At 43.4% G+C, this 71,728-nt stretch overlaps 2 protein-coding genes across 4 annotated transcripts; one reads left to right on the top strand and one right to left on the bottom strand.

Moving 5' to 3' along the window:
• Window positions 1-16,682: 16,682 nt before the first annotated feature.
• Window positions 16,683-46,022, bottom strand: NSDHL (NAD(P) dependent steroid dehydrogenase-like). 3 transcript variants are annotated; one of them, XM_007088973.3, is made up of 8 exons: window positions 45,823-46,020; window positions 37,646-37,757; window positions 34,019-34,177; window positions 25,542-25,688; window positions 21,970-22,098; window positions 19,553-19,695; window positions 18,324-18,426; window positions 16,683-17,241 (listed from the first exon to the last, which is right to left on the bottom strand). In XM_007088973.3, exons 2-8 carry the CDS (start codon window positions 37,715-37,717, stop codon window positions 16,909-16,911), a joined length of 1,086 nt encoding a protein of 361 aa, XP_007089035.2. In that variant the 5' UTR covers window positions 37,718-37,757; window positions 45,823-46,020; the 3' UTR covers window positions 16,683-16,908. The 3 variants fall into 3 exon arrangements, with proteins under 3 accessions (XP_007089035.2, XP_015396073.2, XP_007089037.2); XM_015540587.2 differs by lacking the exon at window positions 21,970-22,098 and having other exon boundaries at window positions 45,823-46,022; XM_007088975.3 differs by lacking the exon at window positions 37,646-37,757 and having other exon boundaries at window positions 45,823-46,021.
• A 128-nt stretch (window positions 46,023-46,150) lies between these two features.
• CETN2 (centrin 2) lies at window positions 46,151-50,537 on the top strand. The gene is made up of 5 exons (XM_007088978.3): window positions 46,151-46,233; window positions 47,202-47,360; window positions 47,896-48,024; window positions 49,372-49,509; window positions 49,959-50,537. Exons 1-5 carry the CDS (start codon window positions 46,231-46,233, stop codon window positions 50,046-50,048), a joined length of 519 nt encoding a protein of 172 aa, XP_007089040.2. The 5' UTR covers window positions 46,151-46,230; the 3' UTR covers window positions 50,049-50,537.
• Window positions 50,538-71,728: the final 21,191 nt, after the last annotated feature.

Here is a 71,728-nt window from a genome sequence, read left to right as displayed (position 1 = left end):
AAAAGGTCAGAGATCAGGCATCAGGAGTCACATTTTCCAAGACTCATCCTGTTGCAAGGAGCAGAGGAAGTGAGCATGGCATAGAGGGAACAGGATGCCCACTAGGTTTGAACTGCTTGCTCCCAAATGATTTGTTCACTCTAAGAGCCAAGGACTACTATAGCCACCAGCTAAAAATGCCCAGGATGTACAAAAGATGGCAACAGAGACCTTACCATTGTCACTAGCCACTGTTGCCACCCCTTGCCACTCCCACACCTCCCCCTACCAGGGAAGGAAGGAGAGTAGGAGCTGGTTTGTGCATGGCAGGGGATTGACAGTGGAGATTCCCAAAAAACCCTCAAGAATTCAAAACTCTCCCATGAGTTAGTGTCCGTTAATTTTCTTGAAGAGGGTGTGGTGGTGTGAGGGCCTCAAGGAGGCTGCACTAGGGGAAGGGAGAGTTAAATCAAGTCTGAGATTGACATTTTAATCTGCTCTCTATTTCAATAACCAAGCTTCTAAAACCTGCCCGAGATGCTATTAATGAATGGGCATGCCTTGCTTGACACGGCTCAACTGAAGAGAGTGATTAGAGATACCTAAATAGCTGATGGGTTTTAATGCCTTCTATGTTGGACCCTGTGCCCAGAGCTTTATAGAAATCATCTCAGTCTACCCCTACAGCAGCCTTCTGAGGGAAACACTAGGACTATCCCCATTTTACATATGAGGAGGCAAAGGCCCAAGGTCACACAGCTAACAAGTGGAGCTGGACTCCTAACCTCCACTGTTATTAGCTCAATTATTCAGTACATGTGGAACTGGGTTGGGGGCATTTGTGGGAGCTACACTAGTCTCACCAATGGCAAAGCTAATACTTATTAAAAGGTTACTATATGCCAGACATATTGCTAACAGCCTCTGTTAGTAGATGTCTTGGGAAAATTCTCTTGAGGGACTTGTCTTCCCTTTTTTCTAACACTTCCTAAGGAGACTTTCTTTTTTTGGTCAAAATTAAATTACTAGAATTGTGCAGGCCTTAAATGGAAGAGAGGCTGATATAACTTGCTGCTTATGCCAGAGTTTAAACACCTGTACAGAATGTCACATTTGAAAGAAAGCATGTAATTGGCTTTTAGCAAGATATTTCTAGAAAGATCAGAGAATGACTTGTATTTGGGCAGCCTAACCTTGACTATCTGACTGCTTGAAAGGAGAGAGAGAGAATTACACATGGTCCAGATTAGGACACTGAAACTCAGAGCAATGAGGTCATTTGCCCAAGGCCACTCCACTCAGGAGTGGCTGAGTCTGGAGAGCAATCTGAGGCAGCCAGAGACCTTCAGAAAAATCTCTCTGCTGGGTACCACTAAATTCCCCCAGGAGACTCAGTTTGCTGGTTCTGAAAGCCCTAGAAGGGATAGTACACACATGTGGATGCATACCTCCAGTGTGGATGGGGTGCTGAGGGACTTTATATTTGACAGATTCTACTTCCTCTGCCAGGCTGGAGGTCAAAGCTCACCTTGAGAGGAACCTTCCTGAAGGTGCAGGTCAGGAGGGGAAGAGACAACCTTTGAAACATACACATGTCCAGGCTTTACCCCTAGAGCTCCTAATTCTTTGAGATAAGGTCTGACAATTCTCATTTTTAACAAATGTCCCTGGAGATTCAGATGTACTCCAAAGATTAAGGACTGTGGCTCCTGAGTAAGGCATGCAGGGCGGGGTGGGGAGTTTCAGGAGAGTAAAGCAGGGGTGGAGCTGGAAAAATTGTGTGGCCAAGGAAACTTCCTCAACCTGGTTTGTCAGCTTTGGGTCCTAAGGCATGAAGGTATTAAGGATACCAAAGATATGAAGGTAACTGAAGGATGTTCACATTTATTTAAAATGCATTTTGGGGGGCGCCTGGGTGGCTCAGTTGGTTAAGCTTCTGGCTTCGGCTCAGGTGATGATCTCACAGTTAGTGATTTAGAGTCCCACATTGGACTCTGTGCTGACAGCTCAGAGCCTCAAGCCTGCTTCAGATTCTGTGTCTCCCTCTCTCTCTGCCCCTCCTCAGCTTGCACTCTGTCTCTCTCTCTCTCTCAAGAATAAATAAAACATTTAAAAAACTAAAAAAAAATTAAAATACATTTTGGGGCACCTGGGTGGCTCAGTCGGTTAAGTGGTAGACTTTTGATGTCAGCTCAGGTCTTGATCTCAGGGTCATGAGTTCAAGCCTCATGTTGGGCTCCACGCTGGGCATGAAGCCTCCTTAAAAAAATGCATTTCATTAGAAAGTTTGACTATTGGTGTGTTATTGTTCTCAAATTGAATTTTATCACTTACATTAATATGAATTGATGCTGCAAGACTTGGTTTGCAACTGAAGGATAATCTAGAAGTTTGAAATAAAATACAAATTCATAGAAAAAAATGCAACTTAGAGAAGTCCAAATAGTCTTATAACCCTTTAAAAATTGAATCAGCAATTAAAAGTCCCCTGCCCCATAATAGTCGATTTTACATGTCAACTTGACTAAGCTACCCTCCCCATTTACTCAATCAGACACTCTTCTAGGTGTTGCTGTGAAGGCATTTCATTGATGTGATTAAAGCCTTATAATCAATTGGCTTTCTTTTTTTCTTTTTTCTTTTTTTTTTGGTAAGGGACTTAACATTTATTTTTTTTGAAGATACATTTTAAAATAATAGATTACAGATATCAAATATGAGGCATTTTGAAAGCCTCCATCAAATTTCCATTTATTATTCATTGCTGCTTATCTTTTTTTTTTCCATTTAGAAACCAACTATTTATTTTGAGAGAGAGAGTGAGCACACGAGCAGGGGAGAGGCAGAGAGAGAGAAGAGAGAGAATCCCAAGAAAGCACAGGGCTTGCAACATGGGGTTCCATCTCACAAACCATGAGATCATGACCTGAACCAAAATGAAGAGTTGGATGCTTAACCAACTAAGCCACCCAGGTGCCCTTGTGATCAATTGACTTTAAGGGAAATTACCTTGGATAATCTGGGTGGGTGTGATTCAATCCATTGAAAGGCCTTAAGAACAGAGCTGGAACTCTCTCACAGGAGCTAAAGTTGCCATTCCCAGGAGGCCTGCCCTTCTTCCTAGTCTGTCCTATGGCTTCCTGGTCAGCCCCCAGCATAATGTAAGCCACTTCCTGGTAATAAACTTGTTTATATAACTATTATTGATTTCTTTGGTTGACCCTGATTGATACACCTCCCCTCAAACAAAATTTTTATGTGTATTATTTTCCTTATTAAAATATTGAAAATAGGGGCACCTGGGTACCTCAGTCAGTTAAGCGTTCGACTTCAGCTCAGGTCATGATCTCGTGATTTGTGGGTTCAAGCCCCGCATCAGTTTCTGTGCTGACAGCTCAGAGCCTGGAGCCTGTTTCGGATTCTGTGTCTCCCTCTCTCACTGCCCCTCTTTTGCTCGTGCTCTGTCTCTCTCTGTCTCAAAAATAAACATTAATTTTTTTTAATATTGAAAATATTTTCAACTTTCCAGTATGATTTTTTGACCTATAGTTATTTAGAAGTGTGTTGCCTAATTTCCAAACATGCTAAAATTTCCAGCTGCTTTTATTATCAATTTGTAGCTTAATTGCATTATTATCAGAGAGTACACTCTATATGATTTCAATCCTGTTCCCTGTAGATATCTTTTGAGTTTTTAATTCATTTCCTTAAACATAGTAAACGTAGTTCATTTATAGTATGTGTCTGATAAGGACGGTTGCCACAGGTGAGCTCAGGAAAGTGACTGAGAGTTGAACTATGGAGCTAGTGTCTCCCTGTGGATCTAGGACATGTTACTTGGAGTCAGTATTGTCCACACTTTAGTTACTTGCATGCTATCTTCACCAATTTTTGCCATATCTAAGTACTACATACACAATTATTTACTTAAAATGTGTTCTTCAAATTGACCCATTCTTCCAAAGTCATACATATTTACATAAAAGGTAAATTTTATATTACTATTCCAAATGGAAAACTAGTCATTTGCCATAAATAGAGGGGAGCCATAAAAAGAAACATTACAATAAAAAGGGAATAATATGACATATTAACGAAAATATTGTGGTTTTATGAATGGTTTAAGACTGAGGCCTGTTCTCTTATTGTTAAAGTAGAAAATTTACCAAGTGTTTGAGAATCTAATGAAATGGTAGCAGTATAGCGCAGGGCAGTAGGCAAAGGATGGACTTTCCAATACACATTATCTGTAACATAACATTAAAAAACACTTTTCTCAACATTTTGCAATCATCATTGCAAAAAAATCATCAATGGATGCTAAGTCTATGGGAGGGGGCAAGTTACATGAAAATTATTTGCATGGGGGGAATGCAACTATACAGGGGAGAATTTGGCTATCACTTTGGGTAATTAAAATTAACATCATCCACTGAGAAACTTAACAGAAGTCCATGGGGGAGGGGAAGAAGAAGAAAAAAAGAGGTTAGACAGGGAGAGAGCCGAAGCATAAGAGACTCTTAAAAACTGAGAACAAACTGAGGGTTGATGGGGGGGGGGGGCGTGGGAGGGAGGGGAGGGTGGGTGATGGGTATTGAGAAGGGCACTTTTTGGGATGAGCACTGGGTGTTGTATGGAAACCAATTTGACAATAAATTTCATATTTAAAAAAATAAAAATAAATAAATAATTAACATCATCTATGGACTTCAAGTTGTATTACAAAGGTATAATCATCAAGACAGTATGGTACTGCCACAAAAACAGACACTCAGATCAATGGAACAGAATACAGAACCCAGAAATGGACCGACAAACATATGGCCAACTAATCTTTGACAAAGCAGGAAAGAATATCTAGTGGAATAAAGACAGTCTCTTCAGCAAGTATTGCTGGGAAAACTGGACAGTGACATGGAGAAAAATGAACCTGGACCACATTCTTACACCATATACAAAAATAAATTCAAAATGGATGAAAGACCTAAATGTAAGACAGGAAGCCATCAAAATCCTCAAGGAGAAAGCAGGCAAAAACCTCTTTGATCTTGGCCGCAGCAACTTGTTACTCAACACGTCTCTGGGGGCAAGGGAAACAAAAGCAAAAATGAACTATTGGGACCTCATCAAAATACAAAGCTTCTGCACAGTGAAGGAAACAATCAGCAAAACTAAAAGTCAACCAACAGAATGGGAGAAGATATTTGCTAACGACATATCAGATAAAGGGTTAGTATCCAAAATCTATAAAGAACTTATCAAACTCAACACCCAAAAAACAAATAATCCAGTGAAGAAATGGACAAGGACATGAATAGACACTTCTCCAAAGAAGACATCCAGATGGCCAACCAACACATGAAAAAATGCTCCACATCATTCATCATGAGGAAAATACAAACCAAAACCACAATGAGATACCACCTGACACCTGTCAGAATGGTTAACATTAACAACTTGGGCAACAACAGATGTTGGTGAGGATGTGGAGAAAGAGGATCTCTTTTGCACTGCTGGTGGGAAAGCAAGCTGGTGCAGCCACTCTGGAAAACAGTATGGAGGTTCCTGAAAAAATTGAAAAAACAGAACTACCCTACAACCCAGCAATTACACTGCTAGGTATTTACCCAAAGGATACAGGTATGCTGTTTCAAAGGGGCACATGCACCCCAATGTTTATAGCAGCACTATCAACAATAGCCAAAGTATGGGAAGAGCCCAAATGTCCATCGATGGATGAATGGATAAAGAAAGTGTGGTATATATATACAATGGAGTATTACTCGGCAATCAAGAAGAATGAAATCTTGCCATTTGCAGCTACGTGGATGGAACTGGAGGGTATTATGCCCTAAGCGAAATTAGTCAGTCAGAGAAAGACAAATATCATATGACTTCACTCATATGAAGACTTTAAGACACAGAACAGATGAACACAAGGGAAGGGAAACAAAAATAATATAAAAACAGGGAGGGGGACAAAACATAAGAGACTCTTAAATATGGAGAACATAGAGTTGCTGGAAAGGTTGTGGTAGGGGGGATGGGCTAAATGGGTAAGGGGCATTAAGGAATCTACCCCTGAAATCATTGTTGCACTATATGCTAACTAACTTGGATGTAAATTTAAAAAAATTAAAAAAAATTAATATCATCTAGATGATACCCTTACAAGGACACAACATCATTTAATTGGGTACTCATGTGGGGAAAAAATGTCCTTGGATCCTACTGCATACAAAAAATTAGTTTCAGACAGACTGCAGGTCTAAATATGAAAGGTAAAACAACAAAGCTTCTAAAAGAAAAACAAGAGAATATCTTTGTGAACTTTGAGTGGTGAAAAATTTCTCAACCATGACACAAAAAGTACTAAATATCAAATAAACATTTGATAAGTGGAATAAATGAAAACGAAGAACCTCTGTTCATGAAAACATACTGTTGAAATGAAAATCCACCCCAAACATGAGAGGAGATCTTCACAATACAGAAATCTAACAGAATACTCATCCACAATATATCAAAGAAACAAACAAATAAACAACTATAAATCAACACTAAGGGTAGGTGAGCTAATAGGAAAGCAGGTAAAGATCAGAACAGGTACTCCGTCTCAGTAGTTCTCAGGAAAATGCACATTAAGGCCATAAGATGTCACATTTAAAAGAAAGAACACCAAATGTTGGCAAGGATATGCGGGCAACTAGAACACTCGCAGATTGCAGATGGGAGGATAATTTGGTACAACCACTTTGGAAAATTCTTTGTCTTTATCTATTAAAGCTAAATATATGAGTTCTCTGACCCAACAACCCCATTATTGTTATAAGTTGAATTGTGTCCTTCCAAAATTCATATATTGAATTCTTCTACCCTGCCCTGTACCTCAGAATGTAACTGTGTTTAGAACTAGGGTATTTCAGGAGTTATTCAGTAAAAATGAAGTCATTAGAGTCCCACTTGGAACAGAGTGGGCCTTAGGCCAATATGACTTCTTATAATGAGAGGAGATTAGAACACAGACATGCACGGAGGGAGCATGTGAAGACACAGGGAGAAGAGAAGTCTGCAAGCCAAGGACAGAGGCTGCAGAAGAAAGTGAAGCTGCTGACATCTTGATCTTGGACTTCTAGTCTCCAGAACTGTAAGAAACTAAATTTCGGTTGTTTAAGCCACCCCATCTGTGGTACTTTTTCATGGTAGTCTGAGCAAACTAAAACAGGTATATAGTCAACACAATTGCATATACATGTTTGACAAAAGGCATACAAAAGGAATATCCATAGCAGCATTATTTATAATAACCAAGAGCAACCCCAATGCCCATCAAAGTAGAAAGAACAAGTCAGTCATGGCATGTCCACAACAGTGGAGCATGAACTCCAACTGCAAACATATGGATGAGGCTCTCATACATAACGTGGAGGGGCAGAAGCCAGATGTGTAAGAGCACATACAGTGTGGTTCCATTTATGTAAAATATAAAAATGGGCAAACCTAATCTCTGCTGCTAGATGTCTAGGATACCGGTTAGCCACAGACACATAGTGAGTAGGGGGGGACCAAGAGAAGGGGCTTGTGGTGTGCTGGTCATATTATGTTTCTTGATCTGAGTGCTTTTATACAGACATGCTGTCTTTGTGAGCTGTCTTCAAGCTGTACACTTATATATGATATGCATAATATGCATATTCTTTTGTGTCTTTTGTTTCAATACAGTTTAAAAACACAAGAGCACCAAATTTGAAGGGTTCCCCCTGCCCCCAGTAGTCTGCAGGATTGGAAGAGAATTGAATAGGAATGGCCTTTCTTTATTTGTTACAAGTACCATTGACAATGTTCCAGCCTATGTGCTGGGACACACGGGGTGAGGGAAATGAGCAGCTTTTGCCTGGCATTTAGTGGGGACTGGCAAGAGCAGATTGCCTGGCTCATGGAGACCCTGGCTGCTGGGGGGAAGACAAAGGCAGGCCCAAATAGAGTCAGGGAGACCTGGGACGAGGCTGTTGACATCATCCATGTTATCAGTGGCATAGTTGAAGACAGGACATCAAACCAGTCCCCTGACTCTGTGCACCATAGCACATCTACTATCTACCCACGGGGGACCCTGGTGTGGTAAGGACAGCTGCAGCCCTGCCCCTCCCCACCATGCCTCATGATCCTTGTGGTCTAAATGTCTCCCCACCCTAACTTGGAATAGGCTCCTGCCTCCAGGCATTGCAAACAGCTATTTGCCCAGCTCAAGTACTGTTCATCTGTTGGGGTCCTGAATAGAAAGAGTAAGGGGATTCTTCTCCTTTGTTCCACAAGGGGGATACACAGGCTCTGAGGGTGAAAGAAAGAGCCCCACAGGGTTATTTCTGGGATATCTGAAGATACATCTGAGTTTTTGTAGTCTTTTGTTTAAAAATTCCAGTAAGAGCATCTCAGTGATGTGGAACAGGGCAGGGGTGTGTAGATCAGACACAGACACACACAGTCACAGAACCATTTGTGTCATGTGTACTTTATTGGCCAAGAGTGCCCATAGCTGGTCATTTTCTAAAGCCTGTGGAGTGGAGGAGGGTAGAGGGCCCTCCCAGATCAGTGTTCTGTGGGACGGTTGCAAAAGGCACAACATGTTACCACAAGACAGGCTCACAGCCCAGCAGTCACCAGACTGCCTGTGGCTAGATCTGGGCACGGAATGGAAATGATGTCACTAGAGCTTCACGTTATTTCATCCAATTAACTGAGAGTTAATTAGTATGTCCAAAGTGCTTTGAAGCTGAGGAGCACTGTTTATTCACAATTAAGGTGGAAGTGGTAAGCTCAGAGAGGCTGCACAAGGGGGTGCTGGCATTAGAATGGGAAGATGGGCAAGGATTCTGCTTCTGTCTTGCTGTGAGGAGCTAGGGGACATTTGTGCAAGTGTCTGTAGGAGTGTCCTGGGGCTGCTGCAATCAAGTACCACACATCGGTGGTGGTGGGGGGTGGGGGTGGGGGAAACTAAGACAACAGGCATTTATCCTTTCACAGTTCTGGAGGCCAGAAGTTTGAAATCAAGCTGTGGGCAGGGCCATGCTCCCTCCAGGGGGGGAAGATCCTTCCTACCTCCTCCAGCCTCCAGCTTCTGGCATTACCCCAGGCATTCATTCCTTGGCTCAGGGCCACATCACTCCAATCTCTGCCTCTGTCCTCCACATAGCTGTCTTCCCTGTGTCCGTATCTCTATTTCCTCTTCTCATAAAGGCCATCATATTGCATTAGGGCCCACCTGAATGACCCCATATTAATGTAAATGATAAAATTCATTTTGAGAACAGTGGCACACCTAGAGTCTTCAGTCCCACTTCTAGAAGCCTTTGGCTCTCTCAGTCAACCCCACGTTCCAGTGCTGAAGAAAGAGTGAGGGAGGGAAACTCTTAGGAATGAAGCACTCATTGGGCACTGGAGATCAGATGATGGGTCCTGTTATGGGTTGCATTATGTCCCCCCAAAAGATATGTTGATGTCCTAATTCCCAGTGCCTGTAAATGTGACTGGATTTGAAAATGGGTCATTACTGTTTTCTCATTGTTGCAGGGTTCTCTCTGGCTCTGTGGAGCACTCCTGCTGGGGTGGAGAGAGGTAGGCCCCAGAGTGCCAATGCCTGTGCTGGCCTTGCAGGGATCACAGGCAGGCCCTGCCTTGAAGTACTTCTTAGTGCGGAGGGAGGCAGGTACACAAGCCAGGAGTCTTGGGCTAGAGTCATGGGTGGAAGAAGCCCCAGGCAGGCACAGTGGGAGCCTGGGAGAGAGTACAGCAGGAGCTTCACCTGGCCTGGCTGCCAGCCCAGTAAAGACTTGTAGGAGTCAGCCAGGCAAGGACAGCAGAAGGCATTCTGGGGAGAGGCCCCCATGTGCTGCCATGAGCAATGGGCTTCCTAGTCCAGTGGGAGTCCCTTTAAAGCTCCAGATCAGACTGCCTGCAGGGTCCCTGGTTTAGAGGGGCCATAGATGTCAAAGGTTATCTTGGGCTCAACACTGAAGGCAGCTTTTTAGCATTCAGTGGCCTGGCCAGAACTGACTTTGATGAAGGAAGCAATCAGACAATTGACTGTGAATAGGACAAGGACGTCGGGACCCTTGGTTCTGCGGTACCTCAATGCAGCCTGTCCTGTACAGCCTACAGTGCCTTGGGGCTTTGCATCTAGGCCCAGTCTCTGCAGGCTTGCTCTCAGCACCACCTGGGCCCGTATTAAAGCCCTTTTGGTTGGCTATGGCTAGATGGTCTTCAGGTGGCCTTAGCTTAGCCTGTGCTTCACTTCCCCAAACACTAATCCCAGCCCCAAATATAGCACAAAGAGGCATGTCCAAATCCTAGTTCCTCTCCTGCCAGGACATGAGAACCAGTCCCAGGCCTTGAGGCAGTGCTGAGACCTAACACTTGCTCACCTGGGCCACTGGATTCTTAGGCCTTTCCAAACCCGCCCTGCAGATCCACCCACATTTCTCAGCACCTTCTAAACCTGCACCATCATATTAGTGACCTCTGTACAGGATTTGCAATCATCAGTCAGTGCCAAACTAGCCCAGTGAGTTATTTGAATAGTATTTGGCAGACAGGGCTGCAGGGATCCAGCAGTTTGTTTGAAGCCCGTGGCCTGTCAGGAGGTTGGAGCATCGGCCCTTTACCCAGGGACCTACCTCTGTCACCTTGGTGAGGGGATGACTTTCCCTAGATTCATGGCTGCTGAGCCTGTTGGGACTTGTCTGTCCTTTGGCTCCCTTCCAGCTGGAGGCTGTACCTTACTGGCCACTGTGGTAGATTGAGTAATTGCCCCCCCAAAATGTCCACCCCTTGAGATGTATTGATGGAAGTGGAGATGGGAGCAATGCACTCTGATGATGGACGAAGGGGCCACAAGCCACCGCTTACAGTGGTGTCTGCCTCTGGTCCCCCTTGCACTCTTTTCATCATATAAACACAAAGGCCACCATGTCACTCTTCAGTGGGCAATCAAGTCCAAGTTCCTTGACCCTTGCAACCTCACGTCCTACCATTTCCAGGCACAGACCACAGTGCTTCCCTTGGCCTGGAAGCTAGAAGGCCATCCCTTCTCTTTTCCAGCTGGCCAAAGTGGGCTTGCCCTATATGTATGTATGTATGTATTTATTTTTTTAGTGTAAAAATATTTGATGAATAAGAGGTCAATAATTTTTAATATTCCTAAATGGAGTATGTTTATAAAACAGGTTAAAATATATTCTATATCTTTCAGATTTACAGTGCTTTGTATTTTTTTAATTTATGTATTTTATTTAAATATAATTTATTGTCAAATTGGTTTCCACACAACCCCGTGTTCATCCCAAGTGCCCTTCTCCCCGCCCATCACCCACTTTCCCCTCTTCCCCACCCCTCATCTACCCTTAGTTTGTTCTCAATCCTTAAGAGTCTCTTATGATTTGCCTCCCTCCCTCTCTGTAACTTTTTCCCCCCTTCCCCTCCCCCATGGTCTTCTGTTAAGTTCCTCAAGATCCACATATGAGTGAAAACATATGGTATGTCTTTCTCTGCCTGGCTTAAAAGTAGCCATTCTAATGGGTGTGAGGTGGTATCTCATTATGGTTTTGATATGTGCATTTCTCTAACCATTAGAGATGTTGAGAGCATCTTTTCAAGTACCTGTTGGCCTATTAGTCACTCTTAAGCAGAGGTTGGCAAACTTTCTGTAAGGGAGAAGACAGGAAATATTTTAGGCTTTGTGAGTTACAGATCTGTCATAACTGGTCAACTCTGCCGTTGTAGCATGGATGCACCCACAGACATGTCAACAAATGGATGTGGCTGTATGCCAATAAAATTTTACTGACTAAACACAGACAAACAGGATTCAACCCCAAGTTCAGTTTGTGGACCTTTATTACTTTCTCTGTGGGACTCTCTGAGGGTAAGTGCTCTATCTTGGTCACTTCTGCATCCCTTTGGACTTAGCAGGTGCTCAGTTAATATTTTCTGAATTGATGGTCCCCACCCCTCCCCACAGAGAACAAAGCCAGTGGTGTGTATGTCTACCAGTACCTACTAGAGAAGGTGTCTCCCAAGAGTTGCAGTACAGGGCAAGGGCTGAGAGGCTTTCACTCTCTTCCCTCTTTTTCTCCCCTACCCAGTTCATGCTAGAAAGTTTTCTGGGCTGAAGGATCTAATGTGAACAAACCTTCTGGGGCTGAGTGGGTGAAAGAGCTGGCAAAGCGTAGGATCTAATTTGGGTCCATTATCATTTGAAGTCTTCCACAATTGACAACTAGGCAGTGCTGGGGTAAAGAGGTGCATGCTGCTGATGGAAGGTTCTAGTGTTTCTCCACATACCTCTTTTTGGTCTCCATTCCTCTTATTTGTGCCTTTTGAGCCCTTCATGTTGCAAAGCCTCAGATTAGAGCCTGTGTCCCTTCCTCCCCAGATGGACACCTTTGCTGTGTAAACTGCCTGAATCTTGGTGGATAATGTGGGGTGCACTAACCTAGGGGATTCCGAGCTTGTGGTTTAGTCCTGGCTCCGCTAATTGCCTGAGTGCCCTACGCCATGGCTTCTTCTCTCTGGGGCTCCCCCAGCTGGTCAAAGTGGGTGTTAGTAGCTTTGTCCTCTAAATACCCTTTCAGTCTGGTCCCAGGAGCAGCCACTGCACAGGACTTCAGAGGCAGAGAAACAAGTCCAAAGTCCCTGGACCTTGAGGAGTGTAGCGGCTTGTAGGAGACCCGGGCAGCTGAGCCAATGACTGATGGCAGTGCAGGCTGGGCTTTGTAGGAAGCCAGGAGAGAGAGACTGTAGGGCAAAAGCTGTGAGGAGTGAATGATGTTGGAAAGAAAGTTTGAAAGAACAGGCTGCTTGCCCAGCAGGACCAGATACCCTGAGGTGAGCGATGCAGAGCAGAATGCAGCTGAGGAGCCATGAGGAGCTTATAGGCTAGCTTGCTGGTGCTGGGTGGAGAGAGGGAAGGCAAGGGGAGTTGCAGAGAGGTATTTCAGTTCAGCAGAAGGGAGAACTTTCTACCAGCAAGGGCTATTATCACACAGCAAGGCAAGGATATCCTATAGTCAGTGGATAGAAATGCACACCAGCACTTGAAGGGCTGTGGCCAGAGGCCTAACGCATTTCTGTCCCATCTGACAAGTCCACTTCTACCTTGCTTCCAGTCCTTCTCTATCTTGAAGTCATGGACCTACAGGCAGAGCAGCTGGCCACAGCCACCTCTTGGTCCACGAACACTCGCAGATGGAGATGCTAATGAGGCCTGGGAGCTCCACTCTGGCCTCTTCCCTGTCAACTTGTCTCTCTTGGACCCTTCCTCAAAAGCAGGCTTCCCTACAGCTGCTGGCACCCATCCCACCAGCTTGGATTTTGTATTGGGCCATAGTCATCTTTGAAAAGCTGACAGCTCTGTGCCCTCTGCTGACAAAAGACACATACTCACGGATGTCCCAAAGGTTGTGGCCAATTCATAGAATTCACAGACCTCCCAATTCCACGCATGAATGCCAGGCCTGGAACCCCTGCTCCAACCAGTCCCACTGGCTGTTTCCTTCTATTGCTACAGTTACTCTAGGATTTCAAGCCAGGCAGGTAATTACCCCTATTTCTTGAGCACCCACTTGGTGCTGTGGGGATGTTGGTTGGCTCTGCCCTCAAGGAGCTCCTAGCGTGGTAGGGGTGGGAGGAAGTACACCGAGGGAATACATTAAATAAAGCGAAGATTGAGAGCTACAGGCTGGGAGTCCCGAGCAAGTGGATGATTTCCAATTGGGAGAAAGAGGGTAGGCTTTTTGCAGGGAAGGGATCTGGCTATTTTGGATTTGGGGACATAACAGGGAGAGGACAGGACAGGCAGCCAGGGCAATGTGAGCAAGGGGACGTCTGACAAGGCATGAGCAGTTTGGCTGGAGTGCAGTAGGTGTGAAGCCCAGTGGAAAAGGCTGGAAAGGCAGGCTGAGCACAGGTTGTGAAAAACTGGCTGCAGAATGTGTTCCAGAGAAAGTTGGGACCCACTGAAGTGTTTTTGACAGAGGAGGGACAGATCTAGGTCTCTTTTAGGAAGGATGACCTGGAGATACATAAAGTCCGGATCAGGGGAGGCAGACAGATCATCTTGGCTGTCCCAGTACACCCGATCCAGGTACAGAGAGGGCCAGGTGCTGAACTAGGTCAGTATCAACGGGGAGGGAGGAGGGACTGAAATGAGAGACCTCCCCAATGAACATGCAGAACTGGACATGGACTTTCAGCTGTCCTCAAGCTGGGAGAGAACTGCCTTCCCTCCAGCCTGATCTTACAGATGGATATGCCATGGGGGAGAGGCGCAGGCCTAGCTTGGTTCTCTAGGATGTTATTTTAGGGAGGTGTACTACAAGGCTATCAGCCATCAGGAAAGGGACAGATTGGGGTGGCCCAGGGACTCGGGCTGGTTAGCAAGACAAGTTCAGTCTTGCAATAACTGAAGCAAGGTTCTAGCTGGACTTGGTGACCTGGTGGGAGTCTCCTTCAGTGGTGAGGAACCATGCGTGGAGCCCGTAAGCAGAGTGGCAGGCTCACGGAGTCTCTGCTCAGTAGGTCTGAGGTGGGGCCCCATCATTTCTAACAATCCCCATAGGGACGCCAAGGCTAGCCTTCCCGGGCAGTTGGATTTTCTCCAAACGGATGGGGGTGGGGGTGGGGAGTGATGTAGGTCTGAGTCAGGAATACAGGGCAGAGCAAGGAGTCATAAAAGCCCTCTGTGGCAGGGAGGGTAGCTCCACTGCAATGTCAGCTCCAGGTTGTACCTGTTTCATTCACCACTGAAGCCCAGGCAGTGCCCAAAAAACGTGTACAATGAATGGGTGAATAAAACAAGTGAGCAGACCAGAGGTTCCCTGAGGCAGTAGATACGGATGGACAGGACGTACAAACTCTGGACAGTTCGGTGAGGGACACCTTTTGTAGGGGCAGCTGGTAGCATTTTCCCAAGAAAGCTGGGAGGACAAAGCTGTGGGCACTTTGGTCTGCCAGTCTCCCTCTTCTAGGCCTGAGTCTCCTCCTCACAGCTCTGAAAGCAGAGTCCATCAGTTCTATGCCGTGGCCTCCTCCTCCCTCCCACTCCGCCTAAGAAATCAGGCAGCAAGCTGAGTCCTTTCCAGGTGCTCCCACTAAGGCTTCATTTCTATTTCCATGGCTACAGCATTGCTCAGCCTTTTGTTACTTCCTATTTATCTCCCAGGCCCCACACAGGGTGGTGATATAAGCTTCTTGATTTTTGCCCTCCACTGTGTAAACCCTGAACAGTTTCCCATGCATACGGGACAAAGTTTAAGGCCCCTTGGCTTGGTATCCTCAGCCCTACTTAGCTCTTCAACCAAACCAACCTCCCACTGCTCCACGCCGCCCCCCCCCCCCCAAGCCAGGCCGGTCACTTCTGTACTTCACTGAATCTGAGAAAGACAACACACTGCTAATGAACTTATGACAAGTCATTGCTTATGAACCTGGCCTTTCAGCCTGAAATGCCACCTAGGGGTCTACACCTATGGACCCTTTATCCATCCTTTGAGGTCCAACTCAATGCTGTCGCCTCCTCGTTGGAAGCCTTTTTGATGGTCTTGCCTGGAATCCATGTCTCCTTCCCCTGAAATTACACCACCTTGTCTCCCAGGCACCCCGGCTTGTGAACATATATCAAGCTCCTCTATTCTAAGTGCCTCCGGGGCAAAGACCTTGTCTTATTTCTGCTTGTGCTCCCCTGCCCCATCAGCTTCGTACAGTCTACCCCCAGGCGGGGGTGACGTTCCTATCACACATACCTCATGGCATGTACAAGACCTTCACTTTACTCCAGTCTCTCCTGCTGCCTCTCCACCCCTGGACCAAGGCAGAGAAGAAAGCAGAAATCTTTAACATTACATTTCAATGAGTCTGGGAAGAAAGCAGGTTCTGTAAGCAGAATATCACCAGAAAATAGAGAGCACTGAAACATATGTGCTTTGCCTTTTGGAAACTGGCCGAAGGGTTCTATGAACATGAGCTGCAGAGAAACAGCCCTTTATGCATCATCTCGTGGAGTTTCTGCCCAAACTCCAAGCAGATCCAGGAGGTACTTCTCTCTGACCTCTTCAGTGGCAGACTGTCAAGTGGCCCCACGTCCCATGTTAGAACAGGAACTACACAGCTGAAATGGCAGGCTGCTGGGGCACACTACCACCTTGCAACTAAAATGGACAATGGGGCTCTGCTGCTAAAGAGACATTTGTCCATGAAAGAACATTTTATGAAAAAACAATGCAGGCAGGCACACCAGCTACACCTGAGAGAGAACCTGGACGCATATATGGAGGTGACCAACAAGCGGTCTCTTCCCTCTGGAGATTGCTGGTGGTGGGGTGACAATTACTTAAAATTTTTAAGTTTTTGCTCTAACTTCTGTGTGTATTTGAAATGTACATTTGAAGTTTCACCATGTGTTTATAACTTCTGCTCTTCTTCTAGTATATCTGTATTATGTGGCTCCTCGAACAGTTTGTGGCTTCTCCTCTAGTATCAGTTCACATGGAAGAAAATGTACTTTCTCATCATCAATTAGCAAATGGGTTGTTTTTCCCCTATAGCTTCCTTGATTATGCACAAGCACACTGGAATGATAAGTAACCCAGGACTCAGGAGGGGTGGCAGAGAGGAAGAGGGAAAGAACGAGAACACCAAACAGCAGAATATGAAGCTGCCTGCTTTAAGAAATTCAAATCCAATCCTACAAAGGGAGAAATGTCTGCTGCTTTCTCCACCCTTGTGGTCGCAGAAGAGCTGGGTGTGGTCTCATCTAACTGGCAGGAGGAGACCTAAACTCAGAGGAAACTCACTTGAAGGAGGTTAGTTTATTGATCCACAGGGGACAGTTAGTGGCTGGGGAATGCACTGAGAGGGCCCAGTATCCGGGGTGCCTCACTTGACCTTCCGCAGGTGGTGAAAGCCCTGTATAGTCCTTTCTATGGCGTCATCCATGGTGACCAGGGGCCGGTAGCCCATGACCTGTTTGGCTCTCTCACAGCTGTAATAGTGGAATGTGCCGGCCAGTGCGACCCGCATTGGTGTGAAAGTGGGCTGGACACAGATGATAGGACTGATCACCATCACCAGGAGGGACAGCAGAAGAGCCAGGTAGTAGGCCACCCAGTACGGGATGTGGTACTTGGGGGCCTCATAGTTGAGGCCTGTCAGGATACGAGACAGGAATGTCCAGAAAGGGATGGGCTCGTCATTGGTGATGTGAAATGCCTGGAGAGAGAACAAGAAGTTAGAAAATGCTCCCCAGCTGCAGAGGTGAGAAGACCACACTTGGAACTTGGGAGCTCAGCCACACGCTGCTGGCTCAGCCTGGGACCAGTATTTTAGGAAGCTAGTGGCTCTCCCTGCCTGCCCACCTAGTGTCTCCAATCTACCAATGTCAGACTGCGGCAGAGGGGCTTTTTTGGTTTGCAGCTATGGGCAGGTAGCCTTAAAGTCGAGAGGGAAGGTGAGGAGTTTTACCTATGGGCCAGGATTTTTAAGTGAAGCTTAGACTGAATTCAGGAAAGTATGTTTGTTAATTGCACTTAATTTAATAATAATGTTCTTCATGGTAAAACTCGTTATCTTCAGATGCAACAAACAGGTTATATTACATTTCTCAAATGTGATGTGTTTCGTCTAAACCAAAAGCCACACACTTACCCTAGTCCTGCCACCCTAAGTGTTACAGCAGTGGGAAAACAGCAGAGGTCCAGGAGAAAAATGAGGCCCAAAGAGGGACTTCCAAAGGTAGTGGTGAGAAACAGGAAAATGGAGGCCCTATGAGTGGGAGGAGAGGCTGAGGAGGCCCTAATGTGCTCTCCCCTCTCTGCGTGAGGGCTCACCTCCCCTGACATGTCCATCCTGCCCACCAGGTGCCAAATGCCAGGACATTTAGGTATATCCACCCCTCTGGAGTGGTGAGAGGCATGAGCATGGGTGGGCAATGGGGGAGAAATGGAGAAATTTCCAGAATAAGCAGGAGAAAAGATGAATAGGAAGCACCCCATCAAATGTATGTGGGACCCTGCTGGGAGCAGTCAAGTCCACTGTGTGTATCCAGGTCACATAACATGGAGAACCAGGTCCTGAATGTTTATTCAATCCCAGCTCATTGGCCCTGGATTTGGGCTGTTTGGAGCTGTGTGGCACTGCAATGTCACCCCACCACCTACCATAGGGGATCAACCTCGGACCAGATCGGCCAGGACACGGGAACATGAAGGCAATTTGCCAACAAATCCAATCATGGGGATACACAATCCGAAGACGGGCAAACACACACGGGGCAGGAGGAGCAGGAGCCTTACCTTCCCACTGATGGCCACATCTTGGGAGAGGTGCTCTGCAGCCAGGATGTGTCCATGCACCACATTCTCCACGAAGGTGAAGTCCACCAGGTTCTCCCCATTTCTGTGGGCATGCCGGGAATGGTTCCACAGTTAGAGATGTGCAGGGGCCAACGTTTCTGGGGCCCTCAGAGGTGGGATATGTAAGGGCCAAGCAATGAGTCTGAGAGCCCAGTGCCCAGCCTGCCCTATCCTGGCAAGGCCAACCCCGGTATTATCTGCTCTGGGCTTCTATTTGGGTAGAGGGTCTTCAACTCCCCCTGGGACACTCTGGGCTAATGGCTTACTTTGGCCTCACACTTTTCTACCATCTCTTTCTAATCCCTCAAAGCAAGAAGACAGGGCAGCAAGGAAGCAAAGCAAGAGGCAGAGAAGCAAGGTGCCAGGACACAGGAATAAGAGGAGGAAAGAAAGAAAAAGAAAGGAAGGAAGCCAGGTGTACTGGGGAAACAGCCACACTCTGTCACCACCTGCAAGGGTCTTACCACCTGCACTTTCCTTGATGAGGAATGCGAACACCTCTACCTGCCTTCCTAGATGCAAGGAGAGCTGAAGGCCTGGCCCTTGACCTTGTGCCACTCTTTTCCCCCTTGAGCCTATTTCCTCAATTTCCCAACAGGGACACAAATATTTTCCCAGGCTACCTGACAGTGTACTAGGTTGAACACTGTCCTCCCCAAATTCATGTCTCCCTGGAACTTTTGGATGTGACCTTATTTGGAATTAGAGTCTCTGAAGGTGTAATCAAGTTAAGATGAGGACATATTGGGGTAGGATGGACTCTAAATCCAGTGGCTGGCATCCCTTTAAAAGGGAAATTGGGATAGAGACACACAGAAAAGATGCTCATGTGAATGTGGAGGCAGAGATTAGAGTGACTTGTTATAAGCTAAGTAACACCAAAGACTGCTGGCCACCACCAAAAGCTGGGAGAAAGGCCTGGAAGAGATTCTCCCTCAGTTTCCAGAAGGACCAACCCTGCCAATGCCTTGATTTCGGACTTCTAGCCTCCAGAACTGGGAGAGAATTAATCTCTGTTGTTTTAAGGCCCTCAGTTTGTGGTCACTTGTGGCAGCCCCAGGAGACAAACAGAGAGGGTGGCAGAAAAGGCCACATTAGAAGAGAGCTACACAAACTTGACTGATACTTGTCAAGGGGTCATGAAGAAGACCAATTGTGGGCCAACTTACCCAATCACAAACTTCATCTTGCCTTTCTTGGCTGCCTCAATGAGGATGGGGACCAACTGGGGGTCCTTTGGGCCAAAAATGCCATGAGGGCGGATGGCTATGGTTAAGAAATTCCTCTCAGGATCATTGGCATCCAGGACTGCCTGTAAAGAGCAGAAAGGGCAGGTCAGTAGCAAGACTCACAGGAGACATGGAGGCTGGCCTCTGCTCTGGTATAATTTGAAGCTACTGCTCTATTCCATCCACCCATGCCACCCAAATTTGAAAACACAGGAGAGGTAGCTGGGTCAAAACCAGTATGATCAAGGTCACCTGACTGGCTCAGTCAATGGAACATGCGACTCAGGGTTGTGAATTAAAGCCCTATGTTGGGTGTGGAGCCTACTTAAACAACAACAACAACAACAACAACAACCACAGTATGATTAAAGAGAAAGGCCTAAAATGCACAACTGCAGCCAGGGGAAGATGAGCCTTGGCCGCAGTTTGTGGAAAAAATCTGAGGGTTCTAGTTAGCAAGTTAGCCTTTAGCCTCCTGCCTTAAGCTCCACGTGCTTGTTTCCACCAGTCACAGGCCGCTCTGGTCAGTTCTAAGAACCACCTCCCGGGAAGGGTCTCTGATGAACCCAAGTGGGCCAGGAAGAAGGGACTGAGAAGGTAATGGGTCTGGGAGAAACAGTGCAGTTACTGGGTAGCTAAAGAGATGATCCAACACAGGTAAAGTCTAGAGCAGTGCCTAGTACCTAGTAAGCACTCAAGAAGTGGCAGCCGTTATTTCTGTCATCCACTGTCAGAAAAGATATGTTTCGCGTGGCTTAGTGGACAAACTAGAACTTAAGGACTTGAAGTACAGAGAAACAGGTTTTGCTTCAAAAGTGACAAAACATCCCGAATGATTTGCTATGTTATTGGTAAAAATGTGGACCATGACAGCTCCTACCCGGATGGGGCTGTGCACTGACCAAATGAGGTGACCCACGTCAACTGTTTCGGTATGTGCCTGGTATGTGTACTTATTGTACCACCTCACCTAGGATTTCTACTCTATGGTGGCAAAATTCTTGCACATGTTTTCCTCCCAGTGAGTTTAGGCTGACTTTGAGTTGACTGAGTTTATCATCAGTTGAGAGGTCTGAAAATCAACAGCGAGATGTGTGCCAACAGGGGCTGCCATGGGGCTCCAGGAAGGTCAATGTTGCAGGCATTTATAGGCTTTGCTTACTTCTAATTGAGCAGCCAAAAGTCAACGCAAGTGAGGCACCGATGGTCTGAGGCATGGCTGCCACTTACAGTAGACAGGGGGAGTCCCAGTGCCTTAGACGAGAGTGCTTCTTGGTTCAAGTCCTATCAGGTGGGAGCTCTGTGAGGCTCTCCATGCTCCAAGGAGAGGGTGGCAGAAGCTGGAGACAGGACTGCAGCTTACAAAAAGCCAGGCTTCCACCCCCTAGATTGGGGAGGCCCTTGTGTCTCCCTGCAGATGAGTTATTCAGGAACTTTTTGAGTTGGAGTAATACCAAACAGATGGGAGGCAGCTGGCTCTCAGACAGCACAGTGGGATGCATGCCAAGCCAGTACTAAGCTCTAGTTTGCTGGCTGTGAAATGCAACCTCAGTGGGTATGATATGCTTCAAACACCTGGGAGAGGTAAGGTCACAGCTTCCCCTGCTAAGGCAAGCTGTCTGTGCTCAATGAGCATCTATGGCCTTCAAGTTAAGTATGTCCTTAGGGTAATATTCTCCTTGGACATTAGTCCTGGAGCTAGCTGCTGTCAGGGTCCCTGTAGCCCTGGAGTCCAAAGGCTTACTGGCCCTGTTACTCAACTCGGACTGCTGCTAAAACCAGGTGCTCCTGGGCGAAGCTAGTTTGCCAAGTGGAAACCAGTGCCTTGCATCGTACTTTTCCTTAAAATAAAGCAAGATCCTTTCATTGCTTAAGAATATGGGAAGGGGGTAAGAGTGCCACTAGGAAGGTGTGTTCAAATGAAAACACTTGTGTGTCAAGCCCAAGTTCTGCTTGAATGCTTGGAATTATCATAAATTGCCTCTGATTTCTATGGCAACTGAGTAACCTTGCATAGCGTAAAGGTTGAGTGCATGGGGTTAGCCACCCACTAGTTGCAGAGTCTCAGGAAGAAAGTGAATCTTTGTGCATCAACTGTCCTCATCTGTAACCTGGTGATGATAATAATATCCACCTTATAGGGTCATTGTGAAGTTTAAATGAGAAAGTTCCTGTAAAACACTCACATTAAGCTATTGTTATTATTTTTTAAATCGAATTTCATCCATGAATTTTACTTCCCAAGTTAGGTATTCAGGCCTGAGAACACTAACTTCATAAATATTTTTCTTAAAAATCTAAACCTTACAGATGTTCATGGAACTCGCTTGTCACTCAATGAGTTCTCAGGTACATACTCTCTCCTGTAAGATTTTTGTCTCCGTGTAATAGTCAATGGGTTTCATGGCATAAGGGAGGTCTTCGGTTCCATTCTTGATGTTGACACCCTCAAAGACGACACTAGCACTGCTGGTTAAAATGAGTTTCTGGCAGAGGAGAAAGGAAGGTTAAAAAAAATAAAAGTAAGAAATGATCGTTATTTAAACAATCTGATGGTCATGCATGAAAGAGAATCAAACAACATGTTCACAACCCTCACAGGCAAGGCACCGCACAAATTATTTACTGCAATGCTTTGCTATTCAGGTATTTTTAAAATAATTCAAAGATCAGCATCTTTTGTTAGCTACGTGGATTCGAGATACATTCTACAGCATTCTAAAACAGTGGATTTCACGTTTTTTTCTCTATCACTACTGAGAGGTGGAACAGGTATCTCACTGTGGGAATGATTCCTCAAGGGAGAAGGATAGCCCCCAAACTTAGAGGGAGATGTCTGTCTGAAAAAGATGCCTGGTGCTTCTGGTACCAACCCTGGCATGTCAGCACAGGTACACAAGCGCATGTGCACCATACCCACTTGAGAAGTGCTATTAGAAAGGAAATGCTTTCTTACAAGGGTCCCAGCTTCCAGCCCTCTGGTTAAAGGCAGCACGTCCAAAACTGAACACCAATAGCTCAAATCGTATCTTTACCGCTTTTATTCAACATTGTACTGGAAGTCCTAGTAAGTGTAGTGGGTTAAGACAAACAATAAGGAGTAATTTGAAAAGAGGAAACAAAACTATCACCATTCACAGATGTTGGAAATGTCTACACAGAAAACATTATAAACATACAGAAAATATTATAGTTACAGTTCAGCAGAGTTGGGGAGTCCAAAATCAATATACAAAAATTGTGTTTGTCATTAGCAATTAAAAATATAATATGAAAGATATTATTTTAATAACCCAAAATTAAGAACACAGGGATAAGTTTAACAAAAGATGTACAAAATCTTTCTAAAGTAAAGGATAAAACTCTATTAAAAGGCATTAAAGAGAGAGATAGAGATGTTATCATGTATTTACGGATACAAAGACTGAGTATTGGAAAGGTATCGATTCTCTCCCAAATTACCTTTAAATTTGATGCAATGACAATAACAACTCCAACAGCCTTTATCAAGGAACTCGAGAAGTTGATTCTAAAATTTACATGGATGAGCAAAGGGCTAAGGACAGCCACGCAAATTCTGAAGAACATGGCTAGGGGGTGAGTTGTTCTAGCACATACTGAGATTGACCTTAAGCCTTGCTTACTGAAGGCAGAGCACAGTAGCATGGGCACAGGCGGAAGCCAATGAAGCAGAGGAAAGAGCTGGGAAGAGACCCGTGGAAGGCACCTACATCTGAGATGTGCTGGAGGGGGCACTGAAGAGCAGGTAAGGGATGGGTCACATGATAAATGATGCTGAACAACAAAAATTCAATCGCTACCTCAGACCACATACAAACTTAAACTGTTGGTGGGTTAAAGATTTGAATGTGCAAAATAACACTTTAAACCTTTGGGGAGAAAACCCACATTAAACAGTCTCTTGATTCCAGTGTTAGGAAATGTTTCCTAAATATAATATGAAAAGCCATTTTCTGCACTGCAGCCCACTAAGCTATTCTGCCACTTCAGTGAATATACTCCATATACATATATTGAGATGGAAAAATCTCAAAAAACATGTTGGGAGAAAAAGCAAGTTGCAGGAAGATATATTCACTATATCATTTCTATAAAGTTTTTAACATGCAAACTGATAACTTATATTGGCTGCACATGGAGCAAAGAGCAATGATAAACCCAAGTTCAGGACAGTCATTCTCCATGGGTGGGGAAGGACAGCAATGGCATTGAGGATGGAAACACACAGGGCTTCAACTTCACCAGTAGTGTTACTTATACTCTGTGATGATTATATGAGTACTATATTATTCTTATTTGTTTATTCCATTAAAAAAAAAAACAGCAGCAGTGAAATTCACAGAGCTCAAGCATGGTATAGACTAAGGAGTCTGGGATTTGGCATCAGAGGGTGATTTTAATCCCACCTCTTTCATTACTGGCAAAGAGATATCATTTAGCCTTCCAAATCTGGTTCCTCACCTATTAAGAGACATTAGTAGCTCCTGGTTACCTACTGAGAAGCAAATCAGGTGACAACTACAGGGCAAAATGTCTTATCATTTGCAAAGTATAAGGGGTCACTATTACTATGATCCAACCTTTCCAGGCACTGACCTCTGAAGAGCTCCTTATCCACTTGTTCTTTTCTTTTAATGTTTTATTTATTTTTTTATTTATTGGTGTTTGTTTCTTTATTTTGAGAGAGAGAGAGAGAGAGAGAGAGAGCAGGAGTGATTGTGTGCATGAGCTGGGGAGGTACAAAGGAGGGAGAGAGAGATTCCCAAGCAGGCTTCATGCTATCAGTGCAGAGCCTGACATGGGTCTTGATCCCATGAACCGTGAGATCATGACCTGAGCCTAAATCAAGAGTCGGATGCTCAACCGACTGAGCCACCAGGCACCCACTTGTTCTTGCTGGGTCAGTTGATGATGCTGGGTGGCCCATTAAGGGTGATGATCCTGAGAACCAGGATTTATAACAAAGCAGCAAGCTATGACAGGGTGGAAATTCATATGCCCTCAGATCTGAATTATAACAGGTTTCTATTGGTAAAAAGTAAACAGCTAATTTTTCTTTGAAAATGTAAGCAAGGTCTGGAAAATAGTATGGCAGTTCCTTAAAAGGTTAAACATAGAATTAGGGTATGATCCAGGAATTCCACTTCTGGGTATTTACCCAAAAGAACTGAAAGCAGAGACTGGAGCAGATATTTATACACCTACACCTCTAGCAGCATGATTCACAATAGTCAAACATGTAAGCAACAGATGTCCACTGATGAATGAATGGCTAGACAAAATGTGGCCTCTCCACACAACGGAATGTTATTCAGTGGTTAAAAAAAAAAAAAGACATTCTGATACAGGCTACAATATGGATGAACCTAGAAGACCTTATGCTGAGTGAAAGAAGCTAGATATAAAGTCCACTTCTATGCGGTCTCTAGATTCATGGAAACAGAATGTAGGATGGTGGGTGCCAAGGGCTTGGATAGGAGGGGGAGGGGTGCTATTGTTTAATGGGGATAGAGTTTCAGTTTGGGAAGATGAAAGTAGAGATGGGTTGTGGGGATGTTTGCAGAGCAATGTGAATGTACTTGATGCCACTGAACTGTAAATTAAAAAATGGATAAAATGGTAAATTTTATGACATCATAATAAAAAATATAAGCAATAGACATTTTACAGCTCTTTAACCAGAGACTGATAAGCCTTAGCATCCTCAGATGGTCTACTGAGATGCAGTTAGAATATTATAGCTCAAATTGGCCCAGCAGCTCCTAGGGTTGATTCTAGGATCTTCACAATATTTTAGGAAGCAAGCCTGGCTAGACCCAGGAAGAGAGCAAGAAGAACCCTGGCTCCCACACACTTAGAAGGGGCCACGACATGCTCCTGATAGCACTCACTCCAGCTTTCCCCTTACCTGAACCCCAGCCTCTTTGCAAGTTTCAATGACATTCTTGGTGCCAATGTAATTCACTCTATAAAAGAGTTCCTTGTTGTTACTGGATGGTGGGGGTGATGCACAGTGGAAAACCGTGCTTACACCTTTCAGAGCTGGGTAGAGATCCTAGAAAAGCAAACAGAGACCAAAGAAATTATTCCTGCTTTAGACAAGTAAACAGCCTCCTCACATTCCCACTCTCCAATCTATGGCATGTAGGTGTCTTGCCCTTTCATAAGTCTAATTAACATGGAAATACATCTCATTGTAAAAGATTCAAATAATACAGAAGTACATAGGATAGAAACCATGTTGTCCTTTCAATCGCCCCTCCCCATTGACTGGTCCCCAGGGAAAACTGGTTTAGGGCATGAGAAAGAAGCCTGTGGGGTCCAGACAAAGGCAATATCTGTGCCTCTGTGTACCATGGGGGGTATGTATGCATGTGTGTGACAATTCAGGGCACCTGATGGTAAAACTCCTGGGAAAACCAGCTCATAGATACAAATTATGAATAATATGAAAAAGTCCCACAACATGAAAGGCAGTGCAAACAGCCAATACACAGGAGTAGTCCCTTCTGTGAAAATAGATATGGAACAGCAAGAGCTGAAAGGAAATAAAAACAGGTATGCTTAATTTACTGCTAAAAGGAACCAGAGCTCCTGAGAGCAAGGGCTGATTATAGATCTGGGGCAGGAAATAGATAAGACGCGTCAGGAACACCTTGTTGAGCCAGAAAGTAAGGAAGCTAGCTAGTCAAGACTCCTGGGGTCCTGTTAAAAGGACTCAAGAGTCAACTTGAAGAGGCTCTCACTGGCCAAAGAAGGGGCAATTTGATCACCAGTAAGAATAAGAATTCCTTCTACAAACTAATAAAGGAAACAAACAGTCAAACATTTAATCTGCATAAGGTGCAAAGAATTGAATTAAGAAAGAAAGAGAGAATGATGGCATGTCGCCATTTTACAAAACCTTCATTAAGCAATAAGATCTAGGAATGATCAACGGACGAACATCACTAAAACAAAGACAATCATGAGTTTATGTGCCTAGATCCACTGATTATTAATATTTTGCCATAATTTTCTTTGTAGGTACACACACACAAGATCTTTTTTTTTTTTGAAACCACTTAAGAGTAAGTTGAGACACTGTGCCACTTTGCCTCTAAACTCTTCATTAGGTATATTCTAAGAATAAAGACATCCTCCTAAATACCACTAATGATCACATACAATAAATGTAACAGGATGGGACACTCTTATCCAATAATTAGACTATATCCAAATTTCTCCCATTGTCCCAGTAATGTCCTTTAAAGGCATTTTTATATTTGGATCCAGGATCCAATCATGGATCATATTGTATTTAGTCCTCATATCTCTTCTGTCTCTTTCAATCTCGAACATTCAGTGATGATTCTTGCCTGGAACACTTATTAACACATTATTGCAAAATGGTAAAAATCCTAATTCTAGCATTTGTTTTACTTTTATTAGTTGGCATTCCTCTGTAATGTAGATGTTCCCCCTCCTCTATACTAGTTTTTCTTTTTTTTAAAGTTTATTTATTTATTTTGAGAGAAGCAAGTAGGGGAGGGGCAGAGAGAAAGAGGGAGAGAGAGAATCCCAAGCAGGCTCCATGCTGTCAGCCTAGAGCCCGACACAGGGCTCGAGCCCACGAGCTGTGAGATCGTGATCTCAGCTAAAATCAAGAGTTGGAAGCATAACTGACTAAGCCACCCAGGTGCCCCCTAATTTTTCTTTTTATCATTTTCAGGGACATATGGATTCTTATTTTATTCAATGCATTACTATTCACTACTATTACCTTTTGTGAGGTTTAAATGTCCCAAATTTGGCCAGTGGAAGCTCTTCAAGTTGGTTCATGTCCTTCTTTTTTAAAATTTTTAAAGTTTATTTATTTATTTATTTATTGAAAGATATATATATATATATATATATATATATATACACATACACACATATATCGAGAGAGAGAGAGAGAGAGAGAGAGAGAGAGAGAGAGAGAGAGATGGTGGGGAGGGCACATGGGATGGGCAAAGAGAGGCAGAGAGAGAGAATCCTGAGCAGGCTCCAAACCTGCCAGAGCAGAGCCTGGCATAGGGCTCAAACTCAAAAAAACTGTGAGATCATGACCTGAGCCGAAGTCAAGAGTCGGACACTTCACTGACTGAACCACACAGGCACCCCAGGTTCCTATGTCCTTTTGACATATTCTTATTAGGTTTTGAGCACTTTCTTAATTTTGTCCTAAGAAAATGTCTCAGGCTCACTGTATTACCCCTGCTCAGAGTCCTGAATAGGCTATATTCCCAAGGAACCCTGGTCCTTTTATGGGCAATAGCATACAGAAATCAAAATCTGAGCACTAGATGTACATATTGCTATTGGTGCCCCAAAGGAAAAAACTGAACCAGAATCAGATCCAGCTCTTAGTCCACTAGAAATATAAGGCAGAGATCTGACTTTAAACTTTGTAGTACTCACATCAAAAAAGTAAAAATAAATGGATGAAAATAATTATAATGTATTTTATTTAATATATCCAAAATACTATCATTTCAATATGTAATCCAGATAAGAATTATTAATGAATTATGTATATTCCCTTTTTCTGTACTACATCTGCTTTACTGGACAGTGCAGTCCCAGACCTACCAGTTTAGAAACCCTAGAGAACAGAGGGACATGTCAAACAAAACCATGGGAATGCAATCTGCAAAATCCAGTCCATGGGAAATGCTACAGGACAATAAATACAGTTCTAAATAAATATCAGTTATTCAACAAATGAAATGTGAAGGGGAACTTTTATAAGAGACTTAACTAGCTCAATCAACTTCAGTATCTTAACCTTCTTGGTTCATTATTTGGAAAGAAATCTTCTTGGTTCGTTATTTGGAAAGAAATCTTCTTGGTTCGTTATTTGGAAAGAAATCTTCTTGGTTCGTTACTTGGAAAGAAATCTATTTAAAAGCACTTATGAGACATTTAGGGGTATTTAAACACAGGCTGGAACTTAAGGAATTGTCACCATGTTTTAGATGTAGTTATGGAACTGTGTTTTTAAAAAGGCTCCTTATCTTTTAGTGACAAATACTGAAATACTTACAGGAATAAAAATGATAATGGTGTTTAGGATTGGCTTCAAAACAATCTGAGGGTGGGGTGGGGATATAGGTGAAACAAGACTGTCTGTGAGTGGATATGATACAGAGGAAATCTATGAAATATTACAAAGACAGAACTTGAAAGAACACATGAAGGAGAAACTAACAGACATGTAGAATATAATTAAGGACGCCCACCTTCCCTCCATGTATGTCTGGTAAGGTTTACAGAAAGAAAAGAGAATGGAAGTAGAGTCAGTATTTGAAGAATTTTCCAGAAATGAGGACGGAATTCCATCCTCAGAGTCCAACGGCCCACTAGGTGTTGAGTAGGATTTAAATACAAAACGAAAAGTCAGACCTAGACATGTTTTCCATAGAGTATACAGGATAAAAAAGAAAATCCTAAAAGGCATGAGAGGAAAACCCAGCTGACCCCCAAAGGAATGATCAGATTGAGTGTTGGAAGGAATAGTTATGAACCTACAATTCCACCCCCAGCAAATAAGCACTTATGAGAAAGGGTGACATAACAACATTTTCAAGCATACAAGGGCCATAGAAAGTTTTCTGCCCAAATATTCACTGAAGGATGCTAAAGGAAACATTTCAGGAAGAGGAAGGAACCTAGAAAGAAATGGGAGAGAAGAAGTACTGATGAACGAATTCAAGAATATGGCACAAAACCTAAGTAGTGACTTTCAAACCCATTTTAAACCCCTTCACCCTCTTCACATCCTCTTTAGCTTGGACTTCTTGATCCATCATTGCAATCTTGACCTTGCTTATGTCTGTCTTTATCAAGTTGGTCTGGCAAACTGCAGCCCTGGTTAAATGCAACTCTCTCCTTCTCCCTGCTGGTGCCTGAGTAGCTGAGTGTAGTTGGAGAATACACCATGCTGGCGGGTCTTGCTTTAAGTTTGTGTTTAAAAAAAACTTTGTAAATAAAAGACTAGCAACCATATCACAGGAGTAGTAGAGACTTGAGAGGGCAGTTTGGAAGGAAGCTGAAGTTTGCTAAGGAGTCTCATCTCCTTTGAGAGTACACAGCATTGATCAAGAGAGACAATATCCCTGCCTTCATGGAACTTCCTTTCTCCAGGGATGGTGGGCAGATAAACAAGTAGATACAGAGTATATCAGCTAGTATCAAGTGTTATACAGAAATATAATACCGAGTAAAGGAGATCTAGAGTGGCTTGTGGCTTAGCATAATAAGTTGGTCGGAGACTTAAATTTAGGGAGCAAGGTTGGTGGTTCACAAAGAACATTCCTGGTAGAAAGAGCAGTGAGTACAAAGGTCCTGAGGCAGAAATTCGGTGAGTCTGAGGAGTGGTAAAGACACCAGTATGCCTGGAGCAGAGCAATGAGCAGAGTAATACAAGAGAGGGTTAGGCCAGAGAGGTAGTGAGGGCAAATCATGCAGGACCTCATAGGTGACTATAAGGGCTTACATGTTTGCTCTAAACATAACTGGATCACTGGAGACTTCTGAACAGAGGGGTATCAAGATTTGATTTATGCATTAAAAGGGTGGTGGCTTCGAGAAGCATGGTAACAAATGAAGGAATAAGAAGTTGGTGAATTGGGGATCTATTCGGAGAGTGCAGTCAAAAAGATCTGATGATGAATGTGATGAAGGGTACAAGAGAAAGGAATCAAAGGTAAATGTATTGTGTTTGGCCAAAGCAATTGGAAAGACAGAGTGGGTCATTTATTGAGATGGAAAGGACTTTAGTAGGCTTGCTGTAGTGGGAGAGGGGGCCTGTAGCAGGGAACCAGGAGCTGAATTTTGGATATGGCAAGTCTAAAATGTCTGTTATGTATCTAAATAGAGATATCTGCCTGCTGGACAGATACAGTCCAGGAGAGCTACAGGCTGGAGATATCAAGCTGGGAGCTCATCAGCTCCTAGACTGTATTTCATCGGTGAACCAGGGGAGGGGGGATTCACGTGGACACTGAGTGTGCTCAGAAAAGAGATCTAAGCAATAAGCTCTGGAGCCTGCCACATTTAGAAACTATAGAGATAAGGAGAACAAGAACCAGAAAAAAGAAATTATAGAGATGAGACAGAATGGCAAGAGGAGAAATGGGCAAGTAGGGTGTCCTAGGCTTGGCCACTGGATCTGGTTTCCTCTAGGCCCCCGATGGCTGTGACAGGGGGCTGTTGGTGACAACCTAGCTGGAGTACTTGTAAGAGACAATGGAATGAAGCAATCAGAGGCGACAAGTGCAAATGGTTCTTTGAGCTCCCCCTATGACACGAGAGAGACAAGTGGGGCAATGGCTGGAGTGGGATCTCCCATCAGGGCGTTTTGCTTTCTTACGATGGGTGAGCCTGCAATATGTCTGTGTGCTGATGGCTATGATTGGGCAGAAAGGGATCAATTGCTGATGCAGGAGAGAAAGGCCAGAATCCCTAGCTGAATCACTGGGTAGGAAGAGAGGGGCTCCAGCTGGCACAGATAAGGCACCTGCAGAGCGTGGATGTGGTCACAGGCACGTCTGTGTATGTGGTGCCATGAGGTACCATGGGACCAGCTTGAAGGCCATGGCCATGAAGAACAAGGCAAAAAACCTTGTATTTTCTTCTTCGGCCCTGTTCAGTGCCCAGAGGCCCCAAGGGAGGAGGGAGAATCAGATTTAACCAGGACTGGGGTTATACCTAGGAAGTATAACCTGATGTAGAAGTTTATGTGTCCACTTGGTGAGGCTCCAGTCCCATCATTCCATCAAATACCTGTCTAGGTGTTGCCATAAAGGTATTTTATGACTGTGGTTAACATCTATAATCAGCTGACTTTAAGTACAGGAGATTATCCTCCATACTCTGTGTGGGCTTCATCCAATTACTTGAAAGGCCTTAAGAGCAAACCCTGAGGTTTCTGTAAGAAATTCTGCCTCAGGACTGCAGCATCAGCTCCTGCATGAGTTTCCAGCCAGCTGGCCTGCCCTGCAAATTTCAATCTTGCCAGCCCCACAATCCCATGAGCCAATTTATTTAATTAAATCTTATTCTATCCCTTTCTCCATCTCTCTCTCCCTCTTCCTCTTTATCTACATACACACACACGTTAGTGGTTGTTTGTCTGGAGAACCCTGACTGATACAGACAAGAAGAAAGAGGCAAGGGGGATAAGTGTTATGCAAGAGAGTAAGTCAGCCTTGGACTCAAAGGCAGTGAGGACACAAACTGGGTGACGGAGAGTGGAAAAGAGCCAGAAATCTGGGTGTGGTTTAAGGATTGGTAGGTGAAGGTATTAGGTTACGAACTAGAAAGATAGGAGGTGGTGGGGGGCCTGTAAGTGAGATCATGTTGAGGACACATTTAGTAACAGTAACAGGCTCTGGGGCGGGGGATGACAACAGGCCTGGAAGCCAAGAGGCTGAGTGACAGAAGGCCAAGGAGAGGTGAGGTGAGGGTATTGGCAGGGTCATTTGTGTGATTACTGAACTTATCGACAGTTATGATGAGGCTGACCTCGGCCAGGAGCTAAAATCACTAAGAAATAAGATGGAGTCCCCTGGGAAAGGGAACACATGGCTGTGGATGACTGTCCCAAGGAAGGCACTGGGGTATGTACAGTCTGCTGGCACCATCTGCACAGCCAGAGGGATCTTAGGGCAGTGAGGAAGTGGCAATGACAAGGAAGACTTCTACCCCATCTCCAGGCTCAGAGGTGTGGGCAGGATGGGAGAGAAGACAGCCTGCGAGGGAAGCTGTGTCCTTAAAATTCAAAGTAAAACAACTATGGCAAATGACGCCAAAGTCAAGAATAAGAGCCCACGGACAGGCTGAAGGAAGCTGTCTGTGATAGAGCATTCTAAATCCATAAGAGAAACAAGGTAAGCCAAAGACAAATGGACAAAGGTTGTTGACAGGCACTTCACAGAGGATCAACAAAGAGCACAGAGTCTGGCCTCCTGAATAGGGAGGGCACATGACTCTAAGCCTCACCAAACTACCATTCCACATTCTTTGGAATGGCAATACCAAAAAGTCTAAGTACACTGAGTGTTGGCAAAGACGTAGAACGATGCGGATCCTACCAACCACACTGCTGGTGTGAACAGAAAACTGATATAGCAGCTTTGTTCAGCAATTTGGCAACATCTAATAAAACTCAAAATATTAATACCTTTATGACACAAGTAAAGCCTGCAAACATGCTCAGTAAAAGAAGCCAGTCATAAAAGGACATATATTATTGCATGATTCCACTTATATGAAATGCCCAGAGCAGGCACATCTACAGAGACAGGAGATGAGTGGGTTGCCAAGGGCTGGGAGGGCAGGAGAGCAAAAGGGGAACAACTGCTAATGGGCCTGGGATTTTCTGCTGGGATGATGAAAATGTTCTGGAATGAGACCAAGGTGATGGTCACACAACTTTTTGACTACACAACCACTGAATTGTACACTTTAAAAATATGAAGTTTATGGAATGTGAAACTTACCAATAAAAAAACCCTGAAAACCAGCGACTGCACTTTGGGGTACGTAGGTGACCCTTGAACAACACGGATTTGGACTGCATGGGCCCACTTATATGCGGTTTTGAGGTAAATACAGTACAGGACCATGAATGTATTTTCTCTTCTTGTGGTTTTCTTTTTTTAATGCTTATTTATTTTTGAGAGAGCACAAGAGGGACAGGGGCAGAGAGAGGGGGACAGAGGATCCAAAGTGGGCTCTGCACTGACAGCAGCAAGCCCAAAGTGGGGTTCAAACTTGCGAACTGTGAGATCAAGAGCTAAGCCAAAGTCAGATGCTCAAGTGACTGAGCCACCCATGTGCCCTACTCCTTATGGTTTACCTAACAACATTTCCTTTTTTGTAGCTTACTTTATTGTAAGAATATTGTATATAATACATACAACATACAAAATGTGTGTTAAGTGACTGTTTATATTACCGGTAAGGTCAACAGTAGGCTACTAGCAGTTAAGCTTTTGGGGAGTCAAAAGTTGTACACGGAGGGTCGGTGCCTCTGACCCATGTTGTTCTAAGATCAACTGAATACTCTGGAACAGTAGTCAGCACAGTATAGCCTGTGGACAACTTTGTAAATAAAGTTTTATTGGCACACAGTTGCACCCATTCCTTTATGTACTGACCATGGCTGCTTTTGCACTACCATGGTAGAGTGCAGTTGTACTGACGAAATGAGGGTATGTGTTAAATTCTTTCATGTAACTTTAAATTTTTTCAAAAGAAATTTTTTTGAAACAATTTGGCTGACCTCTGAGCAGGGTAAGCCTGGTAGTTTCCCTTTGGGGGCCTGTGGAAAACTGGCAAGGCTGGGTGGTCCATTACCTGTTGGTTGCAGAGGTCACCCAGAAAGAAGTGCACCTGGGGATTGTCAAACCCTTGCCGTATATCAAATACATTGACAGCGTAGCCTCTTGCCAGCAACTGCTCCACCATGTGCTGCCCCAGGAATCCAGAGCCTCCGATCACTGTGCACTTACTGGCCTGCAGAAAGAGAGGGATGGGCAGAGGGTATATGAGAATTTGAAGCTATAAAGAACTTTGACTCACATGTTCATGAGCAAGTCCATCTGTTTGTTTGAAATTCTTTTTGAGTCAAGTTGGAAGCTTTATATAATTCTGGTGTTCTATAGCCAGTGGCACCCTCCTCTCCAGAGATAAGTAAGGAGGAAAGAGAGATAGCAAATGATACTGAGATAGACTTTGGCTGGATTGGATGATCTGATACACGCATGCTGTGTGTTTAACGAAAGGAGCAGGAAACACCTCTGGAAAAAATGAAACTATGTATGATCAAAACTGGACAATACAAAAAATCCCAAAGTCATACCTTCTTGCTCCTAATAACAGAGCCCTGGGCACTTCTAGAACAGACAGAAACAAAATAAAACACAACACAACATGCCACCCACTCAACTGACAATGTCGACTTAAAATATCAGTAAGAAGAAAGCAAAGTGTCTATGCTCGCAGGAGAAAGTCAGCCTCTTTTCCTCAAACTGACCATTACAGGGCTGTGCTGTGTGACTTTGGATTTGTCACCTAATCCCTTCCCACCTTAGTATATCCAAGACTATTGCTGTCTGATGGGATCTCCTGGAGGGGTTGCAGGGAGGATCAGTAAACTGTTAATCAGCCAGGCCCTCGGCTTTGCTTTCCCTTCTCTGAGCTCTGAGCAAACCGACGAATCAGGGAAGAGCTATGGTGCTTACATTTCACCTTCTGCAACACGTGCACTTTCTGGGCTAAATTCCAAATCTGACAACTGGGGATAATGGAAGGACAGAGCACCAGATGCAGATACTTCAATATTCTGATGCCAGGGAGAATAAAACTGTCTGTTGCACACTGATTAAGCTGGCCCCAACAGTCTCCAAAGGAGGACCAGTGATATCCATCCTCCCTGGGGTCTTTCTAAAACTGTATCTGGGCTTCCTGAAAATGACAAACACCCATTTTCCCTAAGCTCATGTACAGTAAATCAAAGTTGGGAGTGTGGAAACTAAAGATATTAAAGAAATTCTGATCCTGATTAGAAAACAAACAAACAACCCCTCTATTTATCCCTTAAATATCTATACAATTGAGTTATGCAGGAGACTTCAGAGGTGTCAGGGCTCCTACTACAGACTCGCCCCTCCCAACCTAGTATCCCATGGACTGGCATTTTTACTGGAGTCCACTGGGCCACCCAGAGATGGCTCTGGAGCTTAAGCATCATTTGTTCAGGCACGTGTAACCTACTGATGTAATCAGCTTCACTATTCCACACCGCACCCCATCCCCAACAAAATGATCTCTTCAACCCATTTTTGTCTAGGTTTTGTTTGATTACTCTCATATACGTGTAATCACACCATGCTAAATAATTTGTACCTTGACTGGAATTTCTAAGATATTCCCAGGACACAGGCAAATTAAATACACAAATCCCATTTGATCCTCATTTTGGCTATACCTTCTCCTTCCCTCAAGTCAGCTGTACAGGTAAATGTAGGTTTTTTAGAATAACTCTGAGCCTCCCTGCTCCCCAAACTGATTTTTCTTGGTTTGCTAAAAGCTTGCCTTAGTTCAAAGAGGTTCAAACTAGACATGTTTTGACAGTATTCCAAAGGATTTCAGATTCTCTTGTTATCTAGCATCTCTAGTTATAATTGTTTCATAGTTTGATGGTCTAATTATTTTAAAAAATCAAATAACCTTTCTACTATGTCCAGTGCAATTTCCTTTCATGATTTTATTTATTTATTTTTTAAAGTTTATTTATATTGAGAGAGAGAGAGAGCACGAGCATGAGTGGGGAAGGAGCAGAGAGAGGGAGAGACACAATCCCAAGCAAGCTCTGCACTGTCAGTGCAGGGCCTAATGTGGGGCTTGAACCCATGAACCACGAGATCATGACCTGAGCCAGAATCAAGACTGAGCCACCCAGGCGCCCCCGCTTTTTTTTTTTTTTAAATCATTATTATTATTTTGAAATGTGGCACCAATATTGCTTGGAACAAGTGGGCCAATGGCTATTCCACAGAGAGTTCTGTAGTGATGAGAACTGAACTGACATTTACCCCAGAAAAGTCAGGTGTGTGATGGGCCAACGTCTTTAATCACACCTATAATACCACATGGTTAGAGATCATATGAAATAACCACTTACGTTTTATGGCCATGAAAGATGATGCAGAGGAAGTGGGCACAGTGGACAAGAAGGAACATGTACTAACAAGAATAAAACTCTGGACTGTAAACAGGTAATGAGACTCAAGAATGGGTTACTGAGAGAAGTTATAAAATCAACATCTTGGAGAGAGTTTTAAGAACAGAAAAGAAAGCCATCTAAATGATTTTAATTGCAATATGACCTTGAGGTAAGAGAATGATCTAGGCCCCTGGGTTTCTTTTAACCTGTTCTGTTTTCCTTTGTCTCTAGCAGTGGGCCTCTTTTCAGAGAAGTCTTACACAGAACATATATATAAGGTAAGATGAAAGTGTTCTTTTTAAATTTTTAACTTATACTTCTTATAAAGGCAACCAGTGAGAAAGAACACCATGACACAACCATTGAAATGTAATTTTTTTGGGTTGCTGAGTATCAGTAAAATCCCAATTTATACAAACAAGGAACCAGATGGCAAGGGACTCTGATGGTTCATCTGAACATTAGAATCTCACATTAACCTTCTATTATAGAGGCACAGAGGAGGCTTTATTCTGAGCTACCCACCAAGACAAGTGTGATCTAGTGGGGAAACTCCTGGGCATCTTTAATTTATTAACATTTGATATAAACACATTTTATCTTGACGTGATTTCATTTCTGAAACATTAGCATTCATTAAAAATGAATCAAACCAAACCTATGCAGACCTACATGAAGAACCTCCAGGAGCCCTGACAATTCCTTAAAGTCCTTTCTGATACTTGCAATGCTAGAGCTTAGGAGTCCTTGCTACTGCCAGTGTGGTTGCTAGGGAAGCCTTCTGCCATTCCAACCAAAAGCCTAGTCTACCCTGTTGAAGGCCACGTGAAGGCAAACTGAGGCACCCAGCCAATGCCAGCAGTTACTGCCAGGGATGTGAGTGAGGCCGCTTGGAACTCACACCTCGGGGGGGGGGGTCCCCTTGACTGCAGGTGGGTGGGTAAACCCAGAGGAAACCAGCCAAGGACTCCCAAGTGGGGCCAGCCTGAATCACAGAATCAAGAACAAGAAATGGGTATGGTGTTGTTTTAAACCACTATGTTCTAACACTGTTACATAGCAATAAGTAACTGAAACCTTGAATATATATGTATATATGTGTGTGTATGTGTATAAACTCAACATTAATTGATTTGATAAATGTACCAAATACAATTTTTAATCCACAGGTAATATCAGTGGCTTCCTGGTATATATGTGCTCGACTTTCCCCTTATCTGGTTTTGGTTAACCTTTTTTTGTGTGTCAGTACTCACATTTGGAATGTCTTCTGTCAAATGTGTCCGTGTGACCTGGTCTCTCATTGGCTCACCAAATGCTCGTTCCATTTCAGCTCCAAATACCGTTATGTTTGCGATGAAGTTTTCTCTTCATAAAGACATATTTAGAGACAGACATTTATATAATATAAACTGAAACATTTTTTAGGCATTAGTGTTTTTGTGTGGATGCCATTCCCCTGTCAAGTTTCCACAAAGAGCTGAACCACAGTGGTAGCTATTAAATGAAGCCCTCCGCTTAATATTCCTGTGACAGGCTTCTTTCTGAGGAAAAGGTGTAACTGGGCCCATAACTCACTGCATTCTTGGATTAGAGGCAAAATGGGAAGCCAGTTAAATGGCCTCTCTCGTCATTTACAACAAAAGGAGCATCTTTGGCATTGTAGCTTTTTCCATGGCACTCACACATTTCAATTATTCTCGATTTTCCTTGTGTTGATCATTACATTGTGGGAGTGCAGTGGGAAAATGCACAGACCCAGGGAGTGCTGGGTTCTGGTGCCAGCCCTACGACAAACTAGGTAAATCCACTCCAGTCCTGTCTTTCTGCTGCAGCTGAGTTTTCCCGTGAATAAAAGGGACTATGTGCTCATCCCCATGATGCTAGGGCAGGGGGTGTTGGGAGTGGAACAGCATAATAGAAGACAGAGCTCTTCGTGGTGAAATTAAAGCCACCCTGACTATGTGTGGAAGAACTCTGTCTGGGGTTGTCAGAAGCCTTCAGGAAGTGGTCAGAGTATGGTGGGGACTGAGCACTTCACAACCAAGACACAATGAAGCATACCAGCTGATGGAAGAACCGTAACACCAAACAGACGAGTAGTTTATAAGACAAGCTTTTGTGACAGCCCTTAGGATATGCTCCTCTCTTCATTCACCCATAATACTGACTCACAAACAAAGAGAAGCATTCAATTTTGGGTTAGATGTATTTGGTCTTACATCTGTTTTCTTGGTAGTGGTCAATTTACTTAAGTCATGGATCTCCTAACATCTGGAGATGGTGAAATCTGTGACAAAGAAAACAGTCCAACTGCGTGCAAAAAGCTAGATTCACAGAACACTTATCAGTGAGAAGGTGGCTGCCAGGCAGCCAACACCAGGGTCTCAAACACCATGACTGCTCCGATCCAATTCCACACCTCTAGTCTCTCTCTCTCTCTCTCTCTCTCTCTCTCTCTCTCTCTCTCACACACACACACACACACACACACACACACACACACACACACACGTTCTTGTAGGAAATGATTTTGTGGTTGGATGAAATGGCCTTGAAATGGATATTATGAACCTCTGTGTCTGATGGGGCCATTTTACGGAAACATGTTTCTGAAATCATAATCGAAGTTATCAGGAAAATACATTTTAAAACTTCACTTTTCACATAATATATTATGCTAAATGAAATCAGCCAGGCACAAATACCGTATGATCCTTTTTTATATGAGATATGTATAGTAGTCAAACTCATATATGTAGAAACAATGGTGGGTGCCAGGGGCTGGGAGGAGGGGGAATTGGGGACTTAGCGATTACTAGGTAGAGTTTCAGTTCTACAAGAGTCAGACTTCTGGCGATGGATGGTGGGGATGGTTGCACAACAATGTGAAATGAATGCCACTGACCGTACTCTTAAAAGTGGGCTCAGAATAGCTCTGAATGGGAAAATAAGACCCTAAAGAGCAACATTCAGGGGGCTGGGATTGTTAAGGTTCACACATCAGAAGCCTCAAGTCTTTCTCCTGTAAAATGTTAGTTCTTTGAATCCATTAAAAACCAGTATATTCATACTGAGACAAAGCTTTGAACTAAAAAAAACAAACTAGGAAGAGATCCACCTTCTACTGGTGAAATCTAAGTGCCTTGCTCAACTTCTGGGCAAGGGGAGAAAGGCTGCTGACAGGATTATATAAGAAGACAAGCAAGTGAGCCTAATCTTCTTGCTGGGGAAAGTCCCCAAAAACTAAGTCCTGGAGGCAAAAGGAAGGGACAGTCTGTCCACCTCAAACCAGATAGAAAGAAAAAGTATTCCCTCCTTTGAAAACATGGGAGATCAGCTTCTTTGTAAAGGGGTAATGCAGAGCAATTCAGAGGGGTGTGTTAGGATGTGTGGGGGTAGTCGGGGCCCGGCCTGCTGTCTTCCATGGAGTCAGTGCAGGAAGGTAAGATGTAGCTACCACAAGCTCACCGGTCTAGTCTGTGGACAGACAATGTCTGTGTATGCAAGAAAACTGCAAACAGGAGTCAAGGCAAAACACACTTCCCCAAAGGACTCAATCAGCCAAACCTTGTCCTTTCATAGACCTGAGGCGTCTGGTTGTTTCTGTTAGTCATTCGTCTCTCTGATTGTCTATTTTTAGGACACAGAAAGACCCTGGCTTTGGATTTGTAGTGGCCCCCGAGAAACCCATCAGCATGCCTGCGAGCTTGAGCTTATGCTATCCCCTCCACCTAGAATACCTTCCCTCTCCTTGGTGAGTTCCTCCTTATCCTTCAAGGCCTAGCTCAACTGTCACTACTGTGAACCTCCTCTCCCTCCCTGGGGACAGTCAGCTCCTTCCTTGTCTGCTCCCGTTCTAATACTCAGCACACTCAATTATACCTTTTTTTTCCTACTTGGTTGTGAGCCCCCTGAGGGCCAGCAAAGAGCCTGGAACAGAGCAGGGGTTGTATTGTTCTCCTGCAGCTGCTCCCAGAGGTCTCTTCTGTAGAGCAGTGATCCTCCCTGCTGACCTCAGAGCTGCTATGGGGCTCAAACAAGGCTCGGGGATAAAAGTGGAGCTACAACTTGTAAAAGAGCAATCACCCAGGTTTTGGCTCACTCACCCAATGCCGGCCACTGCCAGGCAGAACCCGCGTTAAGACACAGCACCAACCTCCAGGGAGCCCACGATCTAGTGTGAGAGACAGACTTAGTGGACAGTTGTGGAATGCTTCTGAGTTCTCATGAAGGTAAACCCAGAACGGGGAGGCTGGCCCAAGAAGGCGATCCCTGAGCCAAGTTCTCAAGGCCATGGAGGAGTGAGTCAAACAGGGGTGGGTGTCCTAAAAGCCTTTCCATGGCCAGGGGTGGGAAGGACAGGTGATAGCACAGAGCCAGCATGTTCTGGCAACTGTGACAAGTTGTGTCACAGTGAGTATGAAGCAAGATTGGGAGCAAAGTTGAGAATATGAAAGGACTGTGTGTCAGGTTAAGGTTACACTAAGAGGAGAGGGAGAAGCCCTGGGAAGTTGTAAGCAGGGTGAGTGTTAAGATCAGAAGGATCACTCTGGCTGCAGTGCGGAGAAGGGATTTTACCCAAGTCTAAAGTTTTGGGCATGCAGGGTAGGGGAGATGACAAGAGCAAATCAGAGAAAAGAAATAACATTGCTCGAAAAACTGCCAAATGCCAGGTCTTTTTACATCTAAGTATATTACACCATTAAGATCCCTAAAGCACCCAGTTAGGTCTCATTCAACAAAAGAAAAACTCAGGCACAGAGATCGAGTGACTTGCACCACACAGATTTTACACAGCCAAGGCAGAACTTTGTGGCTGTTCTTTCTACTCTGCCAGGCTGTCACCCTGCAGACTGGGAAGTAGGGTATGGAAGACAAGGCATATAAGGACCAGCAGAGGCAAAACTGGGCAGGGGGCTCAGATGCCAGGTTGGGTCTGGACTTTACTCTGTAGTCATGGGAAGCCTCTGAAGGTTTAAGAGCAGGGGGGATGACCTGACCAGAGTGTTCACCAGGAAGACAAACCTGGCAGAGCAGGTAGACTAGGCAGGTGCGAAGCAGGCACAGGGACATTATTCACCAGTCATTCAAACAAGTTTTACTGAGTACCTAATATGTGCCCTTCACTGTTCCGGGTACTGGAGTACCAGCAGTGAACAAAACAAAGATGCCTACCCTCATAGAGCTTACCTTCTAGTGGGTGGACAATAACGAACAAAATAAGCAAGTACCAGGAGAAAACAGTAGAGCAAGATATGGGGCTCAAGCATGCTGGGGGCTGCAGTGCTAAACAAATAGGGTGCTTAGGGTGGCTCACTAAGAAAGAAGGTGATAGTGGAGCAAAGACCTGGAGGAGGGAAAGAAGTGGAGCAAGCGGGCAGAAGGGCCAGCGGGAGCCAAAGTTCTGAGGATTGTGCCTGTGTGTTTGAGGCCCAACAAGGAACCTAGTGTCCCAGCTGGAATGAGCCTGGAGAAAGGAAAGGGCATGCTATGCCAGGCCCTGCAGACCACGGTGAGAATTCTGGCTGGTAGGAGTTGGGAGACTGCTGACAAAGGCCTGAATTGGAAAAGAGAAAAGGAATGGCCTTTAAGTGGGAGAACGGATAGAACCTAGAGGCTGGTTAATGCGGAGGGGACAGGAAAAGAGTCAAATATGACTGAATGGTTTTGGACCTGGTTCATGCTGAAAAAGGAAGGGAAAAAAGGGTAGAAGGTCAGCAAAGACGTTCATTTAATAGATGCTAATATATCTCATGCCTTTCTCAGCCTAAGAAGCTTATGCTCTATGCCCTGCCTCCCTAAATAATGCCCCAATGCCCAGAGGGGAAGCATGTAAGGACTGAGAGCCCTCTTACACTAGGCTAGCTGTGGGGGGCAGATCCTGGACCTCCAGCTCCAATGCTTCAGCCCATACCCTTGCACACACACCCTTGTAATTCTCCAAGCACGCATGAAACCAGGAGCTGCTTCTTTGAAAAGATCAACAAAATTGGTAAACCTCTAGCAAGAATCATCAAAAAAGACAGAGAGAGAGGACTCAACTAAACAAAATAACTAATGAAAGAGGAGAAATAACAACCAACACCAGAGAAATACAAAAAATTGTAACAGAATATTATGAAAACTTATATGCCAACAAATTGGACAACTTAGAAGAAATGGATACATTCCTAGAAACATAAAACCTACCAAAACTAAAGCAGGAAGAAATAGAAAATTGAACAGATGAATTACCAGCAAAGAAATTGAAGCAGTCATCAAAAAACTCCCAAAAAAGAAAACTCCAGCACTAGATGGCTCCACAAATTCTACCAAACATTTTAAGAAGAGTTAATACCTATTCTTCTCAAACTATTCCAAAAAATACAAGAAAGAAAACTCCTAAATTCATTCTATGAGTCAGTGTCACCCTGATACCAAACCAGATAAAGACACCACAAAAAAAAAGAGAACCACAGGCCAATATCTCTCAAGAATACAGATGCAAAAATCCTCAACATATTAGCAAACCAAATCTAACCATACGTTCAAAAAAATCATTCACCACAGTCAAGTGGGATTTATTCCTGGGATGCAAGGCTGGTTCCATATTCACAAATCAATCAATGTAATATATCACATCAATAAGAGAAAGGATAAGAACCATATAATCATTTCACTAGATGCAGAAAAGCATTTGGCAAAATACAACATTCATTCATGATAAAAACCGTCAACAAAGTAGGTCTAGAGGGAACATACCTCAACACAGTAAAGGCCTTGTATGGAAAACCCACAGCCAACATCATACTCAACGGTGAAAAACTGAAAGCTTTTCCGCTAAGATCAAGAACGGGACAATGTTGTTGTCTACTCTTGCCACTTTATTCAACATAGTACTGGAAGTCCTAGCCACAGCAATCAGACAACATAAAGAAATAAAAGGCATCCACACTGGTAAGGAAGAAGTAAAACTCTATTTGTAGATGACATAATACCATATATAGAAAACCCTAAAGACTCCACCAAGAAACTACTGGAACTGATAAATGAACTAAGTAATGTCGCAAAATACAGGATCAATGTACAGAAATCTGTTACATTCCTATACACTAATAATAAAGCAGCAGAAAGTGAAATTAAGGAAACAATTCCATTTACAACCGCACCAAAAACGACAGAATATTTAGGAATATACTTAACCAACGAGGTCGACGACCTGTACTCTGAAAACTATAAAACAATGATGAAAGAAATCCAAGATAAGGCAAAGAAATGGAAAGGCATCCCATGCTTATGAGTTGGAAGAACAAATATTTTAAAAATGTCCATACTACCCAAAGCAATCTACATATTTACTGCAACCCCTATGAAAAGTACCAGCAGCATTTTTCACAGAACTGGAACAATTCTAAAATATTTATGGAATCACAAAAGACCTTGATTCGCCAAAGCAATCTTGAAAAATAAAAACAAAACAGGAGATATCACAATTCCAGATTTCAAGTTATATTACAAAGCGTAGCAATTAAAACAGTACGGTACTGGTATAAAAATAGTCACATAGATCAATAGAACAGAATAGAAAAGCTAGAAATAAGCCCACAACTATATGGTCAATTAATCTTTGACAAAGCAGGAAAGAACATGCAATGGGAAAAAGATGGTCTCTTCAACAAATGATGTTGGGAAAGCTGGACAACCACATGCAAAAGAATGAAACTTGACCATTTTCTTACACTATACAAAAAAATAAATTCAAAATTTGGATTAAAGACCTAGATGTGAGACCTGAAACCCTAAAAATCCTTGAAGAGAGCACAGGCAGTAATCTCTCTGATGTTGGCTGTAGCAACTTTTTTTTCTGGATGTGTGTCTTGAAGCAAGGGAAATAAAAGCAAAAATAAACTATTGGGACTACATCAAAATAAAAAGCTTCTGCCCAGCGAAGGAAACAATCAATAAAACTGAAAGGTAACCTATTGAATGGGAGAATATATTTGCATATGACATATCTGAAAACGGGTTAGTATCCAAATTTATAAAGAACTGATACAACTCAATACCCCCAAAACAAATAATCTAATTAAAAAATGGGCAGAAGACATGAATAGACATTTCTCCAAAGAAGACCTCTAGATGGCCAACAGACACACTAAAAGATGCTCAACATCGCTCATCATCAGGGAAATAAAAATCAAAACCACACTGAGATACCACCTCACACCATTCAGAGTGGTTCAAATTAACAACTCAGGAAACAACATATGTTGGCAAGGATGCAGAGAAAGGGGAACCCTCTTGCACTGTTGGTGGGAATGTAAACTGGTGCAGCGCCTCTAGAAAACACTATGGAGGTTCCTCAAAAAATTAAAAATGATCCAGTAATTGCACTAATGGGTATTACCCAAAGGATACAAAAATACTAATTCAAAGGGATCCATGCACACCAATGTTTATAGCAGCACTATTTACAATAGCCAAGATCTGGGAGTAGCCCATATTTTGATGGATGGATGAACTGAGAAGGAAGATGTATAAATATACAATGGAATGTTACTCAGCCATTAAAAAGAAATGTTGTCATTTGCAATGACATGGATGGAGCTACAGAGTATAATGCTAAGTGAAATAAGTCAGTCAGAGAATGACAAATACTATATGATTTCACTCATATGTGGAATTTAAGAAACAAAACAAATGAGGAAAGCGAAAACGAGAGGCAAACCAAGAAACAGACTCTCAACTATAGAGAACAAATTGATCCTTACCAGAGGGGAAATAGGTGGGGAGATGAGTTACATAGGTGATGGGGATTAAAGACTACACTTATCATGATAAAAACAAAATAAATAAAAGAAAATCTAAAACCACACTCTCCAAGCACCCCTCACACTTCAAAGTCCTCCGTGACTTTGCTCATGGCAATGTCTGGGCCTGGAATGCTCCCCCCTATCCGCCTGAGTGACTATCAAAAAAGTCTATTTTGACGACCTCTCCCCTCATGCTCGCTCATATCTCCTTCACTTCCTTCAAAGTCCGTTCCCAGGCTCCCACCTCATCTCCTTGGCTGCTTTTAGCCAGGAGGGAACCAAAGTGATCCACTTTTAAAATCAGTTGCGGGCAGGGCGCGGGGGGGGGTGGGGTGGGGGGGGAAGGCAGTGCTATAGAATGGACACTCTCGAAGAAATAGCCTCAGCGGGACACGGTTTCTAAGTCCCAGCCGTCCAAACCTCTGCAACATTCCCCTTCACTTCTCTGGGTCTCAGTTGCTCCTCGTGTAGTCTCCGCTGTAACACGCAAGGTCACGGTCTTCTCTGGCCCTTCTGACCCTAATTTTGTCTTAGGCCAGACCAGAAACCTCCCGACCAGACCTCCTCACCCAGCCCCTTGCCCTCCTGCCTTGTAGCCGATAGAAGGCAGCCTCCCAGGGCGAGGTCGTAACCCTTACCGTCCGTAGGCGATCCCCTGGTCAGCCTCAGCGCTCCCCCAGATAGCACCCAAAGACCTGCAGCCGCCGACGGGCACCGGTTTCTCCACGCCCGCGTGAGCAGAGGATCTGCCGAGACTCCTCCGCCAACGGGATTGGCTTAGTTTGGCGCTGGTTCAGCCAATCGGCGCTCACAACGTGATCCTGCCCAATGAGGCCAGGTCTTAGCTGTGAGTGCACAGCCCCCAGGCCCTGGGCCAGGCCTTTGTCCGATTAGCCCCACCCACCACAGCCCTGCGCCAATGGGAAGCGGCGGCGGCTAGTGGGCCGCCAATGGGGAGCAGGGCCGCGCGCGTGGGGCGGTGGGAAAGGCGCCGAGTCAGTGTATACGTCGGTTGCCGTAACAACGGGCGGCGGAGTTGGTCGGCAATGGTGAGTGCAGGCCGTCCTTTGGTGCCCGACGCCCAGAGGCTGAGCCCTTCCAAGATTTCGTCTGGCCCTGCCAGCTCTCCTGCGCCGTTCTCGATTTTGGCGTGCCCCTCCTTCCTCTGAGTTCTTTCCCGGAAGCGTAGTGTAGAGACGCCTGCCGCCCAGCTGGGCCTGTGATTCGCTGCTGCTCCCCTTCACCCAGTCTGCGCTGCGCCCACCCATCCCTTAGGCTCCCCTGATCTTCCCCTGCTGGCCCCCTCGGTGACCGCCCCTGGACAAAGAAAACTGACGTTACCTGCAGGCCCTGACTTCTCAGATCCTGACCTGGCCGCCTCGCTCTACCAAAGTTTACCCATAGAACTGGGGAGGAGATTTATTATGTTTGATTGGTAACATGCATCCTGAAATTTAAGTACAGGGATATTCGGGACATGTTTTGAGCTCCTTGCAGGAGGGACAGATGTGTCAAGTGGATTGAGTTTTATTGTTTAATATTGGCAGAATATACATTTTAGCAACCTAGTAATATTTGGCCAAATCTGGAAGCGTGGTTACTTCTTAAAGTCGGACTGCATAGAGGGAAGCGGAGTACCGCGAGTGGGTGTTGTAAGGACGTTTCTAGATAATCATTAGGATCCCCAAAATCAAGGTCACCTGGTTATCTGTACGTTTATGCAGTCAGCTCCTTGGCTAGATCTCTTTTAGGATGATTTTCAATCAGAGATGTCCAGACGAACAAGGGGTCTTCTTGCTTCTAGAAACAGTAGTAAATAAAGAAGAGGGAGGGATAGAGGTGCATGGAAGGATTCACTGTTCTTTCCAGTAAACCCTGTTATCTTTTCTGTTAAGCAAAGCTTCGGAATTGGTTGGTGTAAACAATTTTAAAATAATTTGTTGTCTGTAACTATTTTATGTAAAATATAGATTATATTACATAATACTGTGCTTCTGTGTTTGTAAAACGTGTAAAGGCCTCTAACTTTAAGAAGGCAAGCATGGCAACATCTGCCCAGCGAAAAAGGATGAGTCCTAAGCCTGAGCTCACTGAAGAGCAGAAACAGGAAATCCGGGAAGCTTTTGATCTCTTTGATGCTGATGGAACTGGAACCATAGATGTTAAGGAACTTAAGGCAAGCCATTTACATTCCAACTCCCCAGCCTTGCCTTTCCTCTACATCTTTTTGTTTCCCTGTCACCACTGTACCTCTTTTTTCCTCATCTCTCTGCAAGAAGTAACAGGGGAGGATGCACTGTGTTCTGTTTTCCTATCTTTTTTTTTTTACCTCAAGTGTTATTAAATAAAATGGAGCACAAATATCAATCTGCATAATGTTCTAGTGTTTCCCAATCATTAAAAAAAATTTTTTAATGTTTATTTATTTTTGAGAAACAGAGCGCGGGTGGGGGAGGGGCAGAGAGAGAGACACACAGAATCTGAAGCAGCCTCCAGGCTCTGAGCTGTCAGCAAAGAGCCCAATGCAGGGCTCAAAACTCACGAACTATGATCATGACCTGAGCCAAAGTCAGACTGAGCCACCCAGGCGCCCCTCCCAATCATTTTAATGAAATTGTGTCAGATGCTGGCTTAATACTCTCAATGCTGTCATTTTTGTTCCTGTTAACGGTTTAGATGTGCATATTGAGATGATCCTGTTTTCACTGTAGGTGGCAATGAGAGCACTGGGCTTTGAACCCAAGAAAGAAGAGATCAAGAAAATGATAAGCGAAATTGATAAGGAAGGGACAGGAAAAATGAACTTTAGTGACTTTTTGACTGTGATGACTCAGAAAATGGTAAGTTAGCTGGAATAATCAGCATATTTTCCACCCATAATGGTGAACAAATTTGAATCTAGATATGAAAATGTCTTCACTGAAGAAAAGTTAATACAAACTGGAGGGTTCAGCTGATAAAGGATGGTATTTATGACTGAAAATTAGAATGCTTAGGTTCCTCTTGGCTTTCTTCAAGGCCACACAAATCACAGGAAAAGTGTTTTACCCTCTGTAAAGTCGTAAAAGTACTACTGCTGTCACTCTTTTGTGATTATTTTTCTCAACTGATTTCTCAATATGATAACCACAAGCAGTAACACCTATAAACACCAGCAATATTACAGTGCCTGACAAGATGAAATGCCTATACTTTAAAGGTCAAAATTCTTCTCTCTCTCATTTGTTATTCTGGGCAGCCTTAGCCTGAGGGCAGGTTACTTCAACAGCCTAGCTTTTCACTGCCCTGGGAATTTGGTCTTTTAGCATTTTCAAGGTTGAATGCACCCATTCTCTAGTCCCTCAGGTGTCACCATTTTAACGGGCCCAGGGGGTCAAGAAAGACGTGTCACCTGACCAATACACCTCACTCCCCTGAGTGTCATTCCACCCAGGATGTATGTTGATGTTCCCATTGGGCCATTGCTCATTCGTTGGCCTTCCAGCTCCCCTTTTGTGAGGCTTATCTTCGCTTTAGTAGCATGTAAAAAGTAACTCCATGTGTGTCTCAGGTCACAGGTCTGTTCCTACTCTAATAATTCTGTGGCTTTGAAATCATCTAATGATACCTGTATTTTTCTTTGTGTACTAATTTAAGTGATCAGGAAGCTTAACCTTCTGTAACCACCTAGTAAAGCTGTCCCACCTTAAAGGTGGGTTCTGAAATTGCTCTTATTAGAGAGGTTCTGTGTATCTTTCGCTACCTTTCAGGAATTTCTGGAGTTTGAGCTGTTGGGGGATTTTCCTTTCTTCCTCTTTTGGAGTACTTGGGATCCCAGTAACTCTGTTATCTCATAACAAGTTAAATAGCCCTCACTTTCCTCCCTGCACCCCCATTCCCCCACCGAGAGGACCCCTCTTCTGCCAGCTCAAGCACTATATTTCCTCTAGCTTTAACTCTACCCTCTATTCCTGTTTCTCTCTGCTTTGTATAGAAAGAATATTTTAAGTCAGTCCTTTATATTTCCTTTTTAGCCTGTTTATAATAATGTCATTGAGTTTGTCCTCTTCTACCCTGGATGACGTTTGATCTCCTGTGAGCTAGGACCTATGTCATGAAAGCCATCACCAAGACCACGTAGAGGGGTTAGGTGCCGGTGAGCTGCTGCATAAGTAACTGCTTCTGTGTTATCTGTTTTACTTGCTAAGTCTGAGAAAGATACCAAAGAAGAAATTCTGAAAGCTTTCAAGCTCTTCGATGATGATGAAACTGGGAAGATATCATTCAAAAATCTAAAGCGTGTGGCCAAGGAGTTGGGTGAGAACCTCACTGATGAGGAGCTGCAGGTTTGTAAGGCATCGGACTTGAGCTTAGCTCCTGCTTGGAGCCCCTGTGTGACTTTTCTGAATAACATTTTCTCTGATGTGAGCCCCACTTTGAAGGAAAACTAGTGTTCTCTTGTCCCTCTCTTGACCACTTAATTTCTCCTTTAATAGTGTGACAAGCCTATGGGCCTTGCTCCCAGAAAAATGCACACGTAAAATTTTACCTCCTATTTTAGGTTTTAAGAATCCCCCTAGTCAGGATGATTTTCAGGCTCTCTTCTGGATGATATGTATGACAAAGTATTGCTTGATTTTCAAATAACTTTTTGGGAACCAAGCTATTCTAAAAAGCAGCACATTTGCAATGGGTGGACCACAACTGTCTATTCATGTAACCTTATGAAAGCCATTGCTCAGTCATTTTAATTCATTTATGAATGAATCTAAGTTGAATCCTTATTGTTCTACAGGAGATGATCGATGAGGCTGATCGAGATGGAGATGGAGAAGTCAATGAGCAGGAGTTCCTGCGCATCATGAAAAAGACCAGCCTTTACTAAGATCAGTGTCTTCTTTTCATATTGTGTGAAATCTGGGTTTTGAGAACACAAACTATTTTCCCCCACTGACCTCCCTGTATAACTTTAGTAACAACCTTGAATCTCTTTTAGGTATTTGAAAGTGTTCTTAGACATTAAAGTTCTTTGTAAGGTGACCTGCTGGTTACTTTAGTTCCCCAAAGCAAAATGAGAGCATATTAGAGTGGAGAAAAGGGTCTTAAAGCTTTCACCCACCTGCAGTTCTGCCTTGTATCACCTCACTCTTGTCATGCATTTCCACATTGATGCCACCACAGAATGACTTCTTGGACTAGCACATGTTGTACCCATGTCACCAGAAGCAGGGGGCCTCTCTTTGAGGTTTCCAGTTATAATTGACACCTGAGTGCAGCTTTCTCTTTTATAAAACCCAGTGAAGTTATTCACTTGCATTTGGATGTGTGTTTGTGCTATTTTTTTGTCTTAAAAATAAAGCCTTTTTTATTTTGAGCTTTTGTTCTCTAAGGGTGAGTTCTTTAACCTTGAATATGAGTTCATCTTCTAAACCACTGTGTTGAAGACAGCCTGGTAGATCCCCAACTCCTTCCCAGCCGATGGACAGAAAATTAATCCTTTACTACTGACTTGAATTGTTTGTTTCTTTGGGAATCCATCAGTGTGTAAAACTAGTAGAATTTCCATTTCACCTAAGCCTAAACGATGCCTTAAAAATAGTTTGGGCGCAGTTAGTCTGAGAGTCTTATTGGCAATTTGTGCTTGGACAAATTGGGGAAAGGCAAGTTATTATGACAGTAGGTTGAATTCAGCCAACCTCTGGTCAGTTTATTTGCTGGATGGTGTCTCAGAATCTCTGTGTCAGATTGGGCTGAATGACCTTGTCTAGCCCCCTCTTCACCCTACATGGGATAACCTAGAAGAGAAGCCATGGCAGATAATATTAAAGTCTTTGCCCCAGGCTGAGGGTGGGGAACAAGAAAGGCGGAGGGGAAGTGGAAAATGAACAACAGTGATGGAATGCTCATTCACCCACACGTGGAGAGGAAAAGAATGGGTTTCAAACTTCTGGGGGCATCCTAATCCCAGGATAGGGTTGCCTCATTTAGCTAATAAAGAGAACACCTAGGTCAATTTTAATTTTAGACAATTTTTTTTTAGTACAAGTATGTCCCATTTGGACTTTGTGTTGTTTATTCACTGTTGATCTGAAATTTAACTTTGCTTGGGTTTCCTGTATTTCAAGTGGTAACCCTACATGGAGAACATGTAAAGAGGCATGACCCTGGGCCTCATCCCTGGACACTGGCATCCTGAACAACTTGGTGATCCACTCCCAGACAAGTCTACAGGGGCATAACTCTGAGAAACACTGGGGGGATGTGGTGGGGGAACCCAGAGTAGCCTCAGACCTGGGTTCTCTCATGGGCTCCACCAGTTTCTGGCTGGGTAATTTGGGACAAGCTCCCTCTCCAAGTGCCTCAGGTTCCTTGTCTGTGTAGTGGGGAGAAGAGTTGTGCTTAAGTCTGACTCTCTGAGGGCACAATGCAGACTCACACAAAGGGCCAAGAGGGCATTTCAGAACTGTTTGTTCTCAATGTCATTTCCTTGGTGTGATTGTCACATAGCTTTGTTAGATGTGCATACATGAAGTTTTTAATGTATACTGTCCTCCAAAGTCGAGTTGACAGCATTTACTGGGAGGATTTGACCTTTGTCATATTTCTGTTTTCTAATAAGAGGCATGTGATCTGATAAAAGACATACGATAATGGAAAGGAGCGGGAAGACTGGGTCCTACTTCCCATTTTACTGTTAACTGTCACCCTGGAAACATTCTTATCTCCTCCTTCTTAATGTTCTCATAAATGAAATATAGTCAGGAATCTTGGGGGAAGGGAGAGTGGTACGTAACATGTTATCCTTAAGGATAAAAACAAGCACGAGGTACTCACTATATTGGTGCCTGCCAGCCATTTTAAAATAGGTTTGTGGAGGGGATGGGGACAGAGGGAGCAGCATGAGTCAGTGGGTGTGAGACTGGAACAGAGAGTCACATGAGGGTCAGGAATATGAAGATGGAGAGGCAGCTGGGACCACTTCATGCGAAGGCAGAAAAGAGGACTACAAGGGGGTGGGGGAATGTGGATGGAGGGAGGACTGCAGTCAGTTTATATAGGGCTGGACCAGGTAGTTGAAGGGAATGGATGGGATGGGGAAGAAATTGTAGGAGAGGTCAGTGCAGGTGCAGGTGATGCAGAGTTGTAGACTGGGTGGAGAGTGATGGTGACAGAGGGGGTGCAGAGTCAGCTTAGGTGGGGCTGAACCAAGAGATGTAGGGGAGATGGCAGAGGGTGGGGATAGAGAAGTAGAAGCTAGTTTTTGTGAAGCTGGATCAGGGAAATGTAGGAAGAGTAGTTAGGTAAGACTTGGGTGTAGGGTAGATGGGGAGGGAAAGGCAGCATAGGACAGTTCACAGGAAGGGTCTACAGAGTTGGAGGGGAATGAAGGAAGATAGGAAGGGAGATAAAGGGAACAGGAACCAACGATGGAGATGTATGGAGAGTAGGGTAGGGTGGAGTGGGAGAGGTAGGAGAGGTCAGTTCAATTGGGGATGAATTAGATCCTGAGGAGAGGTGGCTGGGAAGTAGAGGGCCCAAAGTCAGTCTATGAGGGCAGGAAAGAGTGATTCAGGTAGGGGGAGGAGGAAAGGGGAGAGAAAGGGAGCAAGAATTAGTTTCTATGTAGATGGCCCAGCCCATAGTTTCTATGTAGGGGCTTGGGGTGATGGGGAGAGCAGAGGTCAGTTCATGTGGAGCTGGACCAGGGAGCTGTAGAGGAGTGGAGTGGGATTTGACATAGCACAGAGATTTGTTCATGAGAGTTGGGAAGGGGAGGTGGGGGGCGAGATTCCTTCATGTGGAGCTGAGGGGAATGAGAGCAGAGGTTAGTTCATGTTAGGGGGTAGTAGAAAAATGTAGGGGTGTAGTAGGATGGAGAGCAAGAGAGGGCATTTCATGTTGAGCTGGGTATTGGAAAGGAGAGGGAGCTGAAGTTGGTTGATGTAAGATGGACGAGAGAGTCATAGGGAGATGGCAGGCATGTAGATAAAGAGGGATCGGAAGTATCTTCATATGGAGCTGGAGCAGACAGGTGGAGGGAGGAGGAGGGGTGAGGATGGAGAGGGAGCTGGGGTCACTTCCTACGAGAATCCAGCAGAGAGATCCAGGGAGATGGTGGGAATGGGGGCTTTGGGGTGGGGGGAGATGGGTGGGATAAAAAAAAAGCCAGTTCCTGTTGGGCCTTGTGGGCCTCCATACTAACTGAGGGATATACTGGATTTCCTTGAAGGAACTTTCCAGTGGAATAGTGTTTTCTTTGCTCCAAAGCATTCCAACTGCTAGGAACAGCTGTCTTAATCAATAGCCATACTCAGGCTTGATATAAGTAAAATCTATCTCAGAAAGTTGTTTAAAGAAAGGAGGTAGCTCAGTCCCCATCTTTCAGACATGGAAGAGCTGCTGGATCCAGGATGTTGACGGGACATCAAAGGGCAGAAATATACATTGGCTGCCTGGGGGCATCTTCTGGGGTCTGTTCACCTCCTATCAGATTTTAAATGCTTGTTTTGGTCACACTTTCAAATACTGAGTTTTGGCAGCACACTCGAAGGGAGTAATACACTCAAAGCAGCACTTTACCAACAATTACAACTCTGTCACATCTCCACAGCCATCCCACTATGCATTGATATATCGCTTTGACTAGAACTGCTTGCTCCCTGATGATGCTCCCTCACGAAGCCAAGTTCGCCCACAGTCTAGGTGCTATGTGTTTCTGAGCCCTCCATGGCCATTGTGATAAGTGTCTTGTAGCAAGTGGCTCCCTCGTCCACTCCATGTCTCAGAACTTGCTCTGCTCAACATCCTATATTCTAATTAAATTTTTTTTTAATTTTTTGAATGTTTATTTATTTTTGAGAGAGAGAGAGAGAGAGAGAGAGAGAGAGCGCGTGCACGCGCACATGAGCGGGGGAGGGGCAGAGAAAGAGGGAGACACAAAATCCGAAGCAGGCTCCAGGCTCTGAGCTGTCAGCACAGAGCCTGATGTGGGGCTTGAACTCACAAGCCGTGAGATCATGACCTGAAGCGAAGTCGGATGCTCAACCGACTGAGCCACCCAGGCGCCCCCTGTATTCTAGAAGCCACTGTATTCTAGTGGCTGTATTCTAGAAGCCACTGGACTACTGCACATCTTCAGCTGTAGCAAAAGTAATCACTCTGCATTGATCACAGCTGTGAAACAGTGACATCATTCTAGTGTGCCATGCTGTGACATATCAGACATATTTAGTGACCCAAATCTCCATCAGTGGCCCCTAAGACTCTCACAGAGGCTCCAAGCCCATTTCTAAAATATTACGACCAGAACTTGTCTTTTCTAGCTTTTCCCTGCTGACTGCCAGTCATCTCTTCTAAGCCTCCTAGTAACCACTGCCTTTCTCCTTTTGATTCTGGTTGCTAGCTACCATTTAGAGGCTTGTGATTTTCATTTCCTTTCTCCTCTTTGCCCCAAAAGTCTATTATGTCACCAAGATTTCCCTGTAGTAGTCATTGTGATGCACCCCTTTCTTTTTCATTTCTGAAACTACCACCTCAACCCAAATTTGGATTGCTATAATGTCCTTTCTTCCTTGTCACTGTGGGACCTGCGATCTCTACAATGCTGTATCTGCCCCTGTTTAGACTTCCTGGCAACTAGTCACTCCTTGGACCCAGCAACCTCATCACTCACCTGGACTTCCTGCGATCTTCCCTCCCTTCCCTCCAGTCTTTTTTAGCTTGAAAAATCAATCCTCTTCAAGGAATATGCCAACAAGAGTATTTATTTTCTTTCAGAAAGTTGCTTTTTTTCTTACTTGCACTGACTAAAAGGCTGTTTACCTATCTGTCTTCAGCAGTTTTTGAAACCTTCAATCCATTTTCAGCTTTAACCTCCTGATTTTTTTTTCTTTGGGATCCACATCATTGCTTTTTTTTTTTAAATCCATTATTAGATCTGTTCTCTCCTTTCTTTTGCATTCATTCATTCATTCATTCATTTGTTCATTCAGCAAATACTTAATGAGCACTCAGGCCTTGACCCAGGGTCTGAAGTGAAAAAGAAACACACAGTTGCTAGCTTCATGGGATTTACAGTCTATTTATTTTTTATTTTTTTAACATTTATTCATTTTCTGAGACAGAGAAGACAGAGCAAGAGTGGGGGAGGGGCAGAGAGCGAGGGAGACACAGAATCCGAAGCAAACTGCAGGCTCTGAACTGACAGCACAGAGCTGGATGCAGGGCTCAAACCCACAAACCATGAGATCATGACCCAAGCCGAAGTCGGATGCCTAACTGACTGAGCCACCCAGGAGCCCCATGGGATTTACAATCTAGTGAAGGATTGAAGGGGTGCTATTTTAGACAGGGTAGACAGGACCTCCTTGTAGAGGTGACATTCTAGAAAAGACCTGAAGCCATGTGGAGATCTGGGGAAAGAGTACCCAGGCAGAGGAAACACCAAGTGCAAAGTCCCTGAGGCAGCAGTGAGCTGTTCCTCACTCACACCAAAGTGAAAAATGGCAAGTTGCAGAAGGAGGCAGCAGTTGGGTAAGTTAAAGCCTTGTAAATCCCCAAAGTAAGGGTTATGTTCTGTGGGTGATGGGGGTGGTGGTCAGCACTGGGATCTGAGCAGGAAAGTAACATGCCTTACACCGGAGTCTCATGCTGGCAGCTGTGTTGAGAATTGCCTATGAGAGTATGTATCTTTTCACAGTATGAGCTCATTTAAAGGTCTCCCTGCATAGCTACATGGCTGACTTAGACATTTTTTTTTAATTTGGATTATTTGAGATTGAGAAATTTCTGGAGCAAGTTTTGTTATGGAATATGAATCATTAGAGGCAGATTTCTCCTTTTTAGAATTCCCATCTTTCAGGAGCCACATTCCCTTCTAGAGTCTCTAGCAGTGGGATCACAGATTATACTCCGTGCTATTTAGCTTCCTGCCTGTTTCCTCCCAGAATTTGCCTCCTCGGGTCCTCTAGTCTAAGCTTATAGCTAATGTCTACCCAAATGGGTTTATTATTATTATTATTATTATTATGAACTTCAAAATGTCATTATTATTTTCTCTCAAGTTCTGGTTATTTTCTCAGCCACAGTCAGTTCTCTCTTGCTGGTCAGGTTTAATAGATCATTCTAGGGAAAGTGGCTTATAACTCCCAGACTTAGGATTTCCCAAACTCTTTATGGTTTAGAAAGGACTTGATCTTTGTATTATCAGTGTTGCACAGTGATAATTATTACCCCATTTTACATATAAAGCAACTAAGGCTCAGGAAGGTTAAGCATGAAAGCCAAGACTGAAGCTCAGAGTTTGACTCTAAAGCTCATGCTCTTTCTACTCTATCACTCTGCTAAGTAAAACAATTTGATTCTTATTTCAAGGAGTTTAAATACTTTTAAGTGGAAGCTGGGTGGTTTATCTCTTTCTCTCTGGTTTGGCTTACACGATTTCTATCTTAATTTCTCACTTAGAATTCTGATTGCCTACAACACCCATCAGGGCAATTACTTAAATGCATTACAGCTTCCTACTATGGGGTTAGGTCTCCAAAGACATTCACTTGGCTATTGCAGTGATCAAGTTTATGTAAAAACTTGACTGGGCTATGGGGTGTCAAACATTATTTTGAGTGTTTCTCTGATGGTGTTTTTGGATGAGATTAACATTTAAATCTATAGGCTGAGAAAAGCAGATTGCCCTTCCTAATGTGAGTGGGCCTCATCCAATCAGTAGAAGGCATGAATTTAACAAAAAGGCTGACCCTTCTCTTAGTAACAGAGAAAGAATTCCTCCGTTGAACTGGGGCATTGGCTTTTTCCCTGCCTTCTGACTCAAACTGAGATATCAGCTCTTCTTGGATCTTAAGCCTGCCAGCCTTCAGACTGGAATTGCACCATTGGTTCTGCTAGTTCTTAGACCTTCACACTCAGAAACTTACACCATTGGCTCTCTTGGGTCTTCAGTTTGCTGATTTATCCTGATGATCTTGACAGTTGTCAGTCCCCATAATCATGTGAGGCAATTCCTTATAATCTACGCATGTATCCATCCATCCATCCATCCATCCATCCATCAATCTCTCTCTGTGTCTCTCTGTTTCTGTCTAGATAGATAGATGATAGATAGATATAATTAATTATATGTATATGTATAATCTGTTGGTTCAGTTTCGCTGGAGAACTCTAACTAATACAGCCAGCAGAGGGCAATCTCCCATCAAACATTGTCTGTTTCCCACTTGGAACTCAGACAATTGTTTTCTTTAAAAAGGAGAAAATCTTTCTAATTCTTTTTTTCCTTCCAGACAAAAGAAAGGTAACTTCAGAGGGAGAAAGGAGCATAAAGAGCTGTTGGTATATGTGATAGGAAATGGTCATCCCCAGAACAGGCTTATTACAGTGACAATGACATCATGATTTTTCTGCATGAGATAGACACCAAAGTTCTGCTGGAAATCAAAGACCACATCATAATCAGTGGGATAAGCTATAGGGCCAGATTTCACAGGTGGAATTTCTCTAACACAAAGAAAAAGGGAATGAATGGAAAGAAGGATGGAAAATGATATTACTGACATAGTTTATGTGTATACATTATGTATAATCTTATATTCATACCTATGTAAAATATAAATGCAGAGAATGAGGTCTGGAAAGATGCATACCAAACTTTTAATAGTGGTTTCCTCTGGAGAGAGGAAGGTGCTTGGTGGGCTATGGGAAATGGATTTCTTCCTCTTATTCTGTTCTGGGTTTGAATTTCTTAAAACAAGATTGTATCGCAGTATGACTTATATTTTTAAAATATTATTAAATAACACTTCACACATATTAGGATGGTATAATAAAAAAGCCAGAAAATAATAAGTGTTGGTGAGGATGTAGAGACATGGGAACCCTGATACATTGTTAGTGGAAATGTAAAATAGTGCAGCCACTTTGCCAAATAGTTTGGTGGTTTCTCAGGTTAAACATTAAACTACCATATGACCCAACAATTTCACTCTTTAATGTTTTTTTCACTGTTTATTTATATTTGAGAGAAAGAGAGAGAGAGAGAGAGAGAGAGAGAGAGAGACAGAGCATGAACGAGGGAGGGTCAGAGAGAGGGAGACACAGAATCTGAAGCAGGCTCCAGGCTCTGAGCTGTCAGCACAGAGCCCGACGTGGGGCTCAAACCCATGAACCGTGAGATCATGACCTGAGCCGAAGTCCGACGCTTAACAAACTGAGTCAATCAGGCACCCCGCTTTTAAAATTTTTTTTTAATGTAAGTGCATTTAAATGATCAGTTTTTTTCATTATGATTTCTGGATTGTGTGCCCCTGAAAACCTTAACCGACTGAGCCACCCAGGAGCCTCCCAGCATTTTCACTCTTAAATATGTTATCAAAAGAATTGAAGTTAGGGACTTGAAAAGATATTTGCACATCCATGTTCATAACAACATTATTCACTATGGTCAAAAGGTGGAAACTCAAGTGTCCATACACAGATGAATTGATAAACACAATGTGGTATACATACCCAATGGAATATTATTTAGCTATAAAAATAATTAAATTTTTATATATACTATAGTGTTAGGATCCTGAAAATATTATGCTTAGTGAAAAAAGGCAAGACACAGAAGGACAAATATTATACAGTTCCATTTACATGATATACCTAGGATAAGCCAATATATAGAGACAGAAAGTAAAGAAGAGGTTACCAGGGGCTGGGAGAAGAGGGAAGGAGAAGCTGTTATTTAATACGTACAGAGTTTTTCTGGGGATGATAAAAAGTTTTGAGTATAGGTAGTGGTAATGGCTATACAACAGTGTGAATATATTTAATGTCACTAAGTTGTACACTTATGAATGGTTAAAATAATAAGTATTATGGTATATATATTTTACCACAGTAAAAAAAAACCTGAACAATTCTTAAACAAAGAAAGAAACAAACAAAAAACAAGTGTTGCACTATTTAGATACACAAGGGATCTCCTTTCACAAAGAAGAGAAGAGTGGCTTCTAGGGACTACAGAGGCCTCAGTTATATGGATGATGTGTTTGAAGCAGCAAGTGCTGAGCAAGTTTCTGACAGTTGGAATATAATAAGGAGATGTGGGAATTCGTTGTCAGCCACTTCATGCTAAACTCCATGAGAGTGGGGACTAAATTTATCTTTGCTCATCATTACAACTTTAGAGCCTTGCACAGTGTTTGGTGCACAGTAGGCACTCAGTAAATATGCATTGATTAAATGAATGAATATCTGTGACTTGCTAATAATCTACCTTAAAAAACATTTTCAGGGTGTCTGGGTAGCTCAGTTGTCTAAGTGTCCAACTTTGGCTCAGGTAATGATCTCAAGGCTCGTGGGTTCGAGCTCCGTGTCATGTTGGGCTCTGTGCGGACAGGTCAGAGCCTGGAGCCTGCTTCCGATTCTGTGTCTCCCTCTCTCTCTGCCCCTCACTTGCTCACGCTCTGTCTCTCTTACTCAAAAATAAATAAACATCTAAAAAAATTTAAAAACATTTTTTGTCCTATCATTTTGGGCACCATTGTCAATTATTTTGTGTACAAAGAGAATTAGAAGCCTGGAATTCACATATTTGGTTATCATTAGCATAGAGATAGTGTATTCGTTGGGGCCGGCTAACTGCCATATCAAAGAATCTCGTATCTCAGTGAGCCGACTCAATAAACTATTATTTTTCACTCATGTTGTAGTTCAAAATCAGTGGGGGTGGGTGGAGTGGGGGTTGGGCTCTACTCTATGCAGGCTATTAGGGACCCAGCTTCCTTCTGACCAGTAGCTGTAGAGGCCCTAGACACTCCAAGGCCTCCCCTGGCTTCTTTGCATCTGGCTGGCAGATGAGTGAAGAGAAAGATCTTGGAGGACCATGTGTGAGGCTTGAGTGGCCAGACCTGCAAATGTCATACATCTCTTTTTCCTATACCCATTGGTCAGAACTCAGTCACATAAGTACACTGAATCACAAAGGATTCTGGGAAATGTGGTCTAGGTACAAATAAAGGAGGAAAAGGTAATGGTGTTTGATGAACATGTAGCATCACCAATGTCATAAATAATATAAATGGGGGGGAGCACTCCTAGGGCAACTGTGTATCGTGTGTGCTAAGGGAAAGTTGCCCAAAACCAAAGTCCCAGGAGCTTCAGTGTTTAAGAAATGGGAAGAGAAGGTGAGGGAAAGCAAAGACACTGAAAATAAGGAAGGTGACGGCAAGAATGTCACAGAAGCAAGGGAAAACTGTGAGAAGAGACAGATCTTAGAGCAATGTCTGTGGAAATCAGACTGTGGTGGCTTAGGAGTGGAATGTGGGTGAGAAAGTAGACTACTATAAGAGGGTCAGAGAGGAATAGTAGCTAGTGGTCATGCAGAAGTGGCATGGGGAGAATTGCTTTGCTTTGTTTTGATTTTTAATGGGAGAAATTTGAGAATGTTTGAATGTTTAAAGGGAAGGAACTACAGTAAATACAGTGTGGTGTAGGGTGAGGAACAAATAAATGATTATTGGAACAGAAGAAATGGTCTTGAATCAAATTTCAGTGTATATGGCGATTTGGTTTATGTCAGGAAAGGTGTGAAATGACAGACTGCCTCTGATGCACCTATGTATATGGTCATCTATGTGTATACCTTTCTTTTTTCAAGAAAGGACTTATGGCAGCTTGGAAATATACATTCTGGCAACAAAATAAAACAAATGTGTGAAGAGGAAGAAAATGACATGTTGGGACAATGACATGAAACATACATTTAGGTTTTCTAACTTTAAACATCTCTTTAATAATGACTGCTTTAAATATCAGTGCTAAGTTGATTTGAGATGCCTTGATCAATTTGTGCTGTGATCCATTAGATAATTCCGTTTATGTAACTTGCTCTGCAAAGTCACTTTTCAGACAGAGGCTCAAATTTATTCTGGATGTTGCTAAGAGAATCACGCAGTCCCTGCTCCTTGCACTGTATATTGTGCAACAGCCTTTGACCACAAGCAATAAAACCTGACATGAACATTAGACAGGCACTGACTGTTCTGGCCTCAGAAACAGTTTCTAAGTCAGACAAGAAGCTCAGTTTCATTTCTCTATAATCATATCTTGTTCCTGATGCCAGTGGCACCTTCTGAGCCATCCCATTTGGTCTGAACTGTTTCTCCTAAGCTGTTTGATACCCCTAAGGCTTCACACATCCTTTTGTCTACAATGTCCTCTAATTTCTCCTCTACCCCCAGCAGATTCACTTTTAGCCTACAAGATCCAGCTTACCTGTCACATGCTTTAGGGGAGTTTTTTGTGACTGGCCCCAGGCTGGATCTATACTCCTCTCTGTGCTCCCCCAGCCCATGTCCTCTCCATCATAGCTCTGGTCCTGCTAGATTAGCAAGATCATCCACTCCACTGACCTTGTGCTTCAACTCTGCATCCTTGGGGCCCAATATCTACCATGGCCAGAGTTGACATACTATGTATGGAGACTTTGTAGCAGAGAGGTGGGGATTTATATTTAAAACCACAACTACCCAGGACACCTGGGTGGCTCAGTTCATTGAGTGTCCAACTTCGGTTCAGGTCATGATCTCATGGTTCACGAGTTTGAGCCCCATGTCAGGCTCTGTGCTGACAGCTTAGAGCCTGGAGCCTGCTTCTCTGTGTGTGTCTCTCTCTGCCCCTCCCCTGCTCGTACTCTGTCTCTGTCTCAAAAATAAATAAAACATTTAAAAAATTTAAAAAATATGTAAAAATAAAACCACACTACCATTTTGAACTTGGTGATGATTACATGGAAGTGTACCCTTGTCAAATTTCTCATTGAACTTTACACTTACAATCTGGGCAGTTTATTAGATGTGTATTATACCTTGGTAAAACACTAGTAACCTACAATTTTTTTTTACTTTAGAGAGAGAGACAGCACAAGCAGCTCCACAAAATGGAGAGAGAGAGAGAGAGAGAGAGAGAGAGAGAGAGAGAGAGAATGAATCTTAAGCAGGTTCCACGCTCAGCATGGAGCCTGTTGTGGGGCTCAATACCATGATCATGATGACCTCATGACCTGACCTGAAATCAAGAATTGGACGCCCAACCAACTGAGCCACCCAGGTACCCCTAGAAAATTTTTTTAAAAAGAAAAAAAGAAGAAAAATCTCTTTAACTACCTGCAGTTGCTTTTGCTTTCCAGGGGAGTAACACAGTTTTGTCTTGGGGATGAGAGGAGAAATTCAAAGAGAGGGCTTAATTGCTCCCCCATGTGAAGGCAGCAGAATCTGGGATTTCCTGATGCAGCCACTTTAACACTAAAGAAAGGTGTCCCCCTAGTACTGAAGGGCTTAAGGACTTCATGCAGCTGCCACTTTACTTTGTAACACCTATTAAAGGCCTTGCATATCCACTCTATTTATTGTTTGGTCTTCAGGACCAATGTCTATATAGCCTCAGAGTCTTTCTGTGAAAGGAACCAACCTGGGTGATCATCTCAGCCTGGGGCATGGGTGCCAACCACCAGGAAGCTTTGAGACACTGGAATGCTAAGCAGAAATATGCTAGTCATGGGCAATAGGGCAGGAGAACTGTGCCAGAAGTCCTTGAGTCCACAGGACAGCAGAGGGACAGACATGCCCTGGGAAGTGCTCCAGATGTTCATAATTGGATGAGCTGGGGTGCAGTTCATCTAGGCCTGCTGAGTTGTAAACACAGGCTTGGGGGGCAAACTTAGCTGAGTCCAAGTCCTGGCATGACAGCCTGGTAGCTTGGGTGATGCTGAGCAAGATATTTAACCCCTGAGTTTTGGGTCCCTTCTCTGTGAGATAGTCATAGTCCTTGTTTCACAGGAGTGGAACTGAAGGATACTGTATTAGTCTGCTTGGGCTGCCATAACCAGGTACCACAGACTGAGGGCTTAAACAACAGAAACATATTGTCTCCCAGTTTTTGGAGGCTGGAAATCTGAGATCCAAGTGTCAGCAGAGTTGGTTCCTTCCGAGGCCTTTCTCCTTGGCTCATAGATGGTCCTCTTCTCCCTGTGCCCTCACAGAATCTTTCTTTTGTGTGTCTGTGTCTTAATCTCTTCTTATAAGGGCACCAATCAGATTGGATTAGGGACCACCCATAGGACCTCATTTAACTTTAATTACCTCCTTAAAGACCCTGTATCTAAATATAGTCACATTCTGGCACTCCTGGGTAGCTCAGGTGGTTAAGTATCTGACAACTTCCACTCAAGTCATGATCTCACAGTTCATGGGTTCCAGCCCCATATCGGACTCTGTGCTGACAGCTCAGAGCCTAGAGCCTGCTTCGGATTCTGTGTCTCCCTCTCTCTCTGCCTCTCTCTCTTTCTCTCTCTAAAATAAACCTTAAAAAATAAATATAGTTACATTCTGAGGTACTGTTGTTGAGACTTCAGCATGTGAATTTTGGGAGGACACAATTCAGCTGAGAACAGATATTATCCCAGAGTCTGGCATGCAGGAATCTCTAAATCTAAATATGTATATGTATATAATTTTGCATGGTTATTTTCCCATTGCCATAGAATTAGTGCCTATGGGACAAAGAGATGGGAAAAGTCCACTTTCTAAAGAATCCCAGGCAGTAGGAAGCGGACATACTTTTCAGGGCTTTCTAAGACATGAGCAGAACCAGTAACTGCTACAACCCTGCCACCCACCCACCCCTGCCAACAGACTTGCCACTGCCCCAGACCTTATTCCAATTATATGTCCTTAATGCTGGCAGTTTCCTGTACTAGACTGGAGCTCCCTGAAACTCTACTTTCTCCAGTTCTCTGTTCAACCCCCAGAACAACTGAGAGGACCATGACTCTGGTCATTCTTATCTTCCTGCCATTGCAATCCCAGGGAAGCCTCCCCATGCTGAAAACCTGTTTGGGTTAAGCCCTTCCAGCTGCTGGTGTCTGAAAGCAGCTAAGGGCAAATACAGTCACCAGTAAGATGTGCTTTCTGACACATGAACTTGGGCTAATTTTATCTGCTTCCTATGGGTCAGTTTTCTCCTTTGTAAAATGAGGGTTATAATTATGATTGGATACATAATTTGTGGATCCCAGCACAAAATAAAAATCCAAGGCTTCTTGTTCAAAAATTGAATTTCAAGGTGACAACAGAGCATTATACCAACCATTCAGAGCCCTTTTAAGCAGGGGCTCTGTGGGACTGCCTAGGTTACACACCCATGAGGGAGGCTGGCATTAGTTCTAACCTTGGGCTTTCTTTTGAAACCAAACAGGTGTGTGCTGCATGATACTCTTAGGGAAAGTGCTTTATAGACAGCCAAATGTTGGACTTGAAGACTAAAACGCTTCCCAAAGCCCACCATCTTCCACCTCTTGGTATCTATTGAGCTCATTTGGAATTTTCTAATTAGTTTGCTTATTGTACAGCACTCCTTCCTGATCCCCCTCTCAAGACCTCTCACCCGGTGTGCATCCCCCTTTCACTTGGCTATGGGCCAGGATGACCTAAAATGATCAGAATCAAAAGGGATCATCTATTCCCTAGGAATAGACCCGCAGCTGTGCTCACACCTCTGCCCTCGGGCTAGAGAAGTCTTGCTCAAGGGGCAACCTGGGAAATCCCAGCGTTCCCTAGCAACAAGGCAGAACCAGAACTGTTGCTAAGGAAACCCTGGGATTTCCATAGCTACCAAGAGCGCAGTGAGCATCTCTGCTTCCACAGCTGAATATATCTGGTGTCAGCAGAAGAGGGGGAAGGGCAGCTGATGTTTTGCTGCCAAGAGAGGCAGGGCTGGTTCCTCTGAATTTCATTATCTGTGCAAAGGGGGGCAAACAGGTCACCAAGGGCAAAACATCCTCAAGGCTGACAAGTGGATGGTCTCTCCTTTTTTTTTTATCTTATTTTTTTAATTTAACTTAATTTTTTAAATTTGCATCCAAATTAGTTAGCATATAGTGCAACAATGATTTCAGGAGTAGATTCCTTAGTGCCCCTTACCCACTTAGCCCATCTCCCCTCCCAAATCCCTCCAGTAACCCTCAGTTTGTTCTCCATATTTATGAGTCTCTTATGCTTTGTTCCCCTCCCTGTTTTTATATTATTTTTGTTCCCCTTCCCTTATGTTCATCTGTTTTGTCTCTTAAAGTTCTAATATGAGTGAAGTCATATGATATTTGTCTTTCTCTGACTGACTAATTTCACTTAGGGCACAATACCCTCCAGTTCCATCCACTTAGTTGCAAATGGCAAGATTTCATTCTTCTTGATTGCCGAGTAATACTCCATTGTACATATATACCACATCTTCTTTCTCCATTCATCCATCAATGGACATTTGGGCTCTTCCCATACTTTGGCTATTGTTGATAGTGCTGCTATAAACATTGGGTTGCATGTGTCCCTTCAAAACAGCACACTTGTATCCTGTGGATAAATGCTTAGTAGTGCAATTGCTGGATCATAGGGTAGTTCGATTTTTAGCTTTTTTGAGGAACCTCCATACTGTTTTCCAGAGTGGCTGCACCAGTTTGCATTCCCACCAGCAGTGCAAAAGAGATCCTCTTTCTCCGCATCCTCGCTGACATCTGTTGTTGCCTGAGTTGTTAATGTTCGCCATTCTGACAGGTGTGAGGTGGTATCTCATGGTGGTTTTGATTTGTATTTGCCTGATGATGAGTGATGTTGAGCATTTTTTCATGTGTCAGTTGGCCATCTGGATGTCTTCTTTGGAGAAGTGTCTATTTATGTCTTTTGCCCATTTTTTCACTGGATTATTTGAACAGATGAACACTAGGGAAGGGAAACAAAAATAATATAAAAACAGAGAGTAAGACAAAACATAAGAGACTTAAATATGGAGAACAAACAGAGGGTTACTGGAGGGGTTGTGGGAGGGGGGATGGGCTAAATGGGTAAGGGGCATTAAGGAATCTACTCCTGAAATCATTGTTGCACTATATGCTAACTAATTTGGATGTAAATTAAAAAAATATAATTAAAATTAAAAAATTAAAATAAAAAGCAAAAAAAAGTGAAGGTGAAATTTACTTTTCAGAAATTGTGCTATTGGGCATTTATCACAGAAATAGGAACTTAAGGAGATTTAACCTCAGTACTCAGTCTTTATCCAGTCCTTGTACCCAATGTCTGGCTAACTGGACCTAAAAGTCTGGCCTCAACCCTGCAGAACCCACCTTCCTCCCTTCTCACATACGTGCTTCTTCCCGTCCCCCCTCCCCACCATCAAAAACTTGCAGAGACACACATCTTCTCACAACACTTTGATTTTATTTTAGTCATTACTGTTGGTGTACCCTATTGGTGTAAATTTTGATGTCTATACAGTTCATCATTTCTCAGAAGCCAGATCCCAGAGACTTTGTAGATAGTTCTGAGGCCTCGGTCATCATTCCAAAGTTACTGGCTGCTCAGGTTGTCACTTGAAGTAGTGGGATTCTCCATGCTCTCTTGGTCCTGGTATGGCTCATTTTTATTCAGCCTATGATAGTGGCCTAGTAGTGTTGATACTCTAGGTTTCTTAGATTTTATGGAAGGGGTGGGAATTTTTGGAGAGGATTTTTTTCCCCTAAAACTCCTTTAAAGGAATCTTTTTACCCCCATGGTTGTCTTTGCCACCTGGAAGGACAATAGGATGAGCATAGAAAGGCACTGGTTTGGGGGAACAGGGTGAGGGGTGGATGAAACTAGCAGCTTCAGGAGAAGGGGTGCACTCTTCTTGTGAGGAGGGGATGTGTGCCACACAAATACAGGAGAGTAGTCTTGTTGAGGGTGTTAATGGAGAAGAGGAGAAAGAGCTTGGGTGTGGTCACCTTACCTTAACACTGCATCTGGACATGGGTTGACAAGGCATCTTCCTCTTCTTCATCCCTTTGGTGCCTAGAGTAGGTTGTTCCATAAATGTGCTAGGAGTTTGAGGTTTCCTGGTCACCTTTGCCATATCACCACTTCCCAGTGGTCTACTCCAGATTTCTTGAACTCCTTATATGTATATACCCTTCCCCCAGACAATGAGGGGCTACACCTTTCAGCTTTGATTGGTCAGCAAGGCATTCCCCCAGTCAATGGTAGCCCTTAGAGCAGCTTAGCTATCACAAACACCCTCTTGACATTCCCATAGTGGGCGAGGAGATGCTGGGGAAGCCAAGATGCAGCTTACACATCTCACAATGCATCACCCTGACCCCTGGCTGAGGGAGGGATGATGGAGAGCCTAAATATTCTGGTTGGAGAAAGCGAGTATTTTTAGCACCCCTAAAGGGCCCTTCCAACTGACCTTCCACCCCCTTATCATCTTCCCATGTTTAATCCTGGTGAGTCACATGGCAGGGAGAAGGAAATACTTTTCCCCCTGGTCACCCTATTCAGTGGTTCACTGTGTTCTCTCCCACCCATCATTACCTAGTGTTTGTATGGTTTACCTAAAATTACTCCAAAGCATTGTGGATGTATTTAAGTCTTTGTGGAGATGTGAATAATCCCACTTCCCACTTTCAAACTGCTCTTATGCACCGTGAAAACCATCCACTTTTTGGCTACACCAGGGAATTTTTCTAACCATCTCATTTTCTCAGTGTCCATGTCCCACTCTCCTAATTTGCTCAGTCCAAAACAACTGATTTTGGCTGTCAAGACTTCAGTGAATAAACTTGTTCCACTGAATATCTTGTTTCAAATTAAGTCTTGTTTCAAATCTGGCGATCATGTTCATCTCAGTAGGTGTAGTATCCAGTCTTGGGTTTTAACAGTGTAGGGGCTATAAAAGAAATATTTCCATATGGATGTTGTGCAGGATGTTTTCATGTAGAAAACTAAAGCCTAAAACTAATGATATCACAGTGTGGGGGTGAGGAGGGGGTTAACACTGTATTTGAAGTTCTGTCTAGTACAAGGGGGAAAAAGACCTCCTGATTGAAAGAGAAGAGTAAAACTGTCTTTATTTAAAGACCACAAGACAGCATAAAATTCTATCAACCTAAAAAAATGCTTTTAGAACTAATAATTGGGTTTAGCAAAATTGCAGAATACAAGATCGATATGAAAGATCAATTGTATTTTGTATATTATAGCAATGAATATTTGGAAATTGAAATAAACAACAGTGCAATTTAAAATATCTTTAGAAAATATAGTATATTTAGAAATAAATCTCAAAAATATATGTAGAGGTTTGTACACTGAATACTATAAAACATTGCAGAGATAAATTAATTAAAACCTAAATATATGGAAATAGATATCTTGTTCAAGGGCTTGAAGACTCAGTACTATTAAGATATCAATTCTTTCCAAGTTTATTGATAGGTTTAATGCAATCCCAACTAAAATCCAGAAAACTTTTTAGTAGAAATTGGCAGTTAGATTCTAACACTCATATGGACAGTGGATAGGACCTACATAACTAAAAGAACTGTACATAGGGGAACAAAGATGGAGGGGTTACACTAATTGATTTTAAGGCATATTATAAAGTGGGAATAATCAGTACAGCATGATATTGGCATAATGACAGAAATATATCAATGGAACAGAATAGAGAGTGCAGAAATAGACTCAAACATGTCCACATATACAGACAATTGATTTTATTTTTAAATTGTTTTTAAAAATGTTTATTTTTGAGAGAGAGAGTGCACAAGCTGGGGAGGGGCAGAGAGAGAGGGAGACACAGAATATGAAGCAGGCTCTAGGCTCTGAGCTGTCAGCACAGAGCCCAACACGGGGTTCGAACCCACAAACTGTAAGATCATGACCTGAGCTGGAGCCAGACGCTTAACTTACTGAACCACCCAGGTGCCCCACACAATTGATTTTAAATAGGGATGCAAAGAAAGATTAGAGAGGGAGAAATTGTCTTTTCTTGTGTGTGTGTGTGTTTCCACAACGTTTGGTTTATTACTTTTTTTTTAAGTTTATTTATTTAGAGAGAGACAGAGAAAGAGAGTGGGAAAAGAGCAGAGAGAGAGGGAGAGACAGAATCCCAAGCAGACTCCGCACTGTCAGCACGGAGCTCAAAGAAGGGCTAGAACTCAAGAACAATGAGATCGTGACCTGAGCCAAAACCAGGAGTGGGACACTTAACCGACTGAGCCAACCAGGTGCCCCTCCTTTTCAAATTTAGATTCAAGTTAGTTAACATATTGTGTAGTATTGATTTCAGGAGTAGAATTTAGTGATTCATCACTTACTTATAACACCCAGTGCTCATCACAAGTACCCTCCTTAATGTCTATCACCCATCTAGCCCATCATCCATTCACCTCCCTCCATCAACTCTCAGTTTGTTCTCTATTGTTAAGAGTCTCTTGTGGTTTGTTTCCCTGTCTTCTCTTACACTCTTCCCATATGTTCATCTGTTTTATTTCTGAAATTCCACATATGAGTGAAATCATATGATATTTATTTTTCTAACTAACTTATTTTGTTTAGCATAATACACTCTAGTTCCATCCATGTTGTTGCAAATGGCAAGATTTCATTCTCTTTAATCTCTCAGTAATATTTCATTGTATATATATATATATGTGTGTGTGTGTGTGTGTGTGTGTGTATACCACATCTCCTTTATTCATTAGTCAATGGACATTTGGGCTCTTTCCATAATTTGGCTATTGTTGATAGTTCTGCTATAAATATTGGGGTGTATGTGCCCCTTCAAATCAGCATTTTTTAATCCTTTGGATAAATACCTAGTAGTGCAATTGCTGGGTCATAGGCTAGTTCTATTTTTAATTTTTTGAGGAACCTCCATACTGTTTTACAGAGTGGCTGCACCAGTTTGCATTCCCATCAATAGTGCAAAAGTGTTTCCCTTCCTCTGCATGTATGATTCCATTTATATGAACAGGCAAACTTGTAGAAACAGAAAGTAGACTAATTAAAGTGTCTATGGCTGGGGGTGTGGGATTGGGAGGAAATGAGAGTGAACACTAATGATACAGGATTTCTTATTGGGTTGATGGAAATGTTCTAAGGTTGACTGTGGTGATGGTTGCATAACTGTGAACATACTAAAAATCACTGAATTGTATACTTTAAGTGGGCGAATTTTATGGTATGTGAATTATATCTCAATAAAGCTGTTTTTAAGAAAGAAATTTGCAGTATAAAGTGAGCAATATGATGAAATTTATGTAAATTAATGGATGGTTGGGAATATTGGAAACCTCTCATAAACAGCTGACATTTATACTTACTGAATCAATTACTAATTTGAGTAAATATTATATATCCCCATTGACAGCCTAATTCTGTGTTAGCTGGTCTGCTTTTATCCCATGACAACAGGCCATGCAGGAAACTTGGTGGCATCTCTAAGTCTCCACATACCCCCAGTGACAGAAGAGACAGACCCAGAGAAGGGATTACACTTGTAACTTAGTAAATCAGCGGCAGAGCAGTGACTAGAATGTGAATTCCCTAAAAATCCCTGTCCTAGGTTTTTACCACTAGACAGTTTTTCATTAACCATTTTTTACTTCCTTTTGCTTCCCTTTCTTTTCTGCTCGCCCAACAACCCCCTCCACATCAGCCCTTTCAATTATTTGCTTCATGAATTCATAAATAATTTTCCTTTCCTCCTTCCCTCTCTCTCTCTTTCCTTTCCTCCCTTTTCTCCTTCCTCCCTACCTCCTTTTCTTCCTTCCTTCCTCCCTTTCCTTCCTGTTTTAAAAAACAAAGTTACTATTTTCTCAGGGAGCAATTTTACCTGGTTCTATATAGTCTACTGTAATCAAGGCCACACTTTCCCTTTAATCCTCATCATTCTTCAAAGTTTCAAGTTCATCCCTCTGAGGTTTGCTTTACAAGCACCATAGGCAGTGAGGATTGAAGACTTAGCAGGGGATGGGGGAAGGTCAGTCAAGAATGGGGGTGGGAGAGGGTTGGGGCAATCGCCATTCCACACAGGTCTGAGGCTGTGCACTTTCTAACTGAGTGTCTTGGTTTCTTAATCTTATTTCCTCCTTTCCTCAGTGCTGCTGAGTGTCTTTACATTCCAAGTGGGAAATATGCATTTAAATCATTCTGTCTGGTTCTTGGACCAAAGACTGTTATTTTTTTCTCCTTAATAGTCTGTCTTATATTTGCAGCCTTTGTTTCTGATTATTTAGAGGGTGACTCATGCCTAGCTGTTGGATGCAGGGAGAGAAGAAGCCTTCAGGAGCATGGTGTGGGTAGGACATGTGGAGAAACTCATCCATTAATGCCTGAAGTCTTGCTGCATTTCAGGTAGTCCTAAGAAGGCAAATGGGGCCTTAGGTAGGGGTGGGTGCTCTGCAGGTTGATATTGCCCCAATGATAGTGTTTTCCACAACTTGGTGGGGGGGAGGGTGTTCTTTTCAGAGAACCAGGTCTGGACTGACTGCCCAGGTTTGGCTTTCCTGTTGTGTCTCTGATTTTCAAAGATCCTTACTTTCCCCTTCACAGCACCTTCAGAACACTATTAAATCAGATTTCTGTATTTGAAATATAACCACAGCAGACTATCGGCTTCCCTCTTACATACAAAGAGATTACTATTCATTTCCTTCCCCAATACTTGTGCATTGTTGGTCTGTTTCTGCAG

Source organism: Panthera tigris, chromosome X, assembly GCF_018350195.1.
Source record: "Panthera tigris isolate Pti1 chromosome X, P.tigris_Pti1_mat1.1, whole genome shotgun sequence".
Classification (NCBI taxonomy): Eukaryota; Metazoa; Chordata; class Mammalia; order Carnivora; family Felidae; genus Panthera; species Panthera tigris.
This window is presented reverse-complemented; position numbering and strand designations above follow the sequence as displayed.

Excerpts from the sequence above, each read along its gene's own strand:
- NSDHL (XM_007088973.3), bottom strand. The coding sequence starts at position 37,717 with ATGGAACGAGCATTTGGTGAGCCAATGAGAGACCAGGTCACACGGACA. Across the intron at positions 19,696-21,969 it reads CAAAAATCTTACAGGAGAGA|GCAGTCCTGGATGCCAATGA; the intron begins GTATGTACCTGA and ends TGCTCTTTACAG. Across the intron at positions 18,427-19,552 it reads AAGATGAAGTTTGTGATTGG|AAATGGGGAGAACCTGGTGG; the intron begins GTAAGTTGGCCC and ends GCATGCCCACAG.
- CETN2 (XM_007088978.3), top strand. Across the intron at positions 47,361-47,895 it reads TAGATGTTAAGGAACTTAAG|GTGGCAATGAGAGCACTGGG; the intron begins GCAAGCCATTTA and ends TTTTCACTGTAG. Across the intron at positions 49,510-49,958 it reads TCACTGATGAGGAGCTGCAG|GAGATGATCGATGAGGCTGA; the intron begins GTTTGTAAGGCA and ends ATTGTTCTACAG.